Source organism: Dermacentor albipictus, chromosome 7 (assembly GCF_038994185.2).
Source record: "Dermacentor albipictus isolate Rhodes 1998 colony chromosome 7, USDA_Dalb.pri_finalv2, whole genome shotgun sequence".
Classification (NCBI taxonomy): domain Eukaryota; kingdom Metazoa; phylum Arthropoda; class Arachnida; order Ixodida; family Ixodidae; genus Dermacentor; species Dermacentor albipictus.
Window position 1 is genome coordinate 125753340 of NC_091827.1, and position 72089 is coordinate 125825428.

At 46.6% G+C, this 72089-nt stretch overlaps 1 long non-coding RNA gene across 1 annotated transcript; it reads right to left on the reverse strand.

Annotated features, from left to right (window-relative positions):
- Positions 1 to 6074: 6074 nt before the first annotated feature.
- On the reverse strand, positions 6075 to 33810 carry LOC135907107 (uncharacterized). The gene is made up of 2 exons (XR_010565897.2): positions 33245 to 33810; positions 6075 to 6550 (listed from the first exon to the last, which is right to left on the reverse strand). It is a non-coding gene; the product is annotated as an uncharacterized lncRNA (long non-coding RNA).
- Between the last annotated feature and the right edge of the window lie 38279 nt (positions 33811 to 72089).

Sequence of the window (72089 nt, forward strand, 5' to 3'; positions counted from 1 at the left end):
AAAGCTATATATAAGGGTTGGTTATATTCCGCACATTTCTGTATCACCTGATTGGTAGTGTGATAATGATCTATTGTTGAGTAGCCTTTACGGTGTCTTTACGGTAGGTGTCTGCTCGGATGGATTTAATGGCAAAGCTTTACATCGTGCTGATGCATCGTTCATTGTATCGTTGAGTGTACCGCACACTACACGAGATTCGTGCCGGAACGGAAACAGTTTATGAGTTCAACTGTTTGTATGTGAAAGTAAGAAAACTGAACCTCGCTAAACACTTTAAAAGCCATAGATAATTCTGGCAGCTGTACAGCACCACTGGCAAAGCATTAAGCCACGCTGACGCTTCGATGAATTGAAACACATTTCGTATCCTGTATGTTAAAGGGCCCCTGAAACGGTTCGGACAAATCTTATAGACGCGCAAGGTGCAGCTAAAGGTAATCATTCGTGCCACAATTTGTGTGAAACGTATCACGTTAAGAGAGCTACGGACGATTACAAGTTACCCTCCTCCATAGTCGTGCATGTTTTCCTCAACTCGTTTGCCGAGGGGCGCCTTCAGTGGCTCTGCGTCATGGTGGAACGTCGTGTCGTCGACTTCCGGTTCTCTAGGAGCGAGCGCGCGAACCCTCTCCAAACTCTCTGCCAGCTGCTTGGCAGTCGATGACTGCCAAGCAGCTGGCGCAGCATAGTCGCACTAAAATTCTCGTGAATAGAAACGAAAATAAGCAAGAAAGAGTTACTGCAGATCTAGATGAAAGGAATGGACGCATATACGATCGTTCTGACGTGCTGTAAATCTATGAGATTAACTTTACAGCTGGGTGTTGTTGCTACTTGCTTTCCCCTATACTCTGCGTGAATACTGTAAACAAAAACTTTCCCGTCATTTATCGCTGTGCCTTTTGTGCGGAAATGGCGCATCCTTAAAGAAAGCCTGTTTTGGCAGCGCGCCACGTAAGTTGCTGCGGATAAGTTCTTGAACATTTGTATTGTTATGGAGTTTGTAGTTCCAACATCTATTCGCGCATTAGGTTCCCCGAATACGTTTTCAAGATCTGTATAAGTCAGCTTCTATGTATTTTGGACTTATGAAGAGGCAATCGCGGCAGGTGCAGATGTTCGGAATTTACCTGCGTTATTTTCTAGTGTTGTCACCAGAAGGCATCTGCAAGGTATGTCGGTAGTGTATTCGCAAAGCCTTTTTCGTAAAGATTTCGGGTTGCACGATATAGTGTCAATTCTCGGTGGCGCTATAACCTCTTGTATCTCGAATATCGCGAATGAATGCGGTCTTGAACGCGCCTAGGTACACGTTATGCTTTCGCTAAATTTGAACAGCACCCTGTGAACCCCTGAATACCCTGTGAACGGAAAATCCAGTGTCATCCATAACGAACGACATTCGCTGATAATGCCATTTGTTTGCTGTCACACGGTAAAACGTAATGACATTCGTCGAAAAGGACATTTACGAACGAATGAGTTCGCCAAACTCTTTCGTTTTGGAGCCGAATGTGCATCCTCGAAACCGAGAGTGCACCGGTGTTTCGGAAACAGTACAAGCTTCTTTTTTTGTTTAACAAAATATAACTATTATTCTACCAATTTTACTACCTAATTATTACTTTAACGACATTGAAATCCATCACGTGCGTAATTACAGAAATCTACTCTCAATCCAGTGACTAGGCAGCCGTCTTTAGCTTTGGCTGCAGCAATCGTGTTGGTTTGCATCAGCCGCGGCCACTTCGACTGAATTGACGTAAAAGCATGCGCGTATTTTCCGGTGGCACGCGCCAAGAATGAGGATCTTAGGAGCCCGCATGCACATCACAACGGCGATGACATGCAACTGCCGTTCCACTTTAGCAGGTGTAGCGGACGTGCCCATTGTGCTTTCCACCATGTTGCTGGCCTTATCTTTGGCTTGGCTTCACTCGGCGTCGGTGGCAATGCCGACAATTTAGTAGTCGAACACTACGGTTTGAAAGGGACGATCAGATATTCCAGTAGAATTTAGCATATTGGAAAATATTAATTGCACAAAAGTGGCTTTGAGACTACTTTTGCGCGTCTTTTTTTACTATCGTCATTGTCATAATATTCTAATGACTACCCGTGTGACAGCGCGCCGTGATAATCACATTATTCGCAACAAATGACATTACTTGAAAATGACATTAGTTTTGCCGTGTGACAGGGGAATAACACTTGGGCGTAAAAATAAAAAGGGAAAAGGGAAAAGATTTCAGCGCTTACCGAGAGGCCCCGAGTCGTCTGAAGGACGTCTGAAACTCTTGCTAACATTTTTACTACACTTAAAAAATTTACATGCCCTTTGGGGCTTATCCTATACCACGAAAATATTCGTCATCTGCCTTGCTTGTATTTCCATTCTTGAGCACTCGGAGCTCGCTACTTTCCTGTTGCAAATGTTGTGTTAAGGTGACAACACGCAAGCCGTTCGTGACTAGGAAGTACCGGGCTCGCAGCGCGAAAGAATGGAAATGCTGACAAGACACATCACGATTATTGTTGTGGGACAAAATACACCCCAAAGGGTGTAAAGTTTTTTTAAAAGTGTGGGGTGCCAAATGGCTGCAGCCTAGGTCATCCTTTGTTCGACCAGACAACTCGCCTTGTCGAAACGTTTGGTTTAGCCTGAGGCAAGCGTGCTCTGTTTGGCCACTCTCGATAAAAAAATATGCCAATACATCTTGCAGCCCATGGCAAGGCCACAAACACGCATTCAAAGAACGAGAACGTGGTGTGCACCGTATAAGGTGGCATGGATTTTAATGTAATACAGATTTGCTATCCAGTTACCGTATTTCTTTATCCCCATGTTATAATGCGAAAGCATGGTTCCTCAGGGAGAATAATGATTTGAAGCTGACACAGTTTTGCTGCTTCATGTCCGTTAAAACGGTCCTGACTGCTACCTTTGCAGTCCTCCCTGCAGGTGCATATTAGAGTTTTGAGTATGCAGCCCAGTTCAAAAGAAGCGCTGCACTTTTTCCTCAGCAAGCGGGCTGCTGCTTCACAGCTGGATGCAAATAAGCACTTTATATCTGGATGAGGACTGCAATGGCATTTGCTTCTAAATCAGAGTAATGTGCTATTTTGTGAGCTTATGACGCACCTAGAACATCATTAGTAGCAATTTTTTTCCCGGAGCAACCACTAAATAGGTCAGTTGCATGGCGCCACCAAACTTCTAAACAACATGCCATTTACAAATGTTAGTTCAGCTATCTGGAACAAAAACGCAATGTGTCCAAGAAAGACCTAGTGGAAAATACCATATTAAACTGAAATTTGGCATCATGAAGAAAAGATAAGTGGACAAAACTTTCTTTCCTTATGGGACCCGAACCACCAACCTCCGTACTTATCGTGCACGCGGTACTTTTACTATAAGGCTTCATATATATGCGTTACGACCTCGCACATAACTTTTAGTCGAACATAAAGGCTGCAGTTCGCCTAAATTTTGCGCATAACTTTCACAATCACGGCATAATATACCACGACCTGACGAGGTACAGTAGTGACCTCGTAGTTAGTAAAACAAACAAACAAACAAAAAAATCTGGGGCCGAACCATTCATATGGTGGTGGCTTAGCCAGCGAAGCTGCTTCTGCCGCTTGGACGTACGCCTACTCGAACGACGCTGCTTGACGATTACGAGCGGCCTCCAGTGCGCGGTCTTCATCGGTAGCTTGCGCTCGACGCCGACGATTAGTCTCTGCCATCTGCTCTTGCTGACGTTCTTCGTAGGCAAAGTCAGCGGCCGCATTCTCCGCTTTCGCACGGCCGCGTTGTCGTAGGTTATAGTCCCGTCTCTGCTGTCGATGTCTCCACGAGTACTCGGCTAGTTCTTCGGCCGTGCGCACAATGCGTGGTCTTCCCCCCTTCCCCATTTCTGTTGGAGTGGCAACTGTTGCATTGGCCTGCCTCTGCAATGCACAATGCGGTTCTTACACGCCACGGTGCACGTTCCTGTGTTTTCCCGCCAAAACTACCGCATCGTTGCATTGAGGGCGGACGCCAGCAGACACAGCCGGTAGCTACGGCCTCCAGCGCGGCTTCAGTGCCCTACTGCGCAGGTGTGGCGAAATTGTGTCCTTTCTTTCTTCTGCGCCGTGCTATCGTTCGTTATCTTTTTTGTCCATTTTAGGGACGTTAGCCAATCGAGATCCAACTCTCCCCTCCTCCTCCACGAGAAAACGCATACGGCTCTTTCTTACAGGTACGTCAGGTAAACAGCTTCGCTGTAAAACTGCGCAGTCTGTCTAGCTAGTGAAGACAGCATTTACTAGCGTTACAAGCCAATGGCTAGTGAAAAACTAGGAAGAAGGCCTAAAATACGTAGTAATGTAGTAAGCGCATGCCTTTTCTAGCTATTTGCTAATTTTATGTTTATGAGCCGGTTAGCCTGTACGACCACTCGAGTGAAGCTCGCGCCCCTTTCCCCACTCACGACGGCATACGAACCAGCTGCGATTTGATTCCTACACGTAATTAATATACCGAAGGTGTCATTGCTTGAACAGCAGAGCCAAGAACTAAACAACTGGCGAGATCGAGAGTGGCAACGTGAAGAGCACTATGTCCAGCACGGGATGTATCGTCGATGCGGTTCGTTTGGATTCCGCGTGTGCTTTTCGCATCAATAGCGTCGAGAAAAAACAAGAACACTACATTACACAGTGCGTAATTGCACTTACTAATAATTTTAATCTGTATATGAGGAGGCGAGGCTGGATCGAAAGCGCCGTTGGCCGCAGTGGCCAATACATGGCCGCGAATTCATGCAAAATTACCGCGCGTCTGGTTGCTCGAGGCACTTTGCGTGTGCTCGCGGGCTTCTTTCACGCTCGTAAAAACACTTATGTAGCGCGTACTGAGCAACAGGCTGTATCGGGTGTTTTTTATGTTGCTCTACAATTTTCTCGTTGACACTTTTAATCTAATTATGATATTTGAGGAGTTGATTAGTTCAGCAAGGCTAATTGTGTAATTAGGCCGGAATGCAAAAGAAAAGAATAATCCATCTACAAGTGATGGCAAACAAGTGCCTTGGTTCTATCCAGCTACGTGGCATTTGCATATATGTATATATTCTTGCCCGATAGTTGGGACACCGCGTATGGTGTTTGTATTAAAACGCCCAGTTTATGAGGGTATATTTGGACTCAAGATATGAAACGTATTTTTGGAAGTTGGCGGAGGGCTGCTGCACCCGCACCGCGGGTCAGCCCGCTATCTCCGGGGTCGGCCCATGCACTGCTGCACACGCGCCGTGATGTGGACGTCAGGCGGCCAAAGTAGCCGATTCCGGGAACGCATGCAGGGGAGGCATACGAGCACTGGAGGCAAACATCTTCGCTGGAAAGGTAAAAGTGGCTCAGTAGCACGTGCAATATACCATCACTCTCTTTGGTATAAAATGTGCGGTTACATTATTTAAGAGTTTGGTTCAAAATTGCATGAAGCCTCCGGTATATGCCCTTCGTGAATGACGAGAAGGCGTTCGTTCGTGTAAGGAAGCCTCAGTAGGTAGCACAGCTTGTAAGCTAGCAACTCCATAGGCTTGAGTAAATTTGGTTCACAATCTAACAGCGCAAGAAAATCTCCGCCAAGGCGAAGTCCCTTACAGCGTTTGCGTAGCCTGGTCACGTTTTCCCACCATGTTGTGCTAACCAACTCGCCCTCCTAACGAAATTGAAGGTGTTTTGCGCTTGCTAAGCACGATGTCGCGGGACCGAATCCCAGCCGCGGCAGCCGCATCGCAATGGGGCCGAAACGAAAAAAACGCCCGTGTCCCTTGCATTGGGGGCACGGTAAAGATCTACAGGTGGTCAAAATGAATCCGGAGTATGCCACTACGGCGCACCTCCTAATCAAATCATGATTTTCACACCTAAAACCCCAGAAATCCGATCAGTTCACTACACCTTTCTGAGAAAACCAACGCGACCTTCCAACGCCATCTTCGTTCATGCATACATTTATTAAGGCGCTACTATAGGTACACGCGTAAATAGAACTGAACTGCACTTCGTCGTCAGTGACCGGAGCGAATGACAGTTGTTTTAATCGCCCTCTTCGGAAGGAATAAAAAGCTTCACACTGTCGAGGTCTGCGCCTTCACATGCATCGTCGTCATCTGATAATGAAGAGGAGGCAGTAGAAAGTGGACAGGGCAGGGGGGTCCTTGGGAGATGGCTTCGTCCACCCGTGTTTGCCGATGGCCCATCAGAGAGCCTGGGCGGGTGTGGAAGACTGGGATGGAGAGGGCCTCGATGAGATGGCCTGCAAACCATTGGAGGTGCTTCTGCTGGCGAAGCTGCGGGCCACGATGTGGACAACCACCTAATGTGCGAGTACGGAAAGACAGGAGGCCAGGGAATCCACGGCGTGGATGGCGGTGCCCAGTTCGGCCAGATCACTGTCTGCATGACCGAGCTGCTCGGCGGGAAGATTGTGCCGGCACTGGGGGTGTAAGTGGAGACTCGGAAGGTGGCGGCATGTTCGTCGTACCTGGGAGTCAAGAGCAATGAGAGCAATAATTAGCGAACTGTTAACGACTGCGCTAGCAGAAATATTTTATTAAGTAAAGGAAGGTTTCTGTCATCCCCCGCTGCTGCTTTCCTTTACAATACCTAGCGCTTCTAACAACTTACTAGTGAATTCCGTGACCTCCTATTTACCTGTATACACTTGTAACACTGCGGCGTCACGTTCGTGGACGCCGCCGCATACCGCAAGAACCTAACCTTCGCGGTGGTCGCGGTCTCATCAATGCAGTGGACCGTCAACGCCGCCACGATCTTCACCCGAGACCCCGAGCTGGTGGCTCAAGTAACCATAGCCTTGGCCGTGCTCGACGGCAAACGGGAAGTGCTCTACAGCGATTCCAGACTGGTCATTAAAGCCTTCAAACATGGCGTCGTCTCCTACCAGGCATTACGCATTCTCCGTAGCGGGGACCCGAGCACCGTCAAGCACCACACTCATCTGGGCGTCCATCTCGGTCGGGATGGACGGAAATCAAGGGTGTGCTAAATCAAGGAGTTTCTTCGGAAGTAGTCCAGAAAATTTTCGCGGCAGTGTGGGAACCCATCCGTTCCACAGAAATTGATGTTTGTCACAGAATAGGAACTAAGCATCCCTATGTGAAGAATATCATTGTAGGGTTTGTTCACCGAGAAAAGCGAAATGCTATTTTCACTAAAGCCAAGAGAGCATGTCTTTTTGCTAACCAAATTGGCTTGCAGTCCACCGATCCTACAGTTGTCAATGAAAACCTAACTCACCTTGGGAAACAACTTCTGGGTGCTGCTATAGCTACGAAGCATGATATTGGATGGAAGTACGTATGGACAAACAATGGCAAAGTTCTTGCCAGGTAACCAGAATCATCGGAGATGCTGAGAATAGCTGAACGCAATGATTTGGACAAAATGTGTCACTAAGTATCAAATTGACACCTCTAAATGGCTCAGTCTGCTACGAAATGGCTTGATATGACAGTTGTCATTACTATGATGCAGACAGATTTAATAATGCGGCCAAACATATTGGAAAGCATGTGAGTGCTTTTCATCTGAAGCATGCGCCGTATTAAAAACAAAATTTCTTATCTCGGCACGTTCCTTGATTCCTTAACTATAAAATTTGATGTGATATTGCTTTCCGAAACATGGCTCACTCCGAATGACACTCCTTCACAATTAGACTATTACACATATACCAGGACTACCAATCGTGGTGGAGGATTAGCTTTGTATGTGAAAGATTGTCTTACTCATGATGTCATCGATGAGGTAATTTTGTGATCACTAGCCTCGAATGTACTACAATCCGATTACCAAATATTACAGTTACTGCAGTGTATCGGCCACCCGCGAGCAGAAAGTCTGACTTTCTTGATACCTTTGAAAGCCTTATATGAGAGTTAAAGTTATTGCACGTGCCTTTTTTCTGATAGGTGACATAAATATCAACATAAGCGATGACGCAGCCACTGCGCAGTTTGAAACTATTCTGAACACCCTTTATTGTTCGAACGCTATTAGGCTGGCCAGCTGAATCACTGATCATAGCGCCACACTGCTGGACGTTTGCATCACAAATGCACCAAAAATAAGGTTGTTTCAGGCCTATTTTCACTTGACCTCAGTGATTACTTACCCGTTTTCGCCATTTTCTTCACTACACATAACAAACCTAATTACACCGCCAACACAACGTATCAAGTCATAGACCAGCTCACACTTGAGATATTTCGCTCGGAAGTAGTGCTTAGGAACTGGTCTCGTTTATGCAGAGCAGGATTCTGATCGCACGTATAGCGCTTTCTTTCGCTTTACCAAAACACGTTATGACAGCAAGTTTTCCGTGGTTTCGCACACACCAAACAAAAAGAAAATTCCAAAGCCATGGATCAGCACGAGCCTTCACAAAAGAATCAAAATAAAAAACATGTATCGTAAGTTTGTTCAAACACATGACCTAGGGGCTCTAAGGGATTTCAAAACGTATCGCAATAAACTAAATGCCAACACACGAAAAGCGAAGATTTATTATGATTGCCTATTAGCCAAGATTTATAATGATCCTCGCAAACTATGGAATGCAGTGAATAATCTGCGACAATTTGTGGAAAACAAAACGTCTTTCAATGTCAAAGCCCTCTCTCAAGACATGAGCGATGATGCAGCTATATCGGCTGTGAATGAATATTTTGCCCACTCTGGTGACTATTTAGCGCCTTCAGAAAAGAGTACACGGGAAAGAATCTCCCGTAGAGTGAGACAGCCTAACACAATTAGTTTAGCCCCCTGTGACACCTTTTGAGGTATAAAGCTCGATAAACAGACAACGTAACAATGTCGTAACAGCTTCTGATGAATTAAGAGTGGCACGTATGACTCATGTTGCGGGTCTCATCTCAGAGCCCGTGGCTCATATCAGTAACTACGTTCATTTCTGGTCTTTTCCGTTCCGATGTCAAGCTTGCACGTGTACGCCCTGCGCATAAAGGCGGTGCTCTAAATGACATTTCGAGTTACAGACCAACCTCTGTCTTGCCTGTTCTATCGAAGGTGTTTGAATCTGCCATAAATTGCCGACTAATGAGCTTTATTATTAAGTATAATGTTGATACAAGGCAGAAACATATTTAAACAACGCGCGCAGGTTCATGCGCCCCCTCAAGAGGACAACGGCGTATTGGAGGAAAAGACGACGACCAACTGATAAAAAGGCCGTTAGGCGATTCCTAGGACTATGTGCCTACTGCAGGCGTTTCGTCAAAAATGTTTCAAAGATTGCCGAGCCGTTAACGCGATTAACGAAAGAAGATAGGCCTTTCCTCTGGCAAAGTGAAGAAGAAGATGCATTCAATGAGCTACGACGGCGACTTCAAAACCACCCGGTCCTTGCGCACTTTGATGAGGAAGCGGAAACAGACATCCACAGAGATGCCAGCAATTTAGGACTCGGTGCCGTCCTCGTTCAATGGCAAAACGGAGAGGAAAGAGTGATTGCACACGCTAGCCGCACTCTTTCGAGAGCTGAAACCAACTATTCAGCCACCGAAAAAGAATGCCTCGCAGTAGTATGGGCCATAGGAAAATTCCGACCATACTTATACGGTAGACTGTTCCGAGCAACCAGCGACCATCACTCATTGTGCTGGCTTGCAAACCTGAAAGATCCTTCTGGATGACTTCCTAGATGGAGTCTGAGGCTGCAGGAATACGACATAACGGTCGTGTACAAGTCAGGGTGCAAGCACAGTGGCGCTGATTGTTGATCACGTGCGCCGGTCGAATCTGCTCCTGTGAAAGATGGACACGACTTTCCGTTTCTTGGAGCCGTGACCACATCTGAGATGGCCCAACACCAACAGTCTGACGCCGAGTTGCTCCTACTCATCAGGCACCTCGAGGGACACCCCGTCCATGTTCCGCGAGTTTTATGACGGGGATTGGCATCGTATGTGATGAAAAATGGCGTCCTGTACAAAAGAAATTTTGAGCACAGCACAGAGAAATTTGTACTCGTCGTTCCTTCAGCTTTGCGATCGGAAATCTTGGAAGCCTGTCATGATGACCCATCAGCAGGACACCTCGGAGTGAGCAGAACGTTCGCCCGAATTCATGCTAAGTACTACTGGCCAAAGCTATTGACTTCAGTACAGCATTATGTACGAACATGCCGAGATTGCCAAAGACGCAAAACGCCTCCAATAAAACACGCAGGCCTCCTTTAACCAATAGAACCCCCAGGAGCCCCGTTCGAACAAGAAGGAATGGACTTGCTCGGTCCTTTTCCGACATCGTCATCAAGGGAAACGAAAGATTGTAGTAGCCACGGATTACCTAACCCGATATGCCGAGACATCCTCTTTCATCAGTGCAATGGCTGTTGAAGTGGCTGAATTCTTTGTCACCAAGATAGTATTACGACACGGTGCCCCTGCAATTATTATCACGGACCGAGGAACTTCGTTCACAGCCGATTTGACGCAATCCATTAGGAAACTGGCTCACACCAGCCACAGTAAAACAACTGCCTATCACCCTCAAACAAATGGGCTAACCGAGCGATTGAACAGGACGCTGACCGATATGTTGTCAATTTACGTAGACTTAGAGTACCGTACATGGGACAAGATACTAACCTATGCAACATTCCCCTACAATACCGCATTGCAAGAGACCACTCAAGTAACGCCATTCCAGCTTGTTTTTGGTCGAACAGTTACTACACCCTTGGATGCAATGCTTCCTGTCAGCGACAGTACAGAACAGAGCCCTGACATCAGCGACTTTACACAGAGGGCCGAAGAAGCACCTCAGCTGGCGCGACATCACATTCAACAAAGGCAGCGCATCGACGCGGACCGATACAACCTGCGGCGAAGGGAAGTGGAGTATGCCCCAGGCGACAGAGTATGGGTGTGGACTCCCGTGCGGACGCGCGGCCTGTTCGAAAAGCTTTTGCGCCGTTATTTCGGCCCTTACCGACTACTTCGCCGCATCAGTCCCTTGGACTACGAAGTTACGCCAGAAAGACAAGTGAGCTCATCGCGATGCCGGCGTCACACAGAAACTGTACATGTGGTCAGACTGAAGCCATATTACGACAGGCAGTGAATATTCGACCAAACATCTATTCTGTGCCACATACCACTTTAGTATGGACAACAGCTTGTGAACGACTTAGTCGCTGTACGCATCGGGACGATGCGTTTTGGAAAGGGGATAATGATACAAGGCAGAAACATAAACAACGCGCGCAGGTTCATGCGCCCCCTCAAGAGGACAACGGCGTATTGGAGGAAAAGACGACGAAATGATGGCACGTGTTTTCGCCGCACGCACTTGCATCGTAGATGGCCGTTGTCAGCGTCTACAAGAAGAAGAAGAGATTAAGTGACGCTCGAGAGAGAAGGCATTCTTGATCTCCGGTTCAGAACGCGGCCGTCCTTATTATTTACCGCCAGGGCTACAATATAATAAACATAAGTCAGTACGCATCCCAGGATGGCAAGTCCACTTCATTAGTCCTATTAAACGTAAAAGAAGATACTGAACAATTTTGAAAAAAAAGCACTGTATACAGTTGAATTGTTTCTTGATCTGAGAAAGGCTTTTGATAGTATGAAACATGATATCCCAGAACAAAAGCTATTCGACTACGTTATACGCGCTCTTGCTCTTAAACTTATTAAAATTACTTATCTGCCAGAAAACAATATGTTAAAGTTGGATCCTTAACGTCAGCAGAAACTGAACTTAAGCAAGGTGTTCCACAAGGTTGAATCTTAGGACCTTACTATCTATAGCTTATATAACGATATATGTATTATACCTTACACGAAAAAACTAGTTATGTATGCAGGTAATACGAATGCTTTTTTAGTACTTAATCAATGAACATTGTCCAAGTTACTGTAACCAATTACTTAAAGCATTTGGAAGTGTGGCTGCATGAAAACAAACTTGCACATAACGCAAGCAAAACAAAATGTGTTATTTCGAAGCCTACGAACAAAACATGTATTTATCTGAAATTCTCCTTTCAAGAGACCACGTTAGAGTGCATTCGCATGCGAAAATTTGTAGGTGTTTGGTTCGAGAAACACATGTCGCGGAATACCCATGTGTCAATGCTTGCTTCTGAATAAGGCAAAGCTGTAGGCTACCTGTACAGGTTATCAAATCTAGTACCATTATGGCTGAAGAAAAGCTATATATTACTGCCACTTCTACTCTCGCTTGTCTTTCTGCGCACTGGTATGGGCAAAGACGTCTGCTCAAAACCTAAACAGACTCGAGGTATTGCACAAAAGTTCTTAGAATATTTGAAAACTTTATGGGCACCTTCGCGAACTACGTAGTCCTCAGCTGTTCATAAATCAGGATATTATTAGAGCAAGTGATCTTTATACATATAAATTACTACTTTTGTAATGAAGCAGACGCGCCCCTGTGTATGTGCCGTCTGAAGAGGAAGACGAAGGGCCGTGCCGTGATCTCGAGCGACCCCGTGCTTCGGACAGCCCTTGCAGTGCCTTGTTTTGCCTAGCGTTCCACAACGTCGTGAACGAGAATAAACCTCATCGCATTTGGTGGAGGTTGCTGAGATCCTTCGCCTCGTCCTGGAGCTCCGCACTCGAACCCTGCCAACAAGATCGCCTTGCACTATGCCTGATCCCGCCACCTCGTTGCCCGCCCCACCGGCTGCCACTGTCATCTGCGCCGGCGTCCCTCGTCAGCGCGACCCACCCATTTTCAGTGGGACCGCCGAACACGACGTGGAAGACTGGCTATCATCGTACGAACGTGTAAGTGCCCATAACCGATGGGATGACCAGTCTAAGCTGACCAACGTGCCGTTCTACCTCGCCGACGTAGCCAAACTTTGGTTCTTCAACCACGAATCAGACTTTACAAGCTGGTCCGCCTTTAAGACTCTGTTTGCAGAAGTGTTTGATCGCCCAGCTGTGCGTACGCTACGCGCTGAACAGCGTCTACGCCAGCGCGCACAGCAGCCTGGAGAAACATTCCCCAGCTACATCGAGGATGTTCTCGATTTGTGCAAGCGGGTCAATCCCAGCATGTCAGAGGATGACAAGATCAAACACATCCTCAAGGGCATCGAGGACAGCGCATTCCAGATGTTGCTGGCCAAAGGCCCAACTAGCGTATCCGTCCTCATTAACCTCTGCCAGAGCTTTGACGAGCTGCGCCGCCAACGTTCCATCGCCCGCCAGAACATCCAGCACGCCGATTCCGTCTCCAGCATCGCGGTTTCTACCGAATTCACCAACTCGACCCTCTCGCAGCATATCAAAGATTTTATCCGTGAGGAGGTGGCCAGGCAGCTCTCGCTGCTGCCTCACAGTGACGCACCTACGGCAGCTTTGCCTCCAACGCTGCAGGAAGCCATCCGAAATCACATATCTGAAGCGCTTCCTGCAGCTCCTACAACCCCCCCCACCCAACCCTATGAGTGTGCCGCTGACCCATACCAACTTTGCCAACCACCCTACGTCGCTGCCGCTCAGTTATGCAGCCGTGGTTGCACGGCCACCTGCGCAGACCGCTTCCTTTCCATCGCCCATGAATCCGGCTTCATTTCAAGTTGCCCGACCGTCACCACACTTTTTTCGTCCCACCGAGACGTGGCGCACTCAAGACAACCGCTCTATCTGCTTCGCCTGCGGCATTGCTGGCCATGTGGCACGCTTCTGTCGCCGCCGCGCCTCAACTGCGTGTACCAGCTTTGACAGGCCCCGCTACGCACCACAATACGCCGCCACGCCTCCATTATCACCGCGACGTCTCGACACTGATCGCCGGTTGGAAACTCGGCGTTCCCCTTCCCCTCGTCGGCGTTCGATTTCGCCCCTGCGTCGTCGAGTTCCCACTGAAGAGGGAAACTGACTGCTGCAGTTCCTGAGGCAAGAACTGCAAATACGTCGATTTTCTCAAGACCTCAATCTTCGCCGCAAAATGTAATTACCGTTTTTGTAGAGGGAGTACCAGCAGTGGCACTAGTCGATACCGGAGCAGCCGTTTCCGTCATTCACGAGGGCCTTTGCCGCAAGCTACGAAAAGTGACTACAGCTCGCTCTGGCCTGGTGCTCGCCACTGCCAGCGCGCAGCGAATCCACCCTTCAGCTGTATGCACGGCCCGTGTCGTCATCAACGACGTTCTGTACATAATCGAGTGTTTCGTGCTACCATCGTGCTCTCACGACCTCATCATTGGTTGGGATTTCCTGTCACGTCATCATGCTGTCATTGACTGTTCACGTGCAGAAGTGTCGCTTTTACCACTATGTGAATCACTGCCGACCAGCTCTCCTCACTTTGCCGACAAACTCACTGTTGATGCCGACACAACCGTACCTCCTGAGTCGTCGATGGCTGTTGTCTTTTCGTCTGATTCCGCATCTGACGCCACCGTGGTGTTCACGCCGTCCGATGTGTTTGCTCAACGCAAGGGCATTGTTCTTCCGTTTGCCGTGCTTACTGTAACCTCTGGCTCAACTGTGATGCTGGTCACCAACTACTACCAGTACCCGATCAGCCTACTGCGTGGAGAGACGGTAGGATACTTTCAAGCGGTCGACTACGTCGACGACTTCGATGTTCCTGCCGCCTCCCTCCGTCACCTTGACGCCATCGCTTCGGTCTCCGGCTCATCACCTTCAGTGGGTTTTGACAAGGCCATCGACCCTGCACATTCCCCATCTCATCGCCGCCAACTTCTCGCTCTCCTTCACAAGTTTGTCTCTTCTTTCGACTGTCATCAGACGTCACTGGGCCGTGCCACCGGTGTTTCTCACATCATCGACACTGGTTCCCACTCCCCCTTGCGACAGCGCCCGTATCGTGTCTCCGCCGAAGAGCGCCGAATCATCACGGAGCACGTGGACGACATGCTCCAACGTAAAGTCATCCGTCCCTCTCAAAGTCCTTGGTCTTCACCTGTCGTATTGGTGAGGAAAAAAGATGGCTCCATTCGCTTTTGTGTCGACTACAGACGCCTAAACAAGATAACGAGGAAAGACGTTTATCCTCTGCCTCGAATCGATGACGCTCTCGACTGTTTACAAGGCGCAGAATACTTCAGTTCCTTGGATCTGCGCTCCGGGTACTGGCAAGTTCCCATGGCCAAGCCTGACCGTCCGAAAACCGCATTCGTTACACCCGATGGCCTCTACGAATTTAACGTCATGCCCTTCGGGTTGTGCAACGCGCCTGCTACTTTTGAGCGTATGATCGACACCATCCTTCGTGGCCACAAATGGAAGACCTGTTTATGTTACCTCGACGACATCGTCGTCTTCTCAACCGATTTTCCGACGCACCTCGCTCGCCTGCATGACATTCTGACCTGTCTCGCCTCTGCCGGTCTACAGCTTAACCTCAAAAAGTGCCGCTTTGCTGCAAGCAAGCTAACCATATTGGGTCACGTTATCTCAAAAGACGGCGTCCTCCCGGATCCAGACAAGCTCCGCGCTGTTGCAGAGTTTCCAAGGCCCACGTCTATCAAAACCCTCCGAAGTTTTATTGGCTTATGTTCTTATTTTCGTCGCTTCGTACGCAATTTCGCATCCATCATGGCGCCTTTGACAAGTTTACTTTCCGCCAGTAACGGCATAGCAGCATGGTCACCTGAATGTGATGCAGCATTTCAGCAATTGCGCCACTTGTTGACCACACCACCGATTCTTCGCCACTACGACCCTGATGCACCCACGGAAGTCCATACTGACGCCAGCGGAGTTGGCCTTGGCGCGGTCTTAGCGCAACGGAAAGCTGGCTATGATGAATACGTCGTCGCTTATGCGAGCCGTACTCTAAAGAAAGCAGAATTAAATTACTCCGTCACAGAAAAGGAGTGTCTAGCGATCATCTGGGCATTAAGCAAGTTTCGCCCATACCTTTACGGCCGTTCTTTCGCCGTTGTTACTGACCACCATGCCCTTTGTTGGCTTTCTTCCTTGAAAGACCCGTCTGGACGCTTGGGACGTTGGGCGCTTCGCTTGCAAGAGTACGACATCCGCGTCATGTACCGCTCTGGTCGCAAGCACTCCGACGCTGATGCGCTCTCTCGCTCCCCACTGACGCCTGATTTGGCGTCGTTGTCAGCTTCCTCGTCCACCCTGTCACCGTTCACCATCCCTGACATGCTCACAGAGCAGCGCAAGGACCCATCCCTTGCAATGTTACTCGACTACCTTGCTGCTCCGTCTGATGTCCCTTCGACACGAGCACTGCGTCGCCAAGCAACCCACTTCTCAGTGCGGGACAACATTCTATATCGCCGAAACTACATGCCCGACGGACGCAAATGGCTCCTCGCTATACCTCGTCATATGCGCTCTGACGTCTGCGCGTCTTTTCACGCTGACCCCCTAAGCGCTCATGCCGGCGTCCTCAAAACTTACACAAGGTTGCGTCAGCGCTATTATTGGAGAGGCATGTACAACTTTGTGCAAAAGTACATTCAGTCTTGCACTACATGCCAACAAAGCAAAACACCTACACAGCGTTTCACAGGACCGTTGCAGCCGCTGCCATGCCCGTCTCGTCCGTTCGACCGCGTCGGCATCGACCTCTACGGCCCGTTTCCATGCAGCGGGCGTGGAAATCGGTGGATTATTGTCGGCGTAGATCACCTTACTCGCTACGCTGAGACTGCAGCACTGCCAGCAGCGACCGCCCGTGACGTTGGTTTTTTCATCCTTCGCAATTTTGTCCTTCGCCACGGTGCTCCCCGAGAATTACTGAGTGATAGGGGCCGTGTCTTCCTGTCGGAGGGCATCCAAGCCCTCCTCGCTGAGTGCAGGATAATTCATCGCAAATCGACCGCGTACCATCCCCAAACCAAAGGTCTTACCGAGCGCTTCAATCGCACACTTGGCGACATGTTGCGGATGTATATTTCATCCGACCACTCCAACTGGGACACCGTACTCCCCTTTGTTACGTTCGCGTACAACACCGCGACGCAAGCGACCACCGGCTTTTCCCCCTTTTTCCTTGTGTATGGCCGTGAGCCATCATGCCCTTTGGACACCATACTGCCGTACCAACCTGACGCTACAGAGTATACTCCGCTTTCCGAAGTCGCCAAATATGCTGAAGATTGCCGTTAGCTGGCACGTGCCCTGACTAGTGAGACTCAAGAACGTCAAAAGACAAGACATGACCGTGCTCATCAACCACCGCCCAACTTTGTTCCTGGTTCACTTGTGTGGCTTTGGATACCAGCCAACCTTCCTGGCCTTTCTTCCAAACTCCTGGCGCGTTATCACGGTCCATACCGTATAATCGAGGCCACTTCACCGGTCAACTACATCGTCGAGCCGCTCACCGTGTCACCAGACCTGCGTCGTCGTGGGCGAGAGACAGTACATGTCAACCGCTTGAAACCGTACTACGACCCGCTCATCTTCTCCGCGCCCTGAGTCGCCAGGATGGCTACGCTTAGCTCCCGGGGCATTGTAATGAAGCAGACGCGCCCCTGTGTATGTGCCGTCTGAAGAGGAAGACGAAGGGCCGTGCCGTGATCTCGAGCGACCCCGTGCTTCGGACAGCCCTTGCAGTGCCTTGTTTTGCCGAGCGTTCCACAACGTCGTGAACGAGAATAAACCTCATCGCACTTTATACAAAGAAAAGCCAGCTTTATCAGCATTCCTTTGATAGCTCCCTCAGATGATCTCGTCGAAATCAGTCCCATACCAGTTACTTTTTCCCGTACAAGCCACGGAGAATGTCTTCTTCAATACCAGGTACCAGCAATACTGAACAAATTCTTAATTTGTACCAATTTCGAACTGCCGGGATGTAAATTCAAGAAACTTGTTCGAGTGGTTCTTCTACTTTTAAGTAGAAGAACCACTCGAACACCAACATCTTCCTTTTGTTAGCTTGATATATATTACATTTTATGTATAAAATTATGTTTGTTGCTTTTGCACAAGTGTTTAGAAGGATTGTGTGACATCTGTATTGTGTGAAATTTTTTTTGTACACTATAAGGGTTACGTAGCGTGAACTATATTGTCACCTGGAGTGACGTATCAAGAACACAGTAGCAATACTGTGAAAGACTAACTTTTACTGGAAGAACCTGTGCCTACAAAAACAGGCTACACTTAAGGAACGGCGACAACGGTGAACACAGTCAGCCATCGTCAAAATCTGATCAGCGGGTCAAGCGCGTCGGCTTTTATACAACAGTCGTCAAACGTTCCAGAGTAATCGCTGGGACACGCGTGCCTTTCACAAAGTTCTACATTATTCGCGTCGCGCACACGTGCAATCAGATTACACAACGTTCGGTCACAGACAGCGGAGGGAACCATCGATAACATTCCAGAAACCTCCGATACATGCAGACGCGTCCTGCGCTGTGCGATAACATTTGGTAGGTGGTGAACCGTGGTCGCCTGATAAAGATAGGCAAGTACACGTGTCAATATTTTATGCCTACATTTTTTACAGTGTTTCAGGTGATTAGTTTTGCTATCTCCCGGCTGCTATTGAATGGGTCCTTGGCACTGTCAAGATGTCTGTGACATCTTTTCGCCCAAGAACCTCCGACTAGGTGTTGTTGGAAATAAACTTGAGTTTACTTGAAAAGAAAGCCTAGTTACATTTCTCTCATGAAATTTCCTAAAAGATGTGTTTATAAATTGCAGGTACTTTGTTAAAAAGACAATTTTTAATAGAGCGTCTTTAGAAATGAAAGTTACGTTTTATAGAGACAGTTATCACGTCAAGGGAGTTTGAAGGGACATTTTTATAAAGACAGTTTTCCCTACAATCTCTTTATACATTTAAGCGAGGTTCTTATCAAAGCGACTTTTAGTGAAAAGGAAATAGTCACTATTTGTGCTTTTCTAAAGGCACATTACAATAGAACGTGAGTAGGCATTAGTATAATTCTGCAAACGAGGTTTTGAATGCAACCCAATTCGACATTAATTTCTCTATGCATGTTTTTAGGAAACACGGAGGTAATGCTGATATCACTTAGAACATAGTTCCTAAATCATTATCAGCTCGTGTGGCATGCTGAAGAATTTTACGAATACGCAACTTGTCATACGTCTTCGTGTTGTTTCCAAACACCCTCCATGGATGTTCCACAATGATTTTCTTTGTATACATATAAATGTTTAATATCCAAGTTGGTTCCCAGTTGTTGATGGAGTGTTGATAACGGAGTTGTTTTGCGGTAGCGAGTACAATGCAGGTCGCGCACTGCAGGCCGTGCTATTGCAAGGTCACCCACTAGATTTGTAACGAGATAATCAGGTGCACACACTCCGCAATGCAAACAGTCTGCCCTAAGCTGGAACATGGCAGCACAGCAGCATCACGGTTTCCTAAAAAGAAGGAAAAGGTCAAAATCCAGTGTGACATGGTGCTAGAAGGTTGCTGCTCAGGCATCCGACAGGCCGCAGAATACAGCTGCTGCGCAGTGAGAGCAAGTGCTGGCCTCACAAAGCGCACAAGTCGTGCACCAAACATTGCTAAACTGGTTGCTAGCGTCCACTTTCTAAGAAACTATTTTGTAACAAAACAACTGTAAGCACCGAACACGGCACCGTCACCACCAGGTCCTCTATTTTCACAAGCCGAGGTGCCTCGAAAACGTTGAGGAGACAATCCCACAAGTGGTGGGCTGCAGGCCTGCAGCCTCGCGGCCACCCTCGGTTCGACCCCCTTCGCTGACCGCATCTTCCTCGGCCTCGAGCCCTCTACAACGCGCTCTACAACCTCGGCTGTAGAGTGCGTTCTTCCCTCCAAGTACAGTCTCCCAAGAAGGGGATGGGCACACGGAGGCCCGTCATACCTAGTTGTCTAGAGGGAATGTATTGACGTCGCTAAGCCATCTCAAGCTGCAGGGGTGCGCATGGTTCGGCAGTGGTCAAGGCGAAGTTGTTGGACGGACGGAATGTCACCTGCCCCTCGTGCATGCGCAGGCATTTGCAAGTGACTCGAAAGAAGGATACCATCAACGTCACTCCATTTGCCACGCCGGCACTGTACGGTCGGAGTGATGTTGGGATGCTTGATGGTGTTTGGAGGAGCAATTTAGCTATTTTTGCTGCTGTTTATGTGTATGCTATGTTGTGGCTGATTCATCGATAGAAGAAGACTTTCCAGGCACACGTGGAAACGTAATGTGTGAATGAAACAGGCAACCAGCCCCGTGCTTGCAAAGCCCACGCGTTTTCTTCGTCCCATGATGTGAACCTTTCCGCAACTTCTCTGCTAACTACGAGACAGTTAGCCGAGAAGTTAAGCAGAGAAGCTCAAGTTAATTTAACCAGTGATAGCTCGCATACTCGTCCCACTTTTTCAGCAATCCATTGATACAGGAATTGTGCCTGACGCTTGGAAAATCACACGCGTTATACCTATATTTAAATCTGCAGATTCTTCTGTCCTAATGAGTACGCCTTGCAAAATTCTGGAACACATCATATCATCAGCAATAATGAAGTACCTCAGTCAGCAGAACTTTTTTTTTTTGGAAACCAACACGGATTCTTGCGTGGCCGCTCCTGCGAAGCACAGTTATTTGAACTCGTGGCCGACCTGCACGGCGCTATACACCATTTAATGAGAATTGATGCCCCATTCATCCACTTTGCAAAAGCGTGCGACAAAGTTGCTCACAATCGTCTTATATTTAAACTTGGACATCTAAGCATAAACAGCAATGTCTTGACCTGTATTGTTAACTTTTTAACTAACAGACAGCAGTTCGTGACTGCCAATGAATTTTGTCCCGCACTAACCCATGTAAAGTCTGGTGTGCCTCAAGGTTCGGTGCTCGGGCCGATCCTCTTATTTACATTAATGACGTAAGCAGCAACATCACTTCTACAATTACGCTATTCGCGGACGATTGTGTTATTTGCAGAGCGATTACTGACCATCATGACACTAATGCTTTGCAGTCGGATCTCGACAAAATCGCTAAGTGGTGCGAACAATGGACCCACCTTTTATTCTATCGGTAACGTGGCCATTGAAAACGTTCCTGCAATCAAATACCTAGGTGTCCACATTTCTTCAGATTTGACATGGCACAAACACATTGAATATATAACCACCAAAGCATCCAAAATCCTCAGTTTCATTAGGCTTAACTTGTACTTTGCAAATCAGGCGACCAAACTCTTAGCATACACAACTTTAGTCAGATCACAACTAGAATATGCCGCTTTCATCTGGAAGTGGCATCAAGCTTATCTTGCCGATAAACTGGAATCACTTCAAAATAAGGCTTCTTGGTTTATCACAAGGAAATACGCTCGCTGCTCCAGCATCACAGATACTAAATCATCTCGAAATTTAAGCTCCCTTGAAAAGCGAAGACTTGTCACCCTGCTATGTCACTTTCACAAGCTCTATCACAATCCTTCACCGTTCACAGGATCTTATATCAAACCAGCCCATCGTATTTTCCCCCGATTAGACCACTGCCTCAAAGTGTAACCCAAGATAGCTCACACCAAACTTATGCGTCATTCGCCATTGTTCCTTGCCATTCATCATAGGAATAAACTACCTGCAGGAATCGTTTCCGAAAATAACTACGACGCATTTGTGAACAAACTGAAGTGCTGACTGTGCTGGCCCTTAATAGATTGTTATCAGAAGTGTATTCTTTTTTTACATTGTCTTGAGCATTGTGGTCCACCTGTGTACGTGTTCTCAAACACTTCTTTTATCCAGATGTGTTCCCTGTTTTCCTGAGCGCATGTTTGTTTATGCTTTTCTGATTTTTCACTGTGGTATGCAATATGATCACTTTATTGTTTTTTTAACCCCCTATGTAATGCCCGTAAGGGACCCCTAGGGTACGTGAATAAAAAAAACGTATTTATTCATATACTGTGACCGATTGTGGACTATGTTTCTATAACATGTAAAGGGGGAATTTCGGAGGAAGTTCTGAAATAATTGACGGTCATGTTGAGGCCTAAAGAAGTGTTTGTAGAATGTGGTAGCATATTGACAAAGTGTTGAAGCGCGCTTTTATTCAATGCAGGTGGCAAATTGTTGGGACAATATTACTATGGCGTAGAAAACACTTGTGAATTGTTGATAGGACATTTACAGAAAACCTCTGAAAATGTTTGCATATGAAGAATGTTAATTGCAGGTATCAAGAACAGCGTTTCTGGAGAGTTAGTCGGAAGCTGACAGGCAGCCTAATAACACGTTTCAAATTATTGATGGTGACCAATTGTTTCGAGGGCATTACTAGGAAGTTATTAAGAAGCCTAAGGACCATTGGGAGAATTTTAAAGCACCTCTGGTAGGTTCTCTCCACAATAGTCTTAAGACGACCCAAAAATGTTGCTAGAAACTTCTGTAAGGCAGATCAGGATCTCGCCCATTATACAACTCGGGTCTCTGTACATATATTTGTAAATAATATACGCCACTAGGCAGATGACCGAATAGACGAGCAGAACAATAAAGTGAAATCAGCTGCAGGAAAGTGAACTCGGCATCAATAGCAGCTGTGTATAACCTAATACATGAAGGGGCCAGGAATTCACCTAAGCGTGCAATAAACTAGCAGCGTTAAAGCACAACGAAGCACAGAAGGGAAGACAATTCATTAAACTTTGAAGAAAGCTTCGATTATAGGAGAAATACACCGCGAGGTGTCCGGCTTGCGCGGAAAAATTGCAATAAAGCTGGTTCTTGTGTTATATTAGGCAATGCCGTGATTTAACGTGCATTGCCGTTATATTAAGAACGTTTGCTCCTCCACCGCTACCTGTAACAGGATGCATGCGGAGTCGGTAGAATAGTTCCTCTAAGCTCGAGTGCTCTAGACTCGCAGCAGTGGTTCGACAGTTGGGCTAGTTTTAGAACGGGCAATGGAGCGTCACAATATCCCTGGTAGCCAAAGAAAAGTTCATGAACATATGCATATTTGGCTTTATCTTTTCAAACTACAACATAATAAAAAAATGACGCGATGGCATGTAGAAATAAAAGGTTCTGTTGTTGTTTTCTTTTACTGGTGTCATTTTTCGTATGATATTGCTAAATTTGAACCGCTAACAGGTGGCTCTTTCGCTGTGGTGATGTTGGCGACGGACTGACGCGTTTTCCAGGGCTGCGTGGCGGCGACGGAAACAAGTTTTCTGGGCATGCTTTAAGCTTGCTTCAGTTTTTTATTTGCTTATTATTTGCGTCTTTAAATAATAATTGCGTAGTTTTCTTTTTTTCGCTCTCTTTTTCATGTGCGCGTTTGTTTCGTGTGTATTTGGTTTTGCAGGATAGTCAGAGCATCCTTTCGCGCCACGTGCTTCAACACGTGCGACCGTGTGGGCCGTCAAATCTTTATAGCCTTTAAATAGTAGTTTGAAAGTGGCAAGACTAATAGCCATTAGTGGTTTTACTGTGTGTGTGCATTGGTATCAGGGCTATTGCTTTGGTCGGAAAGTGAGAGCGTGGCCGCGTGGTTGTATGCGCGCGAACACGTGTCATACCTTAAGTCTGTGCGGCATTGATTGCTTTTTAAAACATTGGTGAGAATTACTTTACGGCATTTTAAGGATTTAGATCCTGTGCGTATCGGCCTTTGCTAGAAGGCACGTGCTCTGTATTATTATACTATTGTAGTATTCTAGTATTTGCATTAGAAAGAGGCATACAATACATGACAAGAAAGCCGGGAAAGCATGTAGTGTGCTGGGGGTCCCTCAAGGCAGATGAGGGGACGGTTGAGAATGGAGAGGGAATCGAGTCAATTTGCACACACTGATGTCAATGCTAGGCTAAAGAAAATGGAGCATTTCCAGCATGAGCTTGTGAAACAGGTCGAATAGCTCAAAAATGAGCTAAATATGGAGCGTAATGCATGGAAGGCGGTGGAAAAAAGACTTCAAGCAGCCGAGGAAAAGCTGTACAAGGCCGCCATGAATGATTGTCACAAGAATGGTGATGACAGTGCAATGCAGTCTGCCGACGTCACAGGAGAGGGAGGGTCAGCAAAGCGCGTGGAATGTGCGCCACATGGAGAGGGGATAGCTTGAAAGAGCTGCACCTACCTTGGGACCGGTACAAAGAAAAAGCAGGAACGCATGTGTCAATGCCCTTTGGCAAGTCCAAATCACGCCGAAAAGGATGAGAAATGGAAGAAGGGAGAGGCCTCGGCCGCAGCAGAGAGTGAAAGGGTCATAATCGCCGCCACTCAAACCTGGCTAGGTGTTCAGCGGCAATTGTGGAGAGGATGAACGGTGACAAAATAGTGGAGGTAGGCAGATTTCCAGGACGGACATTGGGTGCGGTCATGGAGCGAACGAAAGCAAAGCTCGCGGAAAATGTTCCCGGACTCAAACATGTTTAAGTACCAGGTGGGTTAAATAACACCCTAAACAGGAAAGCGACAGGAGTAGCCCTGCGCTTGGCAAAGGAGGCAGACGACTGGCGCGAGCTATCCCCTCAGGTGCAGATCGTGGTGTGCACAGTGCCGGAGGTGCCTGTACGTGAAAGCAACGTACAAAGAGCCGTAGTTGCACAATGAGCCGAGAGAAAGGTTTCGAGGTTGTCGAAGTAAACAGGGAAGTGAGAAGGTGTGATGGTTTTGAACGAGGCGGGAAACACTTCAATTACAGGCTTGTACGAGAAGTGGGCTGGCGACTTGCAGGTCGCGCGATTCCTTTTTAGGAGGCCATGGCGCTCAGGACGTCATTGTAGGTAGTAATGAAGAAGGTCCCCTAGAGGAACCTCAGAACACCATCGCGTTCAATAACAGAAAAAGGAGGAAAACAAGAACGAGAGCTCCCCATGCAATAAGCTAGATAAACATGCAGGACGGCAAAAAAAAAAGGAAAAGTGGGCACAGGTTGAGGAGTAGTTAAATGGAGAACAAATGGGGGTGTATAAGGTTACAGAAATGCGCCTTAGAGACTCGGAAGAGCCGCCAGAGACAGAATTATGTTTGGGAAGGGTGCAACAGAACTAAATAGGGAACAAAGTGAAGGGGAGTCTGATTGCTCATCTCTGAGGAAGCCAAATGAAAAAGAGCAAATTCAGAATGTCAAGAGGATTTTTGGTTATCAGGTACAATGAGCGGAAAGAAAATTTGGCTGGGCGTAACGTAACCGGAAGTAATTTCACAAAGAAGTATCAAGAGTTCGTGCAATGCCTAAGTGCCGATTTTAAGGGTTTTGTAAATGATGCCAAAATTATCTTATTAGGGGACATGAATGTCCATATAAAGGTTCTAGATGGCAATAGCGACAACAACGGGAAGTCAATGGTAGATCTTTGGGCAGAACATAACCTCGTTATCGTGAATACAGGACCTAAGTGTGACTGGCAGACAACGTGGGAAGGGGGAAATCGGCAATCGACCATTGATTACTCTGTCTGGTGACAGAAAGAATTTATGATAAGTTCTGAAAAAATGATCATTGTCGAGGAAGGGCACAGCAGGATAGGGATTGACCATAAACGCATCACTTTGAAAATGGGAAGTAGAGCAGGGAGCGCGAAATTGCCAGTCCAAATTTGAAAACTTAAGAAATAACAGTTATAGTCCCAAAAGCTCATGAAATTGGCAAATGGTCATGCCAAGAGTGGGAATATAGCGAGCTTCTAAGTGTAATAACGACAGAAATACGGAAAGGCAAAAAACATGTTCGTTGGAAAGGAAAAAAAAGAAAAAACGAAAAGTGGGTGGAACAGGGATATACGAGAAGGAATCGCTGAACGATAGAAAGCATCCTGACAGCACAGGCAGGCAAAGAAGGCGCAGTTGTCGGAGGATGAAGTGGCCACTAACTGGGAAATATACCGGGAGAAAAAGTCTATGGTTCAGCTACTGGTGCAAGCAAAGGGGAAAGTGAAAGCTGGTTGTCAGAAATACGTGAGAAAAAGAAAGCCGCACGTAGAATATTTTGGAACCAGACAAAATTATTAGGCAGGAAGTCTGGAACAATACAACCACATATCCTAGATGAAGGTGGAAACAAACTTGAAAGTAACCCGGCATTAAATTACATCCGAAAAATAACAGCCGAATCTTTGGAAGGCAATGAGAAGGTTGTATTTGAAGAAAAAAGAGCATGAAAGAGAACCAGATGGGAAAGGAGCTGGTGCTGACAAATTTAAACTGGAAGAAAGCCGAAGAGAAAATTCCGAAGCGCACAGCCACAGGGCTAGACGAGGTTCCCGTTAGGTTGAATAATGAACTAGGTGTAAACAGAAGGGAAGCCGTCTTGAAAGCAATAGATAAAACTCCAAAAGATAGACGAATACCAGATATTTGGCGACAAAGTAGAATGAAATTAAGTTACGGTATAAGGAGGAGAAAGAATTCACTCGTATAGACCGTTGCCCATTGCATAGGCAATATGCTGGTTAGCAATGCAGGTAGTTGGTTAAAAGTGCAAGCATGGGCAGAGAATAATGGAATTTTCCGAGCACTTCAGAATGGCTTTAAAATAGGTAGGAATATTGACGATACCGTATTTGTGTTTACTCAGTTTTTTGAAATATCAAAAGCAGAAACGAGACAGTCATATGTGGCCTTTTTAGACTATAAAGGACGGTAGGACAACGTAGCCCACAAAATTTTGTGGGGTATTCTGCAAAGGCAAAGCTTAGGAGACGATTGTCGAGAGCTTTTGAGAGAGATTTAGCTGGAAAATACCATTTGCGTTGAACGGGAAGGGATTAGGAGAGAGGAGAAAGTTGATATCAACAAGGAACTGAGGCAAGGCTGCGCTTTATCCCCACTGCTGTTTATGATCTACATGGTGAGGGTGGAGAGGGCGCTAGAAAGAAGTAATATCGGGTTTAATCTCTCATGCAAACAGGTGGGTACAGTGGTAGAGCAGGAGCTTCCACGTTCGCTTTATGCGGACGACATTCTGTTGCTAGTTAACAAGAAAAGTGATAGGCAACGTCTGGCTAATATCTGGACAGGAAGGTGAAAAGGTAGGTCTGAAATATAGCGTTAAAAAGTCAGGTGTTATGGTATGCAGTGAAAATAGCGAACATACAGTGACAATACAGGACCAGGAAATACCTCGGGTAAAAGAATATAAATACTTTGGTATAGGGATACAAGAGTGCAACAGATATATGAAAACAGGAAAAACAATACCAGTAAAGGGGAAGACAAATTCAGCCAATTATGAAACACAGAGCTCTATGAGGATACAATCGGTACGAGGTGCTCCGGGGTATGTGGAAAGGTGTTGTGGTTCCAGGACTAACATTTGGAAATGCATGCGGTTTTTTGTTTGATATCAGGGGTACAATCAGGACTCGATGGCAACCAAAGGTTAGTGGGACACCTCGCATTGGGCGCTCACGGGAAGACTACAAATGAAGCTGTGCAGGGTGATATGGCCTGGACAAGTTTTAAAGTGAGGGAAGCTCACAATAAAACTAATTATGCAGTACGACGGATGAATAAGGAAGAAAGTATATGGGCTGGGAGAGTGTTCAGGTATTTCTGCAGCAATAACATTGATTCACAGTGGAGGAAAAGATCTCGGAAGCTTAGTACTAAGTATGCGGCCTTGATAGGGAGTAACATGGCAAAAAAGAACGTCACGTGGCAAAGCAGAGGCTGAGATAATCTCAGGGGTGGCGGCAATGGAAAATAAACCTGCTGTGAGTAACTATACTTAAGAGGGAAAAATGAAATCAGGAAACAAACAATTTATGAGAACTCAAAGGGAAGCTCACTACTTTTCGAAGAGAAATCAGGGTGCCTTAGAACACGCACTTGTATAGCGCGATATAAAACGGAAGAAAAAGCACGTGCTTGCCGCGGTAAACCTAGGGAAACGATGGAGAACGTCTTATTAGAATGTGAAGATGTCTTGCCAGTGGTCGATTTTGGCGCCACTGACCTCCTTGAAGCCCCTGGGTTCAACGAGAGAAGGGGAAAAGTAAGCATGTCCGCAGTAGAGATTAGTGAGAGGCCATTGGAAGATTAGTGGAACCAAAGTAGGGAAACTACAAACAACGGAGGCGCAGAAAAGAAAGTTCACAATAAAGGTTTAGAAACTTTGGTTATTGAAATTCATCGTGGGAATTTTCCCTTTCTTTACATAGGTAGTACATTGGAAAATAAAATAACAGCAGCTTGGTGGTGCAACTCACCGCCCGGTTCCAAAGGGGACGCTCATAACATCCATCCATCCTTCGGCTGCCATTCTGTTCGTCTGCTCATGCCACTCGCTGCAGAAGTGCACCCCTCTACTGCGCGCGACAGAATTAGGTTTCAGTTGCGGCCAGCGTGGCGGCAGCACGGGGAACAGAGAAGGCCACAAAGCGTATTGCCCGGCAGTGTGGTGCGCCAACGCGGGAAGAGAGAGCATAGCCGCTTTGTTCCGCTTCGCAGAGAACGAGAAATAAACGCGCTTTCTACAGGGAATCTGTACACATCTACTCCGCCATAGTTTCTTTCGTGTCGTAGAGAGAAAACCCAATGCCGCGGAGTAAAGCGAAAAGATTACATCTGCTTTGAAATGACGCATGCAGTAGTCCCCAGAGTGGTCGCTCGGTATAGTGAAAATAAGCATAAAAAGTAAGCATCAAAACCATATGATCTGTGATAAGGCACGTGGAAACAATGGAAAGCATGTAATCTGATCTTCCTCGTAAAGATAAGGGTTGCGTAAGCCGCTCCGATTGGGAACGTACCAGCAGCAGAAGTGACGTCACCACACTTGCAGGACCCAGTAATTGCTGCCAGAGAAAACAAGTGCGAGCCCACCGAGACGACTAAGAGCTCCGTCAAGCAGGGAACACTGCCGAACGACTCAAGTACCAGAAAAACATGTTCAAAAATTTAACAGAGCGAATGCGAAATTGTTCGGCGCATTTCGCTTGCCTCTGGTGTACGCTTCGGAGGTCTATGGTGTAGCGGCGCAAGGAAAGTCGCAGGCCATTTAACGTTTTTGGCTAATAATTAGGCAAGTACATGTTTTCACGTGGTAGTGACGTGTAAAGAACGCAGTAGCGATACTGTGGAAAACGAAACTAACTTTTATTGGGCGAACCTGTGCCCATAAAAACAGGCTACACTTAAAGAACGGGGACCGCGGCTGTCATAGTCGGCGAACGTCAAAATCGGATCAGCGGGTCAAGCGCGTCGGCTTTTATACACCAGTAGTCGAATGTTCCAGAGTAATCGCAGGGACCTGCGTGTCTTCCACAAAGTTCTAGACCATACGCGTCGCGCATACATGCAATCAGATTACACAAGGTCTGGTGGCAGACAGCGGATGGAACCATCGTTTTTTGCCAGCTCTCCCTTTTTCACCGTGTATCCAGTGGTGAAAATAAAAATCATGATGATAATGATAACAATCCAGAAACTTCCTATCATGCAGGTACGTCCTGCGCAGTGCGATAACATTTGTTAGGCGGTGAAACGTGGTCACCCGATAAAGATAAACAAGTACACGCGTCAATCTGATGTCAACACGTAAAAATTTTCAGCCACGTCGCCATGAATAATATTTCCAGGTGTCGGCAGCTTCGCAGCTTCGCTGTCCAACCAGCTTCACAGCATGGTTTAGTTTCGTAAACTTTTTATGCAGTTGAGAAGCCAGTCGCCGCTATAACCTAATTAAAACAGCTATGGGGTGAAAGAAATGGTCTTACGTACGTGGTAGTGTGTAAGCTTGTATTGTGTAAAGACACTGAAGCTGCCTAGTTACAGTCGCTCCTGAATGCGGCTGACCAATTGAATATTCTGGGCAGTTACATCTCGTCCACTGCTCTTCATTTTCTTGAGGAATAGAGAACGAAGAATGTGTCTTTGCGGAGGAAGTTTGAATGCGTGTTGCACAGGCGAGTTGGTTTGGTTGGAGAGCATTGCGCTGGCACCTCGACAATTCCACCCGCCAGGTGCTTCGTGAGGTGCGGAAACCGACTGAGCGCATTGCCCGGGCGCGGAAAGCTCAACAAGCGCTGTCAATTCTTCGCGTTGTCTGCCATGGCGCCATGTGACGTGACGAAGCGAAATATTTCGGTGCGCCAAGAAACTGCCTGCTTCTCTGGTCTATCAGATGTTAATCTGCGATATTCGTGGTTGTCAACCAAGCGGCCGAGCAGATTTCGCTCAGAACGAGCGAATGCACCGGCGAAGAGTGTCGCGCGGCAGTGCTCTCCGCGCAGGGCTCTGCAACGACACTGGCCTCGGCGCTATAGCGTCTCGCTTCGAGTCACGCGTTGCGGAATTAGCACTGGGCTTTTTTTGACACTACACATCACGAATTCTGTGCAGTAAGAAATGCTCGCGCCCAGCTTTCCAGCGTATCTGTACTTTTAGAAGGTGGTTTTCCGTATCAGGCATTCTGCAGCATTTGGAAGATAAGAATAAAAGGTTGAACGTACTTATCCATCCGTGTCACAGAGTAGAGAAGTGAATGAGACTTAGTGGATGAATTTAGCTACAAGAACATGATCAGAAAGATGATAATTCAGCAGTTTAAAAGAACTGAATTACCGAACCTGTGACTTCAACATAGTACCAGTTCAATTTAGAGCTGGCCTTGTTAAACGTTTGTGCCATACCTTATAGGGGTATTACTCAAGTTCGCGCGTGCGCACCTGACGCTTCTCTGGATCGCACAGCGCCGGCGGAGCGGCAGTCGCTCGCTAACACTTTCGCAGCAGCCCTAACAGTCAGGGCTTTGACACCTAACTCACGGTTCGCAGTGAGTTGCGAACACGGCGGGTTCTGGCCAGGGGGACACCACCGCACGCCGTCCCCCTGCTGTGCTCGGCCTTTTTGAGCGACTGGCCGCCCCACGGCCCGAGCGCGGATCCATTCTGGGTGAGCTGACCTCTTGTCAGCCTCTTTTGTGGTTTCCAACATTCTGCGGTTTCTGTCGCCTCAGACGTGCGGAACGCTCCGCCACTGTGGTTTTGTATTTGTGGTTGCTGTTGGTCCTTGTTAGCACTTGTATCTTAAGGTGAATAAACACCTTAAGTCGAGACTCACCCTGTCCCCCTGGCCTGAATCCGCCGTGGTGGCAACTCACTGCGAACCGCAGGTTTAGGGTCACAGCTCTGACTGTTAGGGCTGCTGCGAAAGTGCTAGCGAGCGACTGCCACTCCGACGGCGTTGTGCGATCCAGAGAAGAGTCAGGTGCGCACGCGCGAACTTGAGTAATACCCCTATGACCTTTAGCATTTACCCCGCACCAAATATAATCAGGCCAATTCGATGGAATGAAATCACTGCTTTGCGAAACAATACTGACACTTTTTCGAGCAATAGTGTTGTGCGTGAGCGTGTAAATTATTACCCGATTTTTTCGAGACTACAACCCCAGTGAAGATGACTCCAACACCCCTGAATCGCTGTCTCGTCTGTCAGGTTGTAAGAAATGCGCTGTGTTCATACTTTCCACCAGCCTTGCTTATCGATAATCTATTTTCGTTAGTCTTCACAAATACCTGCGGCGAGAAAACTTGTGCGCTAGTAGAATGGTCCAACGCAAAGCAATAGAACAGAACTTTCGCTATTGAGAAATCGTAACAAGGTTTATCATGTACTTGTACGCCTATATAATGTTCAATTGTTATTGTATGCACGAGATGCTAAGCACGGGTATTTAGTCTTGTGTGTTCGTTCTCTCCCTTTGCAAGATTGCCAATGAAAATATGAAATAATGCACATTTATATGCCTCCTGTCATGACATGTTGTCATGGCAGCAAAACAGTTGCCATGGCGACACGCTTGATATTTTAGTTAGTTATTGACTGAGAAAATTGGCCTAGCAGGCACCAGGGGAAATTGCTGCTCATAGAGCAATTCGCAGTTACCTATAGAGTATAATGTGGCAGGTTCCCTAACCGCTGCCACGTAGGCTTCGCCTGTTCTTAGTGTCCACACATACTGCCGAATATATTTCAAACCTACGCAGTGTGCTGGAAGCTTCGCGTGACTTCAAATGATATCCTAACTACCGCTGCTCATCTGAGCATCGTGAGAAGTTGCAGAGGGTCGACAAGAAACGACGGAGGGACACTGACCCGCTCCTCATATGGTTAATACGGCTTCACATGCGCAGAGATTACCGTGATGGCTAATGCCTTATTTCATGCGTGTCAGCAAGGCAGTGATTTCGGTTGCTGATACTGTGGCCTCAGCGCGAGATGACACTAAGCGAAGGCCGACTTTAACAATAAGATTTGCTGCCACAACGGTGAGAATTACAATCGAAATAGGTAGTTTGGGCTCGGCCATGTTGCTAAGCCGGTAAACAAGCCGGCAAGCAGCTGCAGCCTGGCTACTTCGGGCGCATGCACGAAGTAGCCAGGCTACTTGAAATTCCTTGACAATTTTAGATATCCGCGACGAGTAAAGAAAAGACAACCCTATTTTATTATTATCAATAAATTTCTTTTTTGTACTTCCATGGTAATGACGCCGCTATGGCGCTATCCCTTGCAATGCAATGCAGCTCCTGAATTGTGCAGGAAGGCGCGCTCGTAAACTACACCTGTTACAATTACCCTTCACACGTTTTGCTTGTCGACGTTTGTGTGAATTTGGTGACGCGGGTACCTTCAATATTTTAAAACCTGTTCAGTCAAAAGTAGTGATTTACGACCACCAGATAATTGCTTATTTGTTTTCGTGTGATTGCGCTGGTCACACGGGCTTGGCGTCCGACGATAGGGCCAGCACACTACACCTAAATATTTCGTCGACCTCCAAAGAAAGCATGTTCAGTGCAGGGGTGAGATCTCGACGCGCCTTTTCCTGCATCACTTTCCGCGCTGAGAGCTCGAAACGCCCATCAAGTCGAATGGCGGGCCATTTGAATATACAGTTCTTAGGGCAAGCCACCAAAACAAATATCGCGCCTTCGAGAACAAAATGACGTCACTTTTTGTTTTAACGGACATGGCGTCACGTTATCGTTTCTTCCGCCAGAAGTGCTCCCTCGTCGCACGGATGGCGCTAAGCTCCATGAACCGCCATGTTTGGAACGTGCGGGCTTTCATGGAAGCAACAATACCAGGTATATTTTACCTTGGCCATCAGTGCAGAGACGCACGCCCGCATCGCCTTTCGCGCCATTCCCTGCCAATGTCACTCGTGCACACAGTGCGTTAAAAGGAAGGGCGAAAGCTCTGAACTGAGGAGTGCGGCAGTTGACTTACCAGACCAACGGTTCACTTCCTCGTGACATTTGAATCGTTGTCAAGTGACCGCAGCTGGTCGACGGAAGCTCCGCAGAGTTAAGTTGGTCCGTCGGCTCGGACATCCTGGCAGGTGCACGGCTGTCAGTGGGCGCTGCGGAATGCTGCTACGGACAGAGGTGGGAAAGCGAGCGTGTCCGGACTGGCACCAGCGGCGAGAAAGTGGACGGTGACGCGGTCGCTTGCTGCAGACTGATACCGAAAAATGCGGTCTGTGACGTGAAGCTTGCGTGAGCAGTTGAATCTTGTGCGCCGCTTCGATGCGTCAGTATCGGCAGTATCGTAATCTGGCCTATAGAAAAGTACAAGAATGAGGCCTCTAAACAACTGAGCAACCACACCCATTACAGAAAACTCGACTCTAACCCGACTTCAGATTACAGCAATATTGTGTTAAGCACAATAGCGGAGCTCCGGTCCAGGGAACTAATCACGCAATCTGAATATCGCTTCATGATGCCCAGGAACAAAACAGCAGGCCGCTTTTATCTTCTTCCTAAAATACATAAAGTCCCGGTCGAAGAAATATTTACAGCAGAAATCCCAGGTTGGCCTATTGTGTCTAATAACAACACACCTACTGAGTCACTATCTAAATTCTTAAATCACCACCTGTCAAACATACTTACCACCCTCCCATCTTTCGTTCAAGACACGCCGCACTTCCTTCGAATTATCGACGGCATCAACGCCAACCAAATCCTTTCCGACCGCGCTATTCTAGTCACTTTGCATGTTCCTGCCCTTTACACATTCCCATGGGTGAGGGAATTGAAGTCGTTTCTAGATCCCTCGCAATCAATCCCCAAGCGCACGCTGCTGAAGTTTACTTATCGCTCCTTAGGTTAGTTCTCACGCTCAACTACTTCGAATTCGATTCTATACACTACCTGCAAATTTTCGGCACTAGCATGGGTACGCCATTCACTTCCACGTATGCGAACATTTTCATGGGAATGCTTGAAGCAGACCTGCTGAAATCCTACCCTTTAAAACCTCACACCTATCTTCGCTACATTGACGACATATCTATAATATGGGAACATGGCATAAGCGCATTAACCAACTTAATTAGCCATTTCAATCGCTTTCACCCAAGTATTAAATTGACTGCTCACCACTCTCCTAGTCAGATCAACTTCCTGGACACGACGGTCTACATAGAAAACGGAAAACTGAGAACGACACTTTACCGGAAGCCTACAGATAGCGAGCAATATTTAGATCACAGCAGTCATCACCCGCGACATTGCATGCAAGGAATTTTTGTCGGACAAGCGAAACGTATAAGAAGAATCTGCAGCGAAAACCACGATTATATCCACCACCTAAATGACCTTAAATCAACGCAAGCAGAAAGGAACTATCCCCAAGTTGCTCTCGATAAAGCTTATGATGCCGCGTCAAAATTGGAGAGACAGTCGGAATTGGCGAAGAGACAGCCCACATTAGAATCTGACAGAGCGCCGGCCTTTATAACAAAATATTCTAATGCACTCCCAAACATAAACAACATCCTAAGAAAATACCACCCAATATTATCAAGTAATGAGCGTCTGCGAAAAGCGTTCCCGGATGTACCCAGGGTTACCTATCACCGAAACAAGAACATTAAAGACATGTTAGTGCACGCAAAAGTCAGCCAACAGCATTCCCCCGTAATAAAAGCATGTTGTCGCCCTAGGTGCAAAACCTGCAGGCACCTTCAAAGTGACATTAAAATTAAAAGCACCGCAAATAGTGATACACATGAAGTCAAATCTAGCTTCAGTTGTACAAGTTCGGATGTGATTTATATGCTTGAATGTTCCTTCTGTAAGAAACAATATATCGGTGAAACAGGACAATCAATGAACGTCAGATTAAACGGACATCGCGCGGACACAGCTAAAAAGCTTCCCAAAGCCGTCGCCGAGCATTTCAACCAACCAGGTCATAACTTTGATGAACTTAAACTCTGCATCTTAGAGTCAAATTTCCGTTCTGAACGAGAAAAAAAAATACAGAGAATCATACCTTATCCATAAGTCCAAAAACAAGAAAGGGGTTGGCAGATGGAATGGCACACTGTGGTATAAACTTTTTTAAAACAGGGTTGAAGTGCCTCAGACAGGCTGGCCAACGTTTCGATAGGTGGACCTATCTTCGTCAAAGGCGGCCTCGTCATCCTCGGCGTGTTAGTTTTAAAGGGTTAGTGCAGTGACGTCACGTGCGGGTGTTGTTGCTGGCGGCTGGTTTTAAAGAGAGAGATTACAAGAGGGAACAGGCGCTGTCGTCCGACGTCTGTGAGCCTCATTCTCAAGACGAAGGGACAAGAGCGTGAGAGTGGGCACGCGGGGAGGAAAGAAAAGAAATAGAAGCAGAAAAAAGGGCGAAAAAAAAAAAGGCAGGGGGGTGCCAGGGCCGTACCAAGACACAACAAAGGGGGGGGGGGAGTGAAAGAAAAAGCAAGAGAAAAATGAAATCTTTAAGAAATATGGGGGCTTGGGAGCGTGTTGGGGATGCGAACGGTTAGGAGGTAATCCGAGGGAGTCGTTGGCGGCATGTTTTTGAGGCATTAGAACGGCCGGTCAAGCAATAGGTCGAGTAATTTTGAAATAGTTAAGGTGGCGACGGGGAGTCTGCGGTGCAATGTGTGGGGAGAATGAAAGGCAGCGGCATGGTCTTTCAAGGGGCACTGACCCACGCGCTTAACGTAGGTGTCGTTACGGCGGCATCCAGAAGGCGATGGTTGAGGCGCCGAAAAAGGCATATTGACTTCGGAATGTGTTGTCGAGGGGGTTTCAAAAAAAAAAAAAAAAACAGGAACCACCCAAACAGTGACCTTCAAACAGCTTACATCGCTGCAACCAAACTTGATCGAGCCGAGGTCCTCAAGCCCCGCCCGAAGATCACAAGAACAACAACGCCTCTTCTTACTACTAAATTCTCAAACGCACTCCCAAACGTGAATAACATCCTAAGTAAATACTACCCGATTCTCACCAGCAACCAGAAACTTAAGAAGATTTTTCCCGACCCTCCCAGAGTAGCCTACAGACGCAACACTAATTTTAAAGATGTTCTTGTGCACGCCAAACTACAGAAAAAGAAGAAGTTGGGAACCAATCCCTGTGGTCGCCCCAGGTGCTCTACATGCAAACACATTCAATCCACTACTACAGTAAAAAGTACAGCGTCGAATTACACACACAAAGTAACTTCGGCTTTCACCTGCACATCAAGCAATGTAGTCTACTGTCTAGAATGCGCCGCTTGTAGCAAACAATACATAGGTGAGACCGGACAACAAATCAATACAAGACTCAATGGTCACCGCGCGGACACAAAACACAATTTACCCAAAGCAGTAGCCAGCCACTTTAATGAACATGGACATATGTTTGACAAAGCAAGGCTCTATATACTACAAACAAATTTCCGTTCCCCTCGCGAAAGGAAGTACACGGAATCATACCTCATACACAAGTTTAATTGCCTACACCCGACAGGAATTAATTTGGCACGCGGCAACTTAGAATCTTTAAAAGCTGTAACTTAAATCTGAAACTCTCATATCATCAACCAATACACAAAACACATTAGGCCACCAGCCAACTTTAATTCTTAACCTCACCTACTCTTTCATTTCGGAGGAAAAGAGGGGGGGGAGAGGGGGAGAGAGGAAGAGGAGAAAGGGAGAAAGAAAAAAAAATCCTGCTTACTACTCAATTTAATGTACTCTTTCAGGATTTTACGTCTATACCAAGTGTACGATCCCCTTCTTCCATGTACACTTGCCCGCGCCCGCTTCTGCACGCGTCGCCCTCCTGTTTGCTATACCGATTTCGCCCCCACCTTCCCCCTTACCCCTTTTTTAGTCCTTTTTTTTTTGAAACCCCCTCGACAACACATTCCGAAGTCAATATGCCTTTTTCGGCGCCTCAACCATCGCCTTCTGGATGCCGCCGTAACGACACCTACGTTAAGCGCGTGGGTCAGTGCCCCTTGAAAGACCATGCCGCTGCCTTTCATTCTCCCCACACATTGCACCGCAGACTCCCCGTCGCCACCTTAACTATTTCAAAATTACTCGACCTATTGCTTGACCGGCCGTTCTAATGCCTCAAAAACATGCCGCCAACGACTCCCTCGGATTACCTCCTAACCGTTCGCATCCCCAACACGCTCCCAAGCCCCCATATTTCTTAAAGATTTCATTTTTCTCTTGCTTTTTCTTTCACTCCCCCCCCCCTTTGTTGTGTCTTGGTACGGCCCTGGCACCCCCCTGCCTTTTTTTTCCCCCCTTTTTTCTGCTTCTATTTCTTTTCTTTCCTCCCCGCGTGCCCACTCTCACGCTCTTGTCCCTTCGTCTTGAGAATGAGGCTCACAGACGTCGGACGACAGCGCCTGTTCCCTCTTGTAATCTCTCTCTTTAAAACCAGCCGCCAGCAACAACACCCGCACGTGACGTCACTGCACTAACCCTTTAAAACTAACACGCCGAGGATGACGAGGCCGGTTTTGACGAAGATAGGTCCACCTATCGAAACGTTGGCCAGCCTGTCTGAGGCACTTCAACCCTGTTTTAAAAAAGTTTATACCACAGTTATCCATAAGTGCAAGACATTGCAACCAATAGGCATAAACGTTTCAAAGGGAGCTTTAGAATATATTCGCTATGCTAAACTTCAAGCTATAGGCAACAACACTTAGTTTGATTTCTTGGCGCGTCCCCCCCCTTTCCTTTTTTTCCTTTCCTTTCCTTTTCTTTTTTTTTATCAGCCGGCGTGTCAGACGCCCTTGACACGCCGGCTAACGCGCGTGCGTTGAAAGACCGCGGGGGGGGAGGTGCCCTGGCTTTGACCTTGCACACAGCGTTACTTTACTCTCAATTCGACACGCTAACGCATTTTCCCTCGTTTCCGCATCCTCCCGCCTCACACCCTCTCCCCTTTGGAAGAACCCCACCTATATATACTGTGGCGAGGAAAGCATACGTCGCCTTGAAGAAGACAAGTCCACTTGTCGAAACGTTGGCTCCTGCATTCACCTTGTTCACGTTTTCATCATCGTCATCATCGTCAGATGATCATCATCATCACGTTTTGCTCATCGTCTTGAATTTCCATCTCCCGCATTCCCCGTCTTTTCTCTAATAAATTCATGGTAACTTGTGAGCCTGGGCCAAGTTTTCCATCTTGTGTTTGATCTGCTTGACTTTGATGCACACAGCGTGCCCACATCTGGTTAAAAAGCGCCGTCATCCTTGCGTACACGAGCGCATTGTGTTTTTGCGCTCATAGTTCGGCGAGGTGATCCTGCCACAAATTGATAAGCAAATGCGTCAGTGACGCTGTCCAAGTAAAGCGCTTTTGCGCCGGCGCGCTCACCTGCAGCGGGGACACGTTGCTGATTGGGGCTGCCATCTTGTCTACTTCCCGGCGAAACTATGGTGGCTAGACGGGGAGGTGTCGGCAACGGCTGGGCTGCGCCGCGTATGGTGGTGCGGCATTTTTTCATGACAGCGACAGGTGGCGCGCTCGTCGTCTCCGAGATGCCTAGCGTGATGTGTTTGAGCAAACTCTTCGGCTCCAAGCGCGCGTCGTGAAGTCTGTGGTGAAGTTAGCTTCGCCTTCCCCTCTTTTGTTTGTTTGTCATAAGAAGTTCTGAGTAACCTTCTTGACCCACGCCACTGGAAAAATTTGGTCGGTATGCAGAGTAAGCTGGATGATCGCCTGGATGTGGGCCACCTAAATGAAGTTCACGAGATGGTAAAGCATTGTGATGCGATGCCAGATCATCGTGAAATGGTGGGATCAAATAGCGACTCTCGCATACCCTACTACGTTAGCGGGTATGTTACCAGGAAAATGCTAATGAGAACTAAGTCCAAATAGTGTTCTCTAGCTGTTGCTTCAAGCAAAAGACTCGCGCTTGCTTCCGGAAGAGTCGTGCGTTACCAACCACATGGATAGAGGTGGCCTACTTTACCCATCTCAGGCACTAACAGACTTCGTTGCTGCGATGGGAAGATGCCTTCACGCATTGTTTCAGCTTGAACAAGTTCAAGGCTGACAGCATCATGGGCCTTATTTCCTGCCTGTCAATAAATGAGCTGGATATGGTTGGCTGTGCGCAGCATAGCGTAGAAATCACCAACCAAGTGATACGGCTTTTTGTCATCACGAGGTTGCACGTCCTTGTTGCAGGAGAGAACGCATCGAAGCAAGGGAAGCGAGAAAAAATTAAGTACCTCAAGTTGAGGCGCACAACATAACTGCAATGTTTATATCAGCAAGACCAACATGAAGCGTTTGTATATGTAAAACAGGAATTGTTCACATCACATTGTATGCCTAGAAATATCTGCATATCTGAACAGAATTTCCCAACCGACAAATTATTGTTTGCACTGCACCTTGTTCACCGTTTCTGGGTATATACCTGGATTATGGGTATGGATTTGCGCTCCATTTCATGGCCTATTGTTTGTTTGAGAGCTAACAACCATGTATATAGAGTCGTGTGTATGATTTCATTAACAATAAATATTCCTTTTTTTAAGGCATTTTTGGCATTATTTGAGCGGTACTAAATACGCGAACTTAGTTTTTTGCAGGTTTCTGATATTGGAAACCAAATTTCTCTTAACGCTCTCATTATGCTGAGTTTTGACCATTGGTGCCTACAGTTCTACCTTTCATTGCAAAATTAAATAAACTTGAAATAATCATGGTTCACTCGAGCGACCCGTACGTTTTAACTGAGGCGCGCACCAACCAGTAGACGATTAGGACAAGCGCCAGTAGCTCAATACACTAATAAAGTCACGCCAGACAGAACTGCATACGGCATCCCATAATAGTCCCTTAAAATGTTAAAGCGGCACTGGCAAACTGCAAACAACCGCCTACTGTGGAAGCTTTCTGTTTGGTGCAATTACGAGTTTCACAAGTGTTGCACTGAGCGCGAAGCTAAAGCGCGGCGATAAAATGACCAAAATTTAGTACATAGTACGTTAGGCCAGCTGCAGTGATAAAGTCGCCTAGCCTTTAAAATGATTTTCCGATGCGCGTGTTGCGCCCCAAGAAGCCGCGGAGCGAGAAAGCACTTCACAGCGGAACCAAATAACCGCAGCGGACCTTAGCCAGCCTACGGGAGGCATCTCGGAGCCGACAGCAGCGCCGCCGCATCGTCCTGAAAAAATGCTGCCTCTCCGGCGTTCCGATGCCGACACCTCCCCCTCTAGCCACCATAACGAAACGGACGGAAGCGGCGGCAGAACGGAGACCGGCGAGCTCCGTTGATGTCAATCGCCGTTGGATTTCCTATGGCGCTCGCGCTGCCGTGTAACTCCGCCTAACGGCCGTTAAGGCTAACTGCCGTTTTCCTTAACGGCCGTTAAAGTGCCCGTGTAACAGGGGTATTACCTACCTATTTCCGCATCTTACAGTGGCCCATGTTCGCGTGAAAGTGGTTCGTCGAAGTGCAGCACTTTCGTGCAAATTGCCCCATACTCAGTGACCCAAGTTGGTCTGATGGTCGCTTTCAAACCCAGTCACCTCTACACAGCAGCGCGGTGTGTTCGCATTCGATCACAAACTAGATAGCAACCAAGGTAAGCGGGAGAATGTTTACATACAAACATAGATAGAAATGGACATACATACATACATACATACATACATACATACATACATACATACATACATACATACATACATACATACATGCATGCATGCATACATAGCCCCTAGAAAGTGCGTGAAGTGCACTAAGAATGCCAACGCATTAAAAATTGGAGGACGCTTAAGCATCGCCTTTAACAGTGGAGCGCGATAGCATTGAAAGATCCCAGCTTGCTTCTTGTGCTTACCGGTAAATGGAGTTTATGCCATTGTAATGTTTACCGGGAAACACTAACGGTGAACGCTATTCACGAAGGCGAGCTTTCTGGTAGAAACGAGGCCTCTAGCATGGGCCGATACCGGAAGTTGTGCACAGCCGCGCGAAAGAAATGACATAATTCTGAGGTTTCTCTTACTGTTCCTCACGTTTAATGTTTAAGCCTGAGAAGATTTAAAATAAAAAGCATGCGCTGCCAGTGTCTCACGACATTTGTTTGAGGGCTGTCATTCTCGCGATTCCCAAGAATAATGTAAGAGACGCTATAATCAATTTTATTGATAGAATGGTGTGGCAACATAACACACATATACTGCATGCCATAGAGCAAGGCATGGCATATAAATATGCCCAGATATGTACGGGAATTTTCGGTCACGGACAACTCCGCCGACGCCAACACCGGATGTTCTGGGACATCAGGCGCTTAACGCTACAGCGTTAGCCACGTTTGGGAAACATCGCAGCACAGGAGGTTAGGGCGTCATGTGCCTGGTTCAAGTCGCGTAGTCTGTGCTGTGTAATCACAGCTGCAACCAATATTCATATTGTTGCTCCCTACGTATCCACCTGCTGCCGGCGCTGTCTTTGACCGACGCTGGCCCACTGATCATTGACATTACAGGCGTTCATATTTCTGTGCACCATCAAATAATAAATCAGGTGGTATTACTTGTACATATACAATTGGAAATTAAGTTGGAAACACACAGTCATACTTGTGTGTCTGCTGAGGGCGCGGCGCTGTCAGACCGGCAAAACCACAGGTTACACATGGAGGGTTATCTGACCATAATAGCACTCCGCGATAAGGCACCTGTGAAGGCGCGAGCGCACATCCTGCTGACGCAGGAAGCGGGACCGCCCCTCGCCAGGTCATCTGCTCATTCGCGAGCTCCGCCCCGTTCATAACCAGCGCCACGGCGGCCGAGGCGCCCACTCCTGCTGACGGCCGAGCGACCATTCCGCCTGAAGCGAAATATTAATAAATAGAACATGTTGAGATCAAAATTGCGCGCATTGTCACAAGCAACGCCCACTTCTAAAACACTGGAATGATGGGAAGATGACATCAGATGGCATTTCGTTTTGCAGAGAGGCTGCGACCATCGTTTGAGGTAGGGGAATTTCCTGGTTCACTCTTTGCTGTCGACGATGTTGAGAGAAGCTAATGTACAGTCAAGACCAAAGTAATGGAAACCTGCAAGTGCGTGTCGAGAAGAATGCCAGCGCCACGTGCCGCGACGCCTTCAGGCCCACGTATTATCCATTCTGGTGCAGTGCACATGTGCGTCGCTATATTGTTCGTCGAAATGGCATTCGCACATGAGCATTGCGCCGGAATTAACGTCACACGAAGTATAGCGTCGTGACTCCAGGTGGCGCTGGCATGCTTATTGGCACGCACTTTCAGAGGTTCATTACTTTTGCTCATGACCATACGCCCACTAGACCGCGGCATAATTCTCCAAACGTTCAAGTGCTCATGAAAATAAACGCTTTCTGACTAGCGGGGAAATCATCGCAAGTGTCCGGTGGTGCTGATTCGTGAATCGCGAGCTAGGTCTACGGGCTCCAGCGATACGTGACTGTCTGCGTAGTCGGTGGGCCGCACGCAGAGCTCCGTTAAGAAAACTGCAACAATGATTTGGCTCGCGTAAAACAAAGGGGAGTTGTGCCTACGTATTGTTATCAGGACGGCCTTCTTGAGCACTGCATAAAAGCTTTGCAGAAACCAACGACGCTGATTGTCAAGCATAAGGCCTAGACGAACGAAGCAAGGGACGCGCGAGCTATGGTGACCCAGAGAGAGAACGAAGTTAACGGACGATATAAATATTGACACGCGCTGATCTTCCTTGGGTGACCGCGTTCCACCGTCTAAAATATGTTATCGCTCAGCGCCGGACGCCTCTGCATCTATAGATAGTTTCTGGAATGTTATCGATGGCTCTATCCGCTGTCTGTTGTCACGGGACGTTGTGTAATCTAATTGCTTGCATGTGCGATGCGAACTGTGTAGAACTTTCTGGAAGACACGTGGGTACGTGCGAATTTCCGCAAGCTTTACCGACTCATGCACAAAAGCCGACGTGCTTGCGAGATCAACCTTTAGCCGATCGCCGACTGTGTCCACCGCTGCCGCAGTTCTTTGACTGTAGCCTCTTTTTGAAGGGGCACGTTCGCCCAATAAAAAGCTAGTTTTGTCATTAACAGTTTTGCTGCTTTCTTCACCGTCACTACTACGTGACATCTGATGGAGGTGCTTCGCGTTCATCTATCGCACGCCCCCGACAAGCTGTGATCTAAGCCCTGACCCCGAAGACAACACCAACTTCGTCTCGGACCATCTAGCAATCCACAGGCTACAACACCTGTTTCTGGAGCACGGACTTTTACCGGAGAAGACCCGACAGTGCGTGGCCACGACAGCCTGCACCATGACAGTTCCAGTTCCACTCAAACCAGTATGTTGCGGCAGCCCAGAGAACCACCGACCTTCCACGGATCGTCATTTGAAGATCCATAGAGCTGGCTGGAAACGTATGAAAGAGTCGCTACGTTCAACCACTTGAACTACCACGAGAAGCTGCGTCATGTTCACTTCTGTTTACAAGACGCTCGCAGGACGTGGTTTGAGAAGCACAGGTCCACCCTGACAAAGAGAGATCTGTTGTGCAGAAGCTTCTTGAACACCTTCTCGAGTGTCGTCCGCGAAGAGAGGGCTCAGGCGATACTGGAATCTCGTGTGCAGCTTCCCAACGAGAGCCTTGCGACCTACACAGAAGAGAAGACCCGCCTGTTCAGCCACGCCGACGCGGTCATGTCTGAGGAAAAGAAAGTTTGCTTCCTGATGCGTGGTGTGAAGCGTGGTGTTTTCGCTGGACTGATGCGTAACCCACCGAAGACCGTAGCTGAGTTTTCGACAGAGGCAACGACGATTGAGCAAACTGTCGAAATGCGTACTAGGCAGCACAACCACCGCTCAACGCCAGACAACGCATACCTTCAAGCACTCTGCTCCAATGATTTGCGGGAGATGATTAGGGCAGTTGTGCTAGAAGAACTCCGGAAGTTGTTCCCAGCGTCACAGCCCCAACTAATTTCCATTCCTGCTGCTGCCCGAGAGGAAATGCAGTGGTCGCTGGAAGTGCCAGAAGTTCCGGCCTCGGCGCAGCCCCAGCCAGAATCGATGACCTACACCGCCGTCGCCCGCCAAGGTCCTCCGCGCACGCACGCACGCACGCACGCACACGTACCCCCCCACACACGCGCATACACACACACACACACACACACACACACACACACACACACACACACACACACAGTTGAAGAAATGAAGGCGCGCACTTACGAAAGTTGCATGTTTAATTTTTTAGCGTTTCGGCCACGGCACGGCCGCAACGTTAAAGCATTAAAAATGACATTTGCGTAAGTGTGCGCCTTCGTTTCTTCAACTACCTACGCAGCAGACCTACAGAACTTTTCGCATATATATATATATATATATATATATATATATATATATATATATATATATATATACAGTGAAGTAGACGCGCGTATGAAGCGGTTTATTGACGTTTCGGCCGGGGTCCCGTCTGATGAAGGCCGGACCCCGGCCGAAACGTCAATAAACCGCTTCCAACTTGCGTCTACTTCACTGTGAATATTTACCCGGACCCAGAACTGCTTTTTTTCTGGTATATATATATATATATATATATATATATATATATATATATATATATATATATATATATATATATATATATATATATACATATATATATATATATATATATATATATTGAGTGAGCGTGTGACGAACACTTAAAAAAAGATAGCCTCAACTGACTTTTTTCGAGTTGTATCTGTTCGTCGCACAAATGATGACCTTTTGCGTGGTCACACGGGCTCTCTTGGAAATACAGTGTCGGCGACTCCCTCGCAGTACCGGTGACTTTCCCGCAAGGACTACTGAGGCGTATGTATTACTCCCAAAGCAGGAGTTGATGCAAATAGCTCAGTGGCCTTGGCAAGTACCCCTTGTCAGTCACCTCTTTGGAATGGCAACAATGACCCTTCCAAGGGCAGTCATCTGAACACTGACAATGGTGGTGTACATGGCTACCACGACAAGAGCTGGTGAAACTGCCTCCTGGTACTTAACTGGACTCTTTGCAGAACTGCTGTGACTTCTGTCAATAGTCAATTGACTATCTCTACGCTAAGATGGAAGCTCACAACATAATAGATTTTAGTTTTTGTGCGCAACAAATGACTAATTATTCAGTAGCTCTCAGCCACCGTTATATGTTATGATAAACTGCAAAACTATAAAAAAACTGAGCACATAGCACTACAGTGAGTGAAACACCAAGTGCAAACATTTCACTACTATCACTGTACTAACCTCTAACGCATCAATGCACTATACCTGGCAAAAACAGAAGACAGCAGCCTGATGCTAAATTGGAATCAATGGCCAACCTTGAGAAACAGTATGCTTTAGTTTACAAGGCATACTAAACAGCTGCAATATGTCCAAGCTTAGCAGGTAATGTAGCATTTTGGGCATTTGAACGAGGATTTAATACTTTGGCACGACAAAGGGCTCATTTATTTCAATATGCCATGGAGTTAAATTTCGACATTTATCTTAAACGACAAATTTACAATCTCACCAAATAAAAGTAATCATACAGCATCGATGCCAATGGAAGAAAAGAAATATGCTCAAAGACCAGATAAATTCAAAAGAGGACATAATAAATAGCGTCGGTTAAGTATCCCCGTGCTGCGTTCATAATAAGTACATTCCATAATGTATCAAAAGTGCAACTTCTTGGCCATTCTTTCATCGAATTAGTCAAAAAAGACTGTTGTTTCGCATCCTAAATGTTTTCGTTACCACTGCCTCCATGTTTGCGTCAAATTCTGCCTGATCCAGTTAAAATCTGAAAGAACAGCTCAACTGCTAAAAACTTGTAAAACTGTTATTCAATAAAAATTTGCACGCATCGCAGTAACCTTTAGCATGAGCACGTATGGTGATCACAAGGGACACTTAATTCTTATAAGCAGAGCATCCAGTTTAAAGGAGAACAGGAAGAGAAGAGCCGGAGAATAGCTATACTGCATCTGTTGATGTTCTCTTGGAATACACCACAAATGGCTTTGCCATCGGGGTATGTCGCAAGCCCACACATGTGGACACACAGTGGGTAGAACACATTTAAATAAGTATAAGCATTTAAGTTTATTTTCCAGGTTCAACTGGAGGGTTTTCTGGCAAAACGCTGCCTACGCAGCTTGACTGTGTCCAAAGAACCCCTACAAGCAGTAGCACAGGAATGGTACAAAAAATGTTCAACAGACATACATACAATAGTCACATATAATAAAGAGAAACATTCACCATTTATGCATAGAGAGTCTAACAACATTTTCACAAAATTTGAACAATAATATCGAAACGCTGAAATGGTCATACTTATGTTCAGAAATTATAATAGTAATAACCAAGCAAACATGCGGCATCTACTAGAGAAGACATAAAATCACATGTTAACAAATTATTTCCGCAGCTCAGCTTTTGTATATCCCTTTTTATGTTTATACGTGTTTAGAACATGACGCAGGTTGTAAGATAACTTGTGTAATTTTTAATTAGCGCGAAAACATGGTAGATTTCCTGTAGTAATTGGTCTTGTGTGTATGTTACCACGACGCATGCCCAAAGATGCCAGAGTAGAATAAAAACCGGCAGTGGATGCCGTCGGAAAAAAAAATTCTAACAACCTAAAGTTATACAAACGATTGACGCGGATAATGTTATGTGCTTCAAAAGCATACTTGGATGTAGTTGTATTATCAACATTGGCGATTATTCGAACAAATTCCTCTTGAATACGATAATCTTATTTATATTTGTTTTGGTCATTGTGGCCCATACTAAGCTGCAGTAGTTAAAATGAGAATGTACATGGGTTCAATTTGCTGTAATTTGAGACAACTGTCTCCCAATAATGGGGCTGACTGCTGTGAACTTATAGCATAATGCCCTCCAATGTCACAACTTCACATGAAATGTGCAGAATGTTTTTATTATACACGGATAAAATGCAAGCTGTGATTCTATAGGGGAATTGCACTGAGCTACTGCCTACTAAACAATCTTCGTAAGTTTGAATGACAGCATGAATAAAAGGACTACCCTGCTGCTTTGCAAGGAGTCACTCCATCTCAGTAACATCAAAAGCGGGTTGCGCGCATCAGAGGGACCAGACGAACTTCCAAATAAGGGCCAGAATTATGGAGTATTCTTTATTGATCAAATAATGCCCACTATGTTTTGTCAAGTTAACAACACCAAACAAAACAGCGGATGATAATGCCCGCCGGCAACTCTGTGCTCTGACATACCACGTGTAGCGACTGCCTTTTAACACATGATCTTTACTTAATGCTCTACATGCACTTTCCTTTTGCAGCAAGAAGTTGAAGTATTTGTAGTGGCTGCACGCCTGCCGATAACCGACACGTGCGCTACTGCGACACGTCCCTTTGATAAGGGCTTATATACCGCGGCGTCGAGCGTAACCGGCGCACTCCTCCCCGCTTAACACAGACGGCGGCCCAGCTGTGCTGGCGCTCGCCAGTCACCTTGTCCATGGAATAAACAAATTCCTTTGCGTACTTTTCCGGCAGCTGCCTGGTTCCTGTCTGCCTGGAAGAACACCACATAATGGCGACGAGGATCAACGCATCGACAGCGGGACCCTGCAGCTAAGTTGGCATTCTCTTCACTTCGGAACCGACAATACTGCGTGATGGCCTCGCAGCTGGGACAGATGGAACCTTTTGACGACTCGACTAGTGACTGGACGTCGTACGACGAGCGACTCTCATCGTACCTGAGGGCAAACAAGGTTCCAGCCGACCTTCAAGTCGATGTTTTCGTGAGTGTCATCGGTTCGAAAACCTAGCAAATGTCTTTGACTGCTCCCCGTACGCCTCCAGGCCTGTTTATGCAATTTTATGAACACGCGGATTGTTTAAAAATATCGGTGGAAAATTGCGCGGCACCGGGTTTAGAACCACGGATCTCTTGCACTCATGGCGGATGCTTCTACGCCACCGCGGCACACAAAAATAAATGTAGGTCGGGCTTACCAGCAAGTCGAGATGGACGAGGAATCCAAAGCCTATCTGACCTTGAACACGCCCAGGGGCTAATATGCTGTAAACCGCTTGCCTTTTGGCATCGCCTCAGCGCTGGCAATCTTTCAGAAGATCATGAATAATATTCTGAAGGGCCTTGATGGAGTTACTTTTTACATCGATGACATCATGGTCACCGGAACGACTGAACAGGAGCACCTGAAAAATTTGGAGGCGGTATTCAAACGGTTATCCGACAGAGGTATCAGCGTAAAGAAAGAAAAATTCTAGTTTTTTCAAAGACAAGTTGCAGTACCTGGGACATGTCATTAGCGCGCACGGAATTGAGCCGGCAACTGACAAGCTAGAAGCCATCGCAAAGGCTCCCGCGTCCCACGGAGAAGCAGCAATTACGTTCACTGTTGGGCTTGATAAACTACTATGGCAAGTTTGTTCCTAACCTGTCAAGCGTAGTTTTACCCTTAAACAGATTGCTGCGGCTTGATGTTTCCTAGGCCTGGAGTGATAAGTGCGAAGCAGCCTTCTTGGATATCAAGCAGCTGCTGTCACAGCCACCGGTTCTCGCTCACTGCGACCCCAGTGCGCCCCTGCAAGTCTCGTGTGATGCATCGGCATACGGTATAGGAGTTGTCATCTCTCATGTGAAGCCAAATGGTCAGTGCCATGCGGTTGCGTACGCATCACGTACTTTATCTTCAGCGGAGGTCAATTATAGTCAGCCCGAAAAAGAGGCGCTTGCTCTAGTTTTCGGCGTCAAACACTTTCACTACTATCTTTTCGGGCGTCCATTTGTTCTCGTTACTGACCAAATACCCTTGTAAACAATTTTCTGTCCCAAGATGAGAATACCAACTGTTGCCGCAGCTAGACTGCAACGCAGGGCTTCAGTTTTGTTTGCTTACAATTTTGCATTGAGGTATAAGCCATCGAGTCAAAACGCCGAAGCAGATTGTTTATCTCAATTGCCTCTGTCAAGTGAAAGTGAAGAATTCTAGGATGACCAGTTCTATCTCCTACGCAAAAGTCCTTGCCAATCGACTGTCGTGATGTGGCACGCGAAATGGCCCGAGATCCGTGTCTAAAGATGGTCATGCAGTAATGAATGGTTGGCCTGAGAACGTCGTGAGTGAAGAAATGAAGCCGTTTTTTCACAGACGCTGTGAACTTTCTGCACAGCTAGGGTGTCTTCTTCTTGGAATGCGTGTCGTTATTCCTCCGAAACACCAGTCGCAGATGCTGGAAGAACTGCACCAGGGACATCCTGGAATTGTTCGGATGAAAGAACTAGCACGCAGTTACGTGTGGTGGCCAGTCATCGATCGCGACATTGAGACCCAAGTGCGTTCTTGCAACCCCTGTTTAACTTAACGCGCAATGCCTTGCCCGGCTCCTATGCACCAGTGGGAATGGCCAACCAGACCATGGGAACGTCTGCACATAAATTTTGCAGGACCTTTCAAGGGTGCCATGTTCCTGGTTGTGGTCGACGCTCGCTCCAAGTGGCCGGATGTGTGCCGAATGCGAGACATGTCCGCGGAAAACACAGTAAACAGTCTCCACAAAATCTTCTGCGGGTTTGGTTACCCTGAAGTTGTGGTATCTGACAATGGACGGCAATTATTCTCGGCTGTGTTTTCAAACTACCTTAAAAGCATTGGCACGTGCCATGTAAGGACGTCAGCATACCACCCGAGCAGTAATGGACAGACTAAACGATTTGTCGAAAGTTTGAAAGCGGCACTGCGGAAAAGTACTGCCGCGAACTTAAGCACAAAGTTGGGAGAGTTTTTGTTGTCTTACAGGAACACTCCACATGCCACCACGGGCGAGGCGCCGGCCACTCTCCTGCTACAGCGTCGACTCCGCAACCGTCAGGGGAGAGGCAGTCAGCGGCAAATACGTTCCCGGAGCTAATCATTTCATGCCTTTCGGCAGGTACTGCATGTGGTCATCGGACGCTTCACTGAGACACGGGCAGTGCAGCTGCTGCCATCGGTGAACCTGGATCTGCGCAGGGTCTGCGCAGACAGCATGTTTCCGTCGGCAATTTTCGTCCGCAAGCTGTCACCCTCTCGTCAGCACATCACCTAGCCTGCACCCCAGACGCTTGGGAATGCCTACTTAAGGAACAGCATCGCTCGCCTTCTTTGCAGTCAGCGGCAAATACGTTCCCGGAGCTAATCATTTCATGCCTTTCGGCAGGTGAGCCTTTTGCTCTTACTTATTTTATCATTGTAATTTTTGCCGCTGACTGCACAGAAATGCCTTCTGATTGTGCTTCTTGCTCTAAGCCGTTACCTTTGGATGCGAAATTTTTAACATGTGCGGCTTGCCAAGAAGGTTTCCACCTTGGAAAACGATGCTCTGCAGTAGTTGAAAACAGCTACGCAAAAATGAGTACAGTTAAACGTGAAACCTGGCTGTGGCAAACATGTCGACAGGAAAAAAAGCACACAAGGAGACTTGGCACAGACAGCAAAAGAAGAATCGTTTGCACAGCAATTTACTGCTGTAAATGAAAAACTAGACTGACTTGAATCTAGCGTAGAAATACTCGCCACGAAAGTACAGGAACTTCTTACATTTAAGGACTCAGTTGGAAAGATCGAGAACTCGATACAGGTAGTGCGGACTTCAATAGAATTTCTGTCCACAAAATATGACTCGGTATTGGAGACAGTCAACAAAAATCAGACGGAGGTGGCGGAATTACGTTTTAAGGTTGACTCGCTGTCTTCTACCGTCGAGTTCCAATCAGACCTGATCGACAACATAAGTGGGCAAATGAATGAAATGGTGCAGTATAGTAGGAGAAAGAATTTTGAGATCCACGGGTTTCCCAGCAACCCAAAGGAGAACTTGCAATCCTTCCTCCGGGATCTTGCGCAACAACTTGAGGTACCTAACTTTGGGGCAACTCAAGTGTCTGCTATCCACCGTCTACCCAGTAGGGACAATACTGCACCAGCTATTCTTGTCCAGATGTGCTCCGTTGAAGCGAAGGAACAATGGCTTCAATCACGTAAAAACTTGCCAAGATTAGTTCAGGATGATTGTCCATGGTTGTATTTCAATGACAACCTCACACGGGTTAATCGTGAACTGTTCTGGCTAGCTCGCACTAAAACAAAGGAAATGTCCTTCAAATACGTCTGGACAAGAAATGGCGAGGTGTTTGCAAGAAAAGCAGACGGCGCTCCACTCGTTCGAATTAATAGAAAATTGGACATTGAGAGGCTTATCTAGTCATGGGTACTACTTTCGAGGTTTGCAATGACCTTTTAGAAGTTTCGCGGTTTTTTTATCCGGGTAACGACGCTTTCCATGTTACATACGTAAACATCAGAAGCATTCGTAGGCACTCGGACCATTTAGTAGCCATTCTAACTTCTGTTCCACTGCTTTTTGATGTCATCGTACTCACCGAGATAAATATCTCGCCAGGTATATTTTCTAGTTTCGCGCTACCGGACTATCAGTCATTCTCCTTTTTTCGTCCGGTCCGGAAGGGTGGAGGCGTGGCTGCCTTCGTAAAAAACACTTGGTCAGTCTCCGAACCACACTTGCCTTTCGACCATGCCGAAACTGTTACTCTCCGCTTATCTAATCCTCGATTTTCATTGGCCTTGCTTTCTGTGTATCGTACCCCATGTGGTAACAGGCGTCGTTTTTTGGCTGAGCTCGACTCCGCGTTATCACGTTTAGGAACCGATGAATGTATTTGCCTCACGTGACATTAATATAGATAAGTTACGTCCAACAGTAGGAATAGTTGCTGATTATTTAAATACACTATCTAAATGGGGCATTGAAATGACAATCCATGCAGCAACTCGCGAATAATTCCTATCTCAACGTCTTGTTTCATCCTGCATTGATCATGCAAATGTTAGAGCCCATAATCTGGAAGTAAAATCGACCATTGCACAGGTTAAGCTTTCTGACCACTACTTCGTCTGCTGTTCACTGAAACAGACTGAGAATCGTTTGTTATCGGAGGCTATTAACTCTGTCAAACAAATTAGTATAATTGACCCAAGGCTATTTGATAAACTAGTCCAGAAAAATGATTGGGATAATTTTTTATGCACTGTGTCACCGGGAAACATGTACCGCGAATGTGTAGCTGCGTTTGATGCTTTTAGGCAGGCGGCAACACGCGTTGTCAAAATCAGGCAACGTAACCTGAGCCAGAAATGGATGACCAGCGAAATCCTAGCTGCTATAAAGGAAAAAGACTTGTTGTGGACCAAGGCCAAGCGGTCGTCAAACTGCAACGACACGCGCTTAAGATATAAATGTGCCAGAAACAAGGTGAATGCAATGATCAGACTTGCGAAGCGCGTTTATTTTAGAAAGAAATTTCAAGAAGCTCGATCTGACATAAAGAAAACATGGTCCCCAATCAATAACCTTAGAGGCGGCAACATTTCAACGCCTAAACTGCGCCTTTCATCTTGTTTTTCTGCAGACGACGAAACTGTGGCAAACTTATTTAATCAGTTCTTTTCAAGTGTCTCGGGATCGAGGACATGGCGACCATCGGTGTGTACTCTAGTGTACAGATAGCTTGCTAGATTCCGCATGTCTTCCTTTACTATCGCTTGAAGAATTAAGGTCCATTGTCTTCAATCTTAAGACGAGCAAATCACCTGCCTTCGACAAAATTTCTGTCAGTGAACTTCAGAGAAATTTTGATGCAATTAAACATGTATTGCTATCCCTTTTAAACTTTGTTTTGGATGGTGGTGTGACTCCAGTTGATTTGAAAATCGCAATTGTAATTCCGCTTCACAAGCAGGGTGCACGCAATAGTATTGAAAATTACAGACCTATTTCGATAATTCCCTGTATAGCTCAAATATTTGAAAAACATGTGGTTCTTACGGTAGCACAGTTTCTAGATAAGCATAGTGTATTATAATCACATCAGTATGTATTTGTACAGGGGAAGGGTACGCAAACACTGTTAGAAGCTTTCTCTGATCTTTTAAACTTGACACTAGACCGTAACCGGGTAGCATGTGCCCTCTTTATGGATGCCTCTAAGGCATTTGACAGTGTTTGTCATGAGATTTTGTTGCAGAAACTGTCTCTCCTAGGCCTTCGTGGGTCATTCTTGAATTTATTAACTTTCTGCAAGATAGACGACAGTGTGTAAAGTTGGGAACTAGTTTAGGTGTTTTTACCAGTATTCATTCTGGAGTCCCTCAGGGCTCAATATTAAGCCCCCTGCTTTTTAACATTTATGTGAATGATTTGTCCAATGTAGTAGGTAATTATATATATCAATATGCCGATGATACTGTTCTTGTATCCTGTGCAACTAATTACTCTGATGCAATTAGCTCCTTACAGAATGAGGCAACTGAAGCTATGGACTGGTTTGCGGCTAATTTAGTAAGCATCAACCCTTCTAAAACGCGACTTGTCTGTTTCCATAACCCCATGAAAGAAATCCTGTCTACGACATCATTATTCTTGCACACATCAGACTGTTTTGGATGTGCATGTCTACCTGTTAAAAACGCATCTTCTGTTAAGTATCTTGGGTTGCTTTTTGACTGTGATCTTTTATGGAGCTCGTAGTTATCCCACATCTGTAAAAGGCTGTGCGCGGTCTCCTGTGTATTATACAATATGCGATGTCTTATGCCAATCTCCGTTCGAAAAATTATTGTGCATGCTTTAGTCTACAGTGTGCTACGTTATGGCTTGACTGTGTATGGCCATTGTACTCTTAGGTGGAGCTCAAGAATTAATTCAATTTTACGTTCAGTGCTGTCAACAGTGGCTTACGATTTGTGTCCAAAGCAAGATGCAGACGTCTTTAGGTTGTTGAATTTGCCAAACTTCACTTCTCTGATTATCGAAAGTGTTGTAATTAAACACTTCTGGAATAATGATTTTAAAACACGATATACGCCTGTCCGCTCCTTAAGAGCGAAGAAACACTACGTCATCCCCAAGACTGCGACAAAGTACGGAAGGAGAACGCGGCGATACTATGTTCCAGCCACATTTAATAAATTGCCAACGCCTGTGTTAGGAGCAAACATAAGACGTGAGATTAAGAAACAACTTAGAATTGTCGATGTTTGATGTAACATTTTGTATAACTGTTCAACATTTTGCTCCGACCCGCTAATCGCTAACTCCGCTATTAACCCTGTGCAATTTTCTGTGACCTGACTGTCAGGCACTGCTAGTCAAGCCCTCTGAGGCTTTGGTAGGCCTGATATATGTACTTTGTTTTCCTTATGCACAATAAAGATTGTATTGTATTGTATTGTATTGTCTAGATGCAGTCAAGCCGTCGCTGCAGCAGAAGGGTTCGACGCGGCATTTCGTCCAGACAGTGCGTCACACGCAGCGCGCACGTGGATTCGTTGTGAGTGAAAGTGTTCTTGTGCAAAAGTGGTTGCCTGGGGTTGTGTTAGGGCGGACTGGACCTGTTTCATGCAGAGTTCGTGTGGAAACCGGTCGAGGTGTGTTTGCCTGGAAGCGCCACCAGAACCACATAATTCAAGCCAGGGATATGGACTTTCCGTACATCCCTGAACAGCGAGGCGACCCTGAGCAGCCGCGACCCGGTGCAGCCAGCTTCATCTTCTCTTCCAGCCATGGCAGAGCGGCGTTATCCTGCAAGGCAGCGGCGCCCTCCAGACCGCTATGCGCCATGAACTACTTTTGTTTCAATGCATGCGCCCGAGCTACAATAAGAACGGGGCAGTGTAGTGGCTGCACGTCTACCGATAACCGACACGTGCGCTACTGCGACACGTCCCTTTGATAAGGGCTTATATACCGCGGCGCCGAACTGAACGTAGCCCGTGCACTCCTTTTCAGCTTAACACAGACGGTGGCCCAGCGGTGCTGGCGCTCGCCAGTCACCTTGTCCATGGAATAAAGAAATTCCTTTCCGCACTTTCCCTGCAACTGCCTGGTGCCTGCCTGCCTGGAAGGACACCACAGTATTCAAGTACTGCAATGCACTTGCAAAGCAGAATTACTTCTCCGTAGTAGGACCAGGACCACATAATAAAAAGGACACCACATGTACAGCGTAGATGAAGTGTATTCTGCAGCACTGTATAAGTGCTGAAGCTTCCTTGTTGGTACTGCTGAGTGATTTTCATGCTACGTAGTATCCGTTTCGTAGTCTCACAAAGATGGTGGAATGATCACCACATTGCGACAAGACCCCGCAGGTGCGTCTGCGTCAGTAGGTGTTTGGTGTGTTGCGACACCACGTACCCGAGCACACGAGGGTTGGACCCTCCCGCGTGTAGCCTTGCGTGGCTTAGCCGTGTCCGGGGAAAGGGGGATCCTGGAGGTTGAGCCGATGCCGGGTGTTTGGACCTTTAAGGCCCCCCGGCGGAGGCAACACAGCTCTTTGGCCTCTGCTTCACGCAGACGGCACCCCCGGACTGACCCACCCAGGGGAAATCGGTAGTTGCCTTTTCCCGTCTCTCGCTCTCCCTGCAACCTTCGTCTTTCTCTCACTTTCCATCTTTCCTGTCTTTTCCTGGCTTCTCTTTACTTCCAATTTTTCCAGGCAGCAAGGGTTAACCTTGTGTGAATAACCAACCTAGGTTATTTCATATTTGGTTATAGTGGTAATGTACAGCTGGCGTTTGCAGGCCGTTCTTCACACGCCCTGCAGCGTCCCCTTGTAGGACTCCACGGTGGATGGCTGGCGTTACTGCCGAAATTACAATCTCCTAGGCTACCTCCTTTCCCCCACTACCTGATCGCTCCTTGAAGAGGGGGCGCACCGATGTTTTAGAATTTTTCGCCCATCAAAAAGAAACTTTTCCTCGCTTCTACGTAGTCCACTCCGAAACACCAAACAAACCCGCACGAACAATCTCACCATTCCTCGTGTCCAAATCTCTGACCCTAGTTCTTGGTACAGGTTACAAAGCATCCAGAATGGCAAGCGGCGTTCTTCTCTTGGAGCTCCGCCACCTGAAGCAATATGAAAACCTACCCAATCTAGTATCATTTGGCGACGCCAAAGTGACAGTAACTCCGCACCGTACTATGAATAGCACCCGTGGAGTAGTCTCCGATGATGATCTCTTGGAGCTGACTGAGGCTGAGCTCTTGGAGGGCTTCAGTCAGCAGAACGTCATCAACGTTAAGCGAATTAAGATGAGGCGTGACAACAAGGAAATACAGACCAAGCACCTGATACTTACTTTTGGCACAAGTGTTCTGCCCGAGTCCATCGAGGCCGGGTATATCAAGCTCCGTGTTCGGCCATACATGCCTAATCCCCTGCGTTGCTTCAAATGCCAGCGTTTCGGTCACAGTTCACCGAGCTGCCGAGGCCGTCAAACCTGTGCGAAATGCAGTGCTAATGAGCACACTTCTGAATCTTGTGAAAACTCTCTCCACTGCATAAACTGTGAAGGTGAGCACGCTGCATACTTGCGGTCGTGCCCATTTTGGAAGAAAGAAAAGAAAATAGTTACAGTCAAAGTAAAAGAAAAGATAAGTTTCAAAGAGGCACGCAGATGGGTATCCTTCCTGCCAAAGCACACCTTTGCCGATGTGGCGCCACAACGGTCTCCGGCGGCTGTCGGACCCACACCCAGTGAGGCGGCAGTGACGCCATCCGCCCCCTCAGCGGCTATCCGCCCCCTCACAGCAGACGGGGCCATCGAACCCGAACGTGCGTGCAGCCGAGGCTGCCCCAACCTCCCCGGCCCCTTCCAGCGCTGGCAACAGCCGGCGAAGCCAAATCCCTCAGGGAGTCCCATCGACCTCCTGGCTTGTGGGCGCAGGGGTCTTGCCTTCCGCGGCAGGACCCTCACAGAAAACTTCTCGCTCGCAAGAGCATGAGTCTGGCGCCTCACAAGAGGCAATGGACACTACACCTGTCCTCACGGCGTGCCAAGCGCCTAAGGAGCGGCGAGGCTCCCTCGAACGCTCCAGAAAAGGCAAAACCCCGATTACAGGGCCTCGAAAGAGCTCTGTAATCTGATGTCTGAAACCTCCAATTAACACTTCTGTTTCTGTACACACAGCACCTATTGACTTCCAATATGGATACACAAATTATTCAATGGAACGTCAGAGGCCGTCTTAGAAACCTTGATGATATGCAGGAACTCATTCACAAACACCATCCAAAAGTGCTGTGTTTACAGGAAACACACTTAAAACCAAAATACACAAACTTTCTTCGACAGTATGTTACTTTTCGCAAAGATCGCGATGATGCAATCGCACCATCGGGTGGTGTTGCGATTGTAATCCAAAAAAGAATAGCGTGTCAATGTTTACAGCTACGAACGGCCCTTGAAGCAGTGGCGGTTCGAGTTGTTCTGGTAAATAAACTAATCACTATTTGCTCGCTTTATATACCTCCACATTATAAACTAAGCAAACCTGAATTTCAGTCCTTTATAGATGAATTGCCAGAACCCTATGTTGTTCTTGGCGATTTCAATGCACACAACTACCTGTGGGGCGACCCTCGTATAGATGCGCGAGGTCGTCTCGTTGAACAGTTCCTTTTTTCTTCCAGTGAATGTCTGCTGAATAAGAAGGCACCCACATATTATTCCCTCGCAAGCAGAACATTTTCTTCAATTGACCTCAGCCTAGCTTCCCCGTCTATACTGCCTGAACTCGAATGGGAAGTTATCAACAATCTTTATGGAAGTGACCACTTTCCCATACTGCTAAGAACGCCTAAAGAAAACGAATATCCACCACAGGCTCCTAGGTGGAAGATTGATACAGCTGACTGGGATAAATTCCGAGTTCTCACCAGTATCTCATGGGCTTACATGTCTTCGTTAGAAATTGATGCTGCTGTAGAGTATTTTACAGCCTTCATAATAGATGCCGCATCTAAATGCATATCGGAAGTAAATGGCTTGGCGGGTAAACGGCGTGTCCCGTGGCGGAACGATGAATGTAGGATCGCTAGAAAGAAACAGAACAAAGCGTGGGGGTTGCTACGCGCCTCTCCCACTGCGGAGAATCTTGTTAACTTTAAGAAAGTAAAGTCTCAAGGCAGGAGAGAACCCGCCGACAGGCCAGAAGAGAGAGTTGGCAAAAGTTTTTATCGGGCGTCAACTCGTTTACTGATGAGGCCAAAGTCTGGAACAGGTAAATAGAATTAGAGGGCGGCAAACATATTCACTCCCTTTGGTAAACACACAAGGCGATACACTGCAAGATCAGGCAGACTCACTTGGGGAGCACTTTGAGAGGGTTTCAAGTTCCGGCAATTATTCAAAAGCCTTTATCAAATATAAAGAAATAGAAGAATGTAAGCCACTCACAAGAAAGTGTCGGCCGAACGAACCGTTGAACCGCCCTTTTGGTATTGCAGAGTTGAGAGCTGCCTTGAGCGCATGCAAGAGCTCTGCACCGGGAGCTGATAGAATCATGTATGAAATGCCCAAAAACTTACCCAATGACACGCAGGTTACACTACTTACACTTATCAACACTATCTGGGATGAAGGGTACCTTCCAATGGCATGGAAAGAAGCCATTGTGGTCCCTGTTTTGAAACCAGGCAAAGACCCTTCCTCAGTGGCAAGTTACCGCCCGATAGCACTCACAAGTTGCATTTGTAAGGTATTTGAAAAAATGATAAATCGACGACTCATCCATTTCCTTGAACAGAACAATATGTTTGATTCCTATCAGTGTGGCTTCCGAGAAGGGTGCTCCACAACTGACCATCTTGTGCGTATTGAAGGACATATACGTGACGCGTTTATACACAAACAGTTTTTCTTATCGATATTCCTCGGTATGGAGAAGGCGTACGATGCAACACGGCGCTACGGCATCTTGAGAGATTTGTCAGAAATGGGCGTTCATGGTAATATGCTAAACATAATAAAAAGCTACTTGTCCAATCGTTCCGTCCGGGTAAATGTCGGCAATGTACTGTCACGTCCTTTCACACAAGGAACTGGTGTACCCCAGGGAGGCGTGCTCAGTAGCACACTCCTCATTGTTAAGATGACAACACTCCGTGCTTTCTTACCGCCGACCATATTGTATTCCGTTACGTGGACGACATTCAAATGGGCTTCAAATCCTGTAACCTAGCAGCGTGCGAGAGACAGGTACAGCATGGTTTGAACAAGATGACAGGGTGGGCAGAGAAAAATGGATTTAAAATCAATCCTTCCAAGAGTTCTTGTGTTCTCTTTACAAGAAAGAGAGGCCTGGTTCCGGATCCTTGCTTAGAACTGTGTGGACAACAGATACCTGTAAACAAAAAGCACAAATTTCTAGGTGCTGTACTTGACAATAGACTCACGTTCGTCCCACACATTAAACATCTTAAAGAAAGATGTCTGAAAACAATAAACCTAATGAAACTTCTATCGCAGACTACGTGGGGTAGCGACAGGAAGTGCTTAATGAACCTCTATAAGAGCCTGGTTTGGTCACGATTAGATTATGGTGCCGTGATCTATCATTCTGCCGCCCCGAGCGCGCTAAAGATGCTAGATCCTGTTCACCATCCAGGTATCCGTTTAGCCACAGGCACTTTCAGGACAAGTCCCATAGAAAGTTTATATGCAGAATCGAATGAGTGGTCACTTCACCTGCAGGGAACATACATCAGCCAAACATATTTTCTGAAAGTCCGCTCTAATCCTTGACATCCGCGTTTTAATACCGTTAACAATACAACATATGCTACACTCTTTCGCAATCGTCCCTCCGTAAGACAGCATTTCTCGCTGCGTGTGAGGGAGCTTAGTGAAGAAATGCATGTTCCACTCCTCGAGCTTCGCCTAATGCATCCAGGCAAGCTGCTACCTCCTTGGGAGTGACAGCTGATACAATGCGATACATCTTTCACTCAAGTTACAAAGCACGCTCCAGAGATTGAAATCCAAATGCATTTCCGGGAACTCCAGTGCAAACACTCCTGCACGAAGTTCTACACAGACGCGTCGAAGTCACACGACGGGGTGTCCGTCGTGTGACTTCCGTCCGTCCTTTGTAAAGCATATATATCTAATCAACATGTGATTGTATGCTGGGTGCCTGGACATAGGGGCATCAGGGGTAACGTTCTTGTGGACCAGATGGCCACATCAATTTCATTGCATGCAGTTAATCCCACTGCTTCGGTCCCTAGCTGCCACAGACCTGAAGCCTTTCTTAAAGAGGAAACTGCGGAACTACTGGCAACGCTTGTGGGACCTGGAAACAAATAATAAGCTGCATGTAATAAAGCCACAATTAGGTTTCTGGCCTATCATAACAAAATCACACCGGAGAGATGTCCTATTCTGTCGTCTAAGAATAGGACACACATTTGGCACACATAACGTTTTACTCACCGGAAACGAGCCCCCAACCTGTGGCAGATGCGGGGAGAGGCTGACCGTCCTCCACGTCCTTCTGGAGTGTCGAGAAGCCGAATCTGAAAGAAAAAAAAACATTTTCCCTTAGCATACCGGCAGCACATCCCCCTTCATTGTGTTATGCTACTCGGTGCAGAACCGCTCTAAGATAACGACGCTGTTCTAGGTTTCCTAAAAGAAGTTGTACTGCATGGTATTAGCCCCATTAGTTCGTAGCGCCTGCTTTCCTCAGAGGATGCCGCTGTGATAATTATTTTGAATAGCACACGCCTCAAGGCCTTTGTATTTCAAGGGCTTTGGTGAGGCAGTAGTGCTCTAAGCAACTTAGCATATCGCATATTATATATATTTTATATATTACATCATTCTTTCTTAATGCATTTTATTGATCATAGTACACGTCATTAATCATTGCCATAATTTTATTACGTGCACATTTTATGCAATTTACACCAACTGTTTTAGGCCTCTTTACAGCCACGTCACATTAAATTCACGGAACCCATCAGACCACGACATATTCAATACCACTACCATGGCGCTATTTGGCCATACCTGGTCCTTGCGCCATTAAACCTTAAACATCATCATCATCATCATCATCATCATCATCATTGCGACAAGAGTTGCTCAAGTTATACATTCACTGGAACCGCTTTATTTGTTTGCCCCTTTTATGACCGCACATATAAATACAAAACAAGTTATTTTACATGCAAATATGCAAAAGACATCGAGAATAAGCATAATCAACGAAAAGAAATCAACGAAAAGAAAAGAAAAGAAACATTATTTTGTATAAACTCTTTTAGTAATATGGGGGACTAAAACTGCAAGTTGGCTTCTCCCCAAGCCACATGTGGCTGCGTTTGGAGTTTGTACGCAGAGGTCTTTGCATATGTGTACTATACTTGTACATTTCTTCGTATTGTGTGCCTAAGCTCACTACAGCAGAAGATCTCGCAGCAGTCTGTCTCCTCTGACCGTGCTTTCAAAAGAAAGTGAGTTGCATGTCTAACTTTATTTTCTCATCCTGTATTCCTTCTCTAAACAAACAAATGACACTTGCTGCCCGTCATTCAGTGTTGGCTCAAGACATTTAACCAGAAACTTCTTACTCAATGCCAAAAATCAACAAGAAGAAATATTTTTTGGTATGCAGTATGCATAACTCGTGAATAAAGGGTTAAAACAACTCAAGTGTCAGAGTAGCATAGCCACCCGCGTTTCACTACACCTTATTTATTTACCCGCCGTGGTTGCTCAGTGGCTATGGTGTTAGGCTGCTGAGCACGAGGTCGCGGGATCGAATCCCGGCCAAGGCGGCCGCATTTCGATGGGGGCGAAATGCGAAAACACCCGTGTACTTAGATTTAGGTGCACGTTAAAGAACCCCAGGCGGTCGAAATTTCCGGAGCCCTCCACTACGGCGTGCCTCCTAATCAGAAAGTGGTTTTGGCACGTAAAACTCCATAATTTACATCTTATTTATTTATTCAGGTTTCCTTACAGGTTCCGTTAGGAACATTGAGTAAGGGGGGCGATTGAATCAAACACAATTTTAACAGAAGCAATGCAGTATCAAATAATACAATGTGGTTACATAGTACAAATAAATAAAAAAAGTTAACATGACACAAGTACACTGCAGTTACAAAAACGATATTGTTTGCAAAGGCGTGATAGCGCAAGAATGTAAGATACACAAGAGGTGGAGACAGACTGTCTGGACAGGCAATAAGCGCATGGCAAGAACTGGTACGCTACAAAAAATGGCGACGATGCACCCCCACGTAATCACAACGAAACATAGAGACAGTATTTAGGATGCATAAAGTTGATGCACTTGGTTGCGGAATGATACGTGATCGGTCACTGAAACGATTTCGTTGGGAAGATAATTCCATGATGTTATTGGTCTGGACAGTGTCGATGAGTTGAATGCTTGCGTGTGGCCGTAGATGCGTTTGAAAGAGCGATGGTTGTTTAATCGATTGGACTTGTGCATGGAGGATTCTAGGGGTTGAGGTGAAAGATAAGCGCACTTTTTATACTTGCGTAGGAAACAAACCATAGCGACAGAACGACGGGTGTCTGTGTCTAAGGATTCGAGAGTATTATCAGTTTTTATTTGAGTTATGCTGAGATGACAGCTGTATTTTGGAGAGATGAAAGGAGCAGCACGGTTTTGTATTGCTTACATTATGGAAATTAGATATTTTTGATGAGGAGACCAGATTGATAATGCGAACTCTAGCTGAGGACGGACGTATGTTAGGTAGGCGAGTTTACTGACATTTATAGGGCAGTTTCGTTCATTACGACGTAAGTAACGCAAAGTTCTGGAAGCCTTAGCGCAAATAGTGGCGATGTGCAAGGCCCTGGAAAGATCATGTGTCAGATGCACGCCTAGGTACTTACATGAGGGAACTTGGGATACAGGTATCGTATCCACGACATATGTAAAGTTAGAATTATTGCGTTTGCGACTGAAGGTTATGAGCCTGCATTTGGATAGGTTAGGATAGGTTAGGATAGGATAGATCTTGCACCAATTGGTAATAATGTTAAGATCATTATAGAGCGACGTGGTCTTTGACGTCCTGAAGTGCACGATGTATGATAGAATCATCCGCAAATAAGCGCATGCATGATGATATGTTAAGCGGTAGGTAATTATTATAGATTAAAAATAAAAGGGGCCCTAGAACACTTCCCTGGGGAACACCGGAAGATACATGGCAACTGGGGGAGAAGTTATGAACCACTGTGAACTGTTGATGGCGAAAAAAGAAATTCCGGGTCCAAGTTAATGTAAGTGAGTCCAGTCTAAGGGCTGATAATTTAGATATTAGTCGACCATGAGCTACGCGATCAAAAGCTTTAGAAAAATCAAGAAACATGCAATCAGTTTCTTTATTGGCCTCCATGCTGAAGTGTCAGTCGGTGGTAAATTCCAATAATTGCATGTCGCGAGAAAAATACTTTGTGAATCCGTGTTGATTAGAGAAGAAAACGTTGTTTGATTCTAGGTGACTGAAAACATGAGACGGGATAATGTGTTCCAGTAGCTCGCAACAAATGTATGTGAGGGTGATCGGACGATAATTATGGGGTGAAAGGCTGTTAACGCATTTGATCACAGGGACGATTTCCGAAACCGTCCAGTCAGCTGGAAGCTTTCTTGACGCTAAGCATTGGTTGAAGGATAATATTTGACTAGAAATTGACGAGGTATGTTGTAATATTTTAGAATTATTATTATCTATAGGGTGCTACGAATCTCTGGCTCCGGACCGGCCGCCATTGGAATCTGAACCTGGCAACGTTTAATGCTAGAACGTCATCTAGTGAGGCGAGACTAGAAGTGCTATTGGAGGAATTAGAGGGCAGTAAATGGGATATAATAGGGCTCAGTGAAGTTAGGAGGCCTAAAGAAGCATATGCAGTGCTAAAAAGTGAACACGTCCTTTGCTACTGGGGCGTAGCAGAGAGACGAGAACTAGGAGTCAGATTCCTGATTAATAAGGATATAGCCGGTAACATACAAGAATTCCTTAGCATTAACGAGTGGGTGGCAGGTCTTGTTGTGAAATTTAATAAGAGGTACGAAGTGAAGGTCGTACAGGTCTATGCACCTGCATCCAGTCATTATGACCAGGAAGTCGAAAGCTTCTATGAAGACGTGGAATCGGCGATGGGTAAAGTCAAAACAAAATACACTGTACTGATCGGCGACTTCCATGCCAAGGTGGGAAGAAGAAGGCTGGAGACAAGTCAGTGGGGGAATATGGCATAGGCTCTAAAAAATTCTCCCGCCTCTAACGTTTTCCCCTTTGTTTTCGCGCCAATTCGCAAGCTTGCTGTTACGGCAACGCGTTTTGTTTCAACTTGTGTTGGTTGCGTGTGACACACCTGTTTTATTTTGACTGTGTACTGCAGATTCGGTTCACCTACAGTCACGCTTCGAATCGTCTGACTGCTGGTCGGTATTAATAAAATATTGCGATCTTCATGGCTGACTGCTCATGGCTGCATTCTTGGGAGGAAGATGGGAGCACGCCACTTTGCGCACGATTTTCTTTGGCGCCATCCATTTGACCCACAAATTGTGGTTGGTCTACGTTAATCGGCATCAAAGTTCATACAGCCAGTCATGAATCTAAATCGGCTCAATCTCGCGAGCTTAGGATAACGAAACTTTAGGCGAAGTCGAGTAGTTAATGAAAATCTGGGGTTTTACGTGCCAGCATCATGATACATGATGTTAAGGTACGCATTAGTGCGGTACATTTTTGACCACCTGGGGCTCTCTAATGTGCACCCAATGCAAAGCACACGGGCGTTTTTGCATATCGCCCTCACAGAAGCGTGGTTGCCGTGGCCCGGATTTAATCCTGCGTTTTGTAGGCGAACTCGCACTAACGTGAGTTGCAGGGCTACTGTTCTGTACAGCGACTTCTTCTGACGAAATGGGCGGTAATAGTGCCATGCCAACGTGCGCGCTATCGCACGTAATATACGGCGTGCTAGTCTTATTTTGAATCACTCGTGGCATGTAGCACAATTATTCTTGTTGAGCTCAAGTACTCGGTGGCCGACGTTATTTGCAAGAGACATCAAACTATTTGACTGATTAACACTTTTTAATTACCATTTAAACGACTTACCTTACGGCACATATAACAATTTACAAATTCTAGCCGGTGTCCTTGAACGCCAGCTGATGTAGTTGCTAAGAGACTATGGTGTTCGGCTGCCTGCAAGAGGTCGCGAAATCTAATCCGGACCGTGGCGGCCACATTTCGATGGGGGCGAAAACAAGCGTGTACTTTAGATGTAGGTGCACGTTAAAGAGCTCAAGGTGGTCAAAATTTCCAGAGCGCGTCAGTACGGTGTACCTCATAATCTGACCATGGTTTTGCCTGGTAAGACCCCATAATTCCTATTTTGAATCACTTGTGGCATGTAGCACAATTATGCTTGTTGAGCTCAAGTACTCTGTGGCCGACATTATTTGCACGAGAAATGAAAATGTTTGAACCATTAACACTTTTTAATTGCCAAATAAACGACTTACCTTCCGGCACATGTCCCAATATACAAATTCTCGCCGGCGTCTTTGAATTCCAGCTGCCGTGCTTGCTAAAGGACTTTGGTGTTCGAATGCGTGCAATAGGTCGCGGGATCTAATCCGGACCACTACGGCCACATTTCGATGGGGGCAAGAACAAGCGTGTACTTTAGATGTAGGTGCACGTTAAAGAGCTCAAAGTGGTCAAAATTTCCAGAGCACGTCAGTACGGTGTACCTCATAATCTGACCATGGTTTTGCCTGGTAAGACGGCCTAATTCTTTTTTTTAACCACTTGTGGCATTTAGCACAGTTATGCTTGTTGCGCTCAAGTACTCTGTGGCCGACATTATTTGCACGGGAAATTGAAATGTTTGAACAATTAACACTTTTTAATTACCATTTAAACGACTTACCTTACGGCACATATCACAATTTACAAATTCTAGCCGGCCTCTGTAAATGCCAGCTGCCATGGTTGCTTATGGACTATGGTGTTCGAATGCATGCAAGCTGTCGCGGAATCTAACACGGACCGCGGCGGCCACATTTTGTTGGGGGCGAAAACAAGCGTTTACTTTAGATGTAGGTGCACGTTAAAGAGCTCAAGGTGGTAAAAATTTCCGGAGTGCCTCTCTGCAGGGTGCCTCATAATCTGACTGTTGTTTTCCCTGGTAAGAGTTCATAATTTCTTTTTTTTTCACTTTGAAGGTCACATCCACTTTAAACGAGTTCTGAGGATGACTTCAATAAGAGATATGCGTTCGCAGTGTTTGCGACGAAATGCATTGCTGTTCCGTAAATTGTTATCTTTTTCTTTATATTAAATTTGTTTTCTTAAAAAGATTAGCAGAGCAACCGTGCATTTTTACCTCAAGCGTGACAGCGCGTATCTCAAAACTGCTGCTATCTTTAAAATTTGCTCGAAGTGTATGTGCCTTGTGAAATTACTCGGCTCACTTCGTGTATTACAATATATGCGCTAAAGTATTTAGATTGAAATGTGCTTATTGAATTTTTCTTTATGAGTTAATTATCCATTTTGATTTTCAATTGAAGTACCATCCGCGTCTTCGGTTAACACAGCAGAATTAACTTAGTGCCATATGTCATAGGCAATTTACTTTGCCGTAAGAAATCCGGTATTTTTGTCTATGGTTACAGGTTGCTATGGTGTTGGGCTTCTAAGTACGATGTCGCATGATCGAATCCCGGCCCCGGCGGCCGCATTTCGATGAGGACGAAATGCGAAAACAATTGTGTTCTTAGATCTAGGTGCACGTTAAATAACCACGTGTGGTTCTGATTTCCGTAGTCCCCCAGTACGACATGCCTCATAATCATATCGTGGTCTCGGCATGTAAAACCCCAGAGTTAAATTTTTTAAATTGATTGACAGGTATGCTGACACCTATGCACGTGTCAAAATATCTATCGCCCTTTCCAGCAAGGAGCTATCCTTCTCGCGTATAGACGGGAATTTTTTGCGGGTGATGCAGACAGAATGTGTCACAGATTCTGCTATATATGTGTTCACTTTCCTCAAAATAAGGCACTGTTGTGTGTGTGCGCTCGTGAGTCTCAGCCTCATGTTTGTCCTCGTCTTGTACGCAAAACGCTGCATTCGGTATCTACCAGCATGCCCAGTCACCTTAGCGTTAGATAGCGTTGCCGCGACTGTCTCCGGCACATGTCCGGTCGATTCATGCTCACTAAGCTGCGCCAGTTGCACGCGTGGCGCGGTTTATGTAATTAATGCACGTAAACCAGCTGGTAGCTGGCGGAAACGGTAGCGCAATGGTCGAGTGGCATATGGCGAATGCTTCTTCAATCAGCGTTCCGGTGGGTACCTGTGAGGTACATTCATAATTAAATTGAGGTATGTGTGCCTACTCGCACGTAGCGTCAAGCGTTCAGCTATATCAGAGGCTCTCAGCTTTGAATCAGCAAAGTCAAGCGCTGGTAAACGGAACGATGCGTGAGGGAGCTGTTCCCTGTGATGTCCCCATAACGATGGGCCATTCTTAACGGAAAATTCATTTCACGGAATTCACGGAAAAGGTCATTTCTTGACACTCTTTAGCCATAGACATGTGGAATGGTAATTTAGGAGCGTCTGCGTTTCATCAGGCAACATATTCATGTTGACCCGATATCGCAATTTTGTTGCAAAGTGTAATATGTGTTCCGCTATATACATGGTGCTTTATTTTTAGCTTCACCAGATTTATAATAATTGCCTGTGGCAGTTAGCACAATTATATCTTTCCAGGCTATTGGAGATACATTTTATGGTATCTAACGAAATGCATTGCTGTTTAAAGTAGTTTGTGCTTCAGAGCATGAAATAGCGTTTTGTAAAAAATTACATTACACACTGCCTTGTTACCGTAAGTTTGACAGCGCCTATCTTGAAATAAGTGCCATCCTCAGAATTCATTTCAAGTCGATATGCTATGCATACTCACTATCTACAATAATTAGATTGAAATATGTGCAGTAAAGTATTTGATAAAAGGTTAATTGTGATAATTATGTAAATGATTCAATTAGGCATTTTCATTTTTCGTAAGCATATTACGCCACCTCAACGAGTATTTTAGTACATGGGTTAGGATTGTGCTACCTGTGCCACAGACAATTTAAAAATTTGGTTCAGTTAAGAAAGTGCCATGTGGAATGAACAGACACGCAGTGGTGGTTTTGCTGCTACAATTGCTCAAATTAGCGACATTCCGTTAATGCTTCTCGAGGATGAGCTGCTCCACCGAATCTCTGAGGCTACGGCGAAGGTTAGTTGTGGTCGGCGCCAGGTGGCGGTCGCTACTACCTAATGCGAACAGTGTCGTGTCATCTGCGATTTATAAGGCTATATGTGCTGAAGAGTCGCTGAGATAATCTAATTTATTACCACGTGTCAGCACGTGCTCGCGCATTATGAAGGAAGGATCCTCCATGTCGCGCATACCTGTATGACCGCTCCACCATTAAGGCCTGTGTGCCACAATAACACGTGGTGCGTAGTTTAGTATGAAATGCTGTCAGGCCAAGGAGTACGTGCTCGCTCCATTATGCGTTGGTGGTGCGTCAGACATTCGTACTTACTACTGGTGACGTAGCCTTCGTGGGAGAGGTCATCGTCAGCAGACGATGCGCACTTCATGCGTTCGGCATGGCAGCTGTGTCATGGTGCACTCAGCAAACTGAAACTTACTCCCTCACTTGTTATCAGCTGCTTTGCTGTGTGGCATTTATCTGCGTGTGCTCGTAACGCAGCGGACTTCTAGCTCGACAATTTTATTAGCTGCAGGATTTTAGTGCGAAAATGAAATTGCTCAATTGGCTATTAGCATTCCACGGGGCTCTACTGCCGTGTGTCTCTTTGTCCCTTTATGTGGCTCGGTTTACCGCTCCGGACGAGCAGTATTTTTTCCAGCGCGCTGGTTTACTCGGTGTGGCCATGGATGGTAGTAATTCGTTCGTGAGTGGACGCGTGCTTTGGTTAGCTTCATCGAGAAGAATAGCAATGGTGCGCGCCGGTACTTTGGAACCACTTATGATGCGTAGGAAAAGTGTCCGGCTGATGACCATTCAAAATTATTGTTGACTAGTACATCTGCTACAAACTCTCGACCATTACCACCAGTTTACACATAGAAAGGAGCTTAATAACGTAACAGTTTGAAGCAGTGATATGACTTGTCCATTGCGCATGCGCATGTTTAGTCTCAATTCAATTGTGCGTGCTGTTACTGCGGTAACAGCACGCACAATTAAATTGAGCCCGCTGCAAGACTTCCTCCATCCAGGCATCGGATCCGGCTTGGGCCGTCCACACTGTAATATCGTCGGCGTAGAACGCGTGGTCCATGCCTTCGATTTGCTTGAGTAGATCGGGCAGGGGCAGCAGGGCCAGATTGAAGAGCAGGGGCGACAAGACCGATCCCTGAGGGGTGCCCCTATCACCGAGCTCGACAGGGTCCGACTTCTCTTCCCCTATCCTGATGGTCGCCGTTCGGTTTGACAGAAAATCTTTCGTGTAGCCAAATGTCTTTCGGCCACACCGGGTTTTGTTTAGATTCTGCAACACGCTCGCGTGGGACCCGTTGTCAAACGCTCGCTTCAGGTCGAGGGCGAGTATCCCGCGTGGCGCGGGCCTCGTTGCAGGCTTGACGACCAGTTCATAGAGTTGGATCATCACGTCTTGGGTGCTGAGATGTTGTCTGAAGGCGTATATCGTCTCTGGCATCTGATCCGCTTCTTCGAGGACTGCTATGCGCTTGGCCAGCTTTCTGTTATGTCTCTGACGTTTCCACCGCCGCGTCAGCGAGTGTCGCGCCGCCCACATGTGGGTCAGGCTGGCGTTCACGTATGGTGTCTGCGACGTCGTTGCGATTTCTTGGGTAAATTTATCGTGAGCCTTCTTCTGGTCCCTCGCCCATTCGGAGGAGGTCCTTTGTGTTTCAGCTTGTCTCGTTTCTTCCTCGGATGCCTCTTCTTGTTCTAGGGTAAACCTTCTCATCTTGTCCCAATCCATGATCCGCGCCGTCCCCAGCACAGCCCGATATCGGGAGCCTCGGATCGTGATGCCGATCACGCTGTGGTCAGACCCTGGGTCCAATTCTTTGCTTCTCCAGCAGATGTCTAGCGTGCCCGATAAGCACGACAGGTTTGCGCGTGGTGTTCTTCGCGGCACTATTGCCTCTTCTGGTGGTTACGTCCGGCTCGTTCAGGAGGGCCATCTCGTGATCTGCCATTGCTTTTGCCAGTGCTTTTCCTCTCCTGGACTGAAACTTATAGTCCCCCGTTGTGTGAGGGGCCTTAAAGTCGCCGAGGATCAGGAGCGGCCTGGTCCCCGCCAACCCTTTCGCCTGGCTTACGATGCGATCAAATTCGTACTGCCATTGCGACCGCCGACAGTACGCGCTCATTACAAATAAATTGCCCGAGCTGCCCATTCTGCCGACCAGCGTGTGCTCGCACCCACCCTGCGCCGTGACATGTTGAGTTGCCGCCACGTTGCTGCGGACGAGCACTGCCGTCCCGTTCTCCGTGGGGTCCGTATAAGTGACGTAGCCAGGGAATCTTGGTTTCCCGTTTGTTTCATGTAGAGCAATTACATCGGGCTTGTTTTCCTGCCCATCAATGTGCAATAATAGATCTGAAGTGAATGCACTAAAATGACGGAGGACAGAGAAGAAACACACACACACTTTGTCCTCCATCATTTTAGCGCCTTCACTTCAGATCGTGCTTAACCAACACGCCCAACTATCCATCCTAACGAAGTAATAATAGTTCCGCTTCTTTGTCGCGAATCGCGTGGCAGTTCCATCGGTAAATTATGGTGGTATCCTCCCCGGTTTTCTTGTTGTGCTTCTTACTTGGCTTCTGGATCATCCTTTCCGGACGTCTCGATTCGGGTGCGCCTTTTCGCAATCACGCCTTTGATTTTTTGGGATCGTTCCTTTTTCAGGGACGCGAAGCGGTTCCTCACGGTGATTTCAACGGGGATTTACAGGTGACAAATGTGAGAACCAACGCCATAGGTGTTGGTTCTGTCCGTGCCGCCAAATTTTTCAATATCGTGAGGGTTAGGAACAATCGCATTCATTTGTCCAGTTAGTGTGACAGGAGGCACTCAATTCATTTATGATTAATGCTAAAGTGGAGGGTGTATTGGGCTCCTAAATTTATGTGTGTACCATATATTCGATCGCGCCTAGCCGAGAATTCTAACATGCTATCAGTCTGTTGGCTATGCGGAAATCTGGCATATCGGCTTGTCGGCCTGTTGGCTTATTGGTCTGTTGGCTCATGGCCGAAGCCTATTAGGCCTGCAGATAGAGAGCCTTGTGCTATTTGGCAAAAAAATAAGTTTATCTGAATAACTGAAATAATTTTTATTTACCGAAAGTACCACAGTCGGCAACAAAGCTTGTGGCACAAACAATCACTTCGTTCACACGTCGCCCGGCTTCTGTGCAAGGTGCTTTCAAACATTCTTCATCCTTTTTTTTGGTCTTCATCGCGCACATCGCTGCCCATGTAGCGCTGCCCAAGAGAGCTGTAAGTAAAAATCAAGGAGTAAATCCAACAACATGTTTATAAATGCAGTTGGAACGTATATGTATAAAGTGAAGCGTTCCATAAATATGAATAAGGCTCGAGTGCTATAAGACGTGTTTGTACCATTTTAGTAATGTGAGTGCAAAGTTAATTTAGGTAGCATGTTGGCAAAGAATACAATGCAACTGTGAATACAACGAGCATTATAGGGGTTGAAAGA